The sequence below is a fragment of the Gymnoscopelus microlampas genome, assembly GCF_963454915.1.
Source record: "Gymnoscopelus microlampas genome assembly, chromosome: 19".
Taxonomy (NCBI): domain Eukaryota; kingdom Metazoa; phylum Chordata; class Actinopteri; order Myctophiformes; family Myctophidae; genus Gymnoscopelus; species Gymnoscopelus microlampas.
The window spans coordinates 38733003-38805091 of NC_139956.1; the positions used below are offsets into that span (position 1 = coordinate 38733003).

Genomic DNA, 72089 nt, shown 5'->3' on the forward strand with positions numbered 1-72089 from the left:
TTCGGGTTGGGGATAGGTGTAAGAAAGGGTTTACTTGACCAGGGCAACAAGAAATCTTAACTAGACACTATTAGGGTCCTAACAAAAAATGTTTACAGAAAGTGTAAGTGTTCTTTGGGTGCTATTGGAGCCTCTCCCCTAGCCTGGCATGGCCAGACTAATATCACTGTGTATATAATAGTCTGGAATCCCTTGTGTGGAACCTGCATTTCCGAGTGGCAAATTAAAAAAATGTCTCTGGTGATAAATCCGCCCCATATTTGCATACTGGGCCCTGATTGGTCCCTCACAACTTCGGAGGGAGAGAAACTTTGGAGGGTGACTACTTGGTAGTCATGGCTGCCAGTTCCCATCTGATGTTGTGTGGGAGTTCAGACTGCTCCAGACCGTACTGAATAACTGCTAGCTTACATAACGTCTTAAGACTAGGACTCAAGTCTAAGATACACAAGTCACTGGTTCCAAATTCTTCAAAGAGGATGATACGATCTCCCACCATGCAACAGGACGCCCTCATTGGACTTGGGCCTTTTCCCTTGGGCACCACCCTCTTCCAGGAGTAGGTCTCTGGATTGAATTCCCACAAGTCATTGAATCTCTGGTCCCAGCAACGGCCAAATATGTACAGCTTTCCATTGTAGGTATAGGCTGAATGATCAGAAGAATATTTTTCTTGAGGAAGCTGTACAGAAGTTGTGCTTAGCCAGCAGTTGGTCTCTGTGTCAAACTCTCTGATGGTGTTATAGTACAGGTGCCCGCTGCCCCCAAGTACAAACATCTTTGTTCCGATGATGGCGGCAGAGTGTTCTGCTGAAACAGGTGGTGGAGTGCCTCTGGTGTTAATTAAAGACCAGACCATTGCGGTGGTGTCCAACTTGTAGATGTCATTAGTGTGTCCATTCAGCTTGGTATATCCTCCATGGATATACATGACCTTCTTCAAGACACAGGCTGAGTGGTTGACCCTCCCTCCTGGAACAATCCCTGACACTTTGGGTTTAAACCATCTGTGGGTGTCCACATCAAATGCATAAAGCACGTTGCAGAAAGGATGCCACCCACCCCAGATGTAGATGACATATTCTATCAGTACAGCTGTGTGGCCATATCGCCTGAACAAAACTTCAAGGTGACGTTCTCTTCCTCCAGGAAACTTCCTCCAGCATAAAGACACTGTGTTGAAAATATGCAAGTCAATCTTAATAATGTTGCCGTCATAGACCCGTTTAAAGCAGTACACCTTGTGCTCCACTGCAACAGTAGCATAATAGGATCCTTTTGGTTCTCCATTCAGATGTACCGCCCAGCAGAACATTTCTCACACCGTAGACTAAGTTAGATTTGTAAAATCCTAAAGTCCTAAAGTTCAACCAATCCACAAAGCTGATGAGTTGCGTTGGCCAATCAAGGAATCCGATGAGTGTTTAGCTCCTAATATGGCAAATTGAATCCCCTTGCTATACAGCAGACTGTGTGTTCAGCAGTGTTAAAGTTGAATACGCTTCAGGTAGAGTTACTGAAGGCTGCTGGATCCGTCGGTAAAAGTTGCTGAATGACATTTTGTTTATAGTTAACATTTCATTTTAAAGGACATGGTTTTGATGATGACATTGTGATACCGTTGAGTGATGATGTCATTGCGTAGAATAGCCAATGAGGTTACTCCAACTGACTGTCGTCTATCAGCACCGAGATAAACACATTAACCCTGATGTATCTATTATGCACATGATATACATTATAGACATACTATGCCGCACCCGGCCCGGGTAGAGCAGAAGGACCCATGGAGAGGAGATGTAAACCGATGAGGGTTAATAAAAGATAACAAGGAAAAGAGGTAACACAGGGAGTAATACTGGAAACACAAAACACTCGACCTGTCGGTAACGTGACAGAGGTAACAGGGAGTAATACTGGAAACACAAAACACTCGACCTGTCGGTAACGTGACATCAAGTTATGATCGCACGCCGAGCCAAAAAACGGTAGCCCTAATAAAGTCATTGTCATTAGCGCAACAGCGTGCAGCTGTGCAAACAGGTGGGTTCAGTCTCTCCAATCAAGGGCAACAGGGGGGAAGGGAGAGAGCCTAGCCTGACACTCAGCCTGAATTTTCATTTCGTTTCACTTTATTATTCAGTCTGAAAGTCCTCTCAGTGCAGCCGATTTCTGAGATGGGGGCGTGGCCAAAGTGGGACTATTTGGCGATTGGTTCATTATGGCTTATCCCGATCCCGATTCGTCGTACAGATTTTCAACCGAGAAACACCCGCCTTCGACAGCGTCACCAGACCCTGAATGTGAGGCAAACGATTCAGGGGGTGGAGCCAGGCTAGAGCGAGCCAAGGGTGGAAAGAAGGGGGGCGGGGCTGAGGAAAGGGTCAGACTGTAACACATACGTTGGAATCATTTTCCAAGGAGTTCAAAACTAGCTGATGAGGTAACAATGATGTGTTGTGAGCTTATGTTTGTTTCTGCTTTTTTCCACAAAACTAGAGATGACACCAATGTCACACTGCCGATCTGACAGATATGCCCATATGAGGGCGCATAAAAGGCACCAAGTTTTTTTTATTATTATCTTTTTCTTTTTTCCATGTCCTCATATTCTCCGACAGCTGTTGTGAAGAAGCTTAGTTCAGCCTGGAGTCGTTGTGAGGCATATCACACATCTCATCACAAACACTGTTGCTTGGATAATGTTTGTCTTTCATAATCCTTGTTGTCCTGCTCAATCACCTGCTCTGGTAAATGTCCTGCAGAGATGTCAGAGAGCTCCCTCTGTTGGTGCTTTCAGTTCAGCCGCCTTCACAACCTTCCACAGTGGTCTTACAGTACGTCCTGTGAAGACCCCTGCCCATATATGGTCATACTTGCCCCCTGACAGGCTGCTCTGGGTTGTCTCGTGGTAGAAAGCTTTTTGGTTCTTTTGAGACGCCATACATTGTTGTCCAGCTGCCTCATGTGGAACAGGCGTTGCCTGGCCTTCTTAGACACAGCCTCGGTGCATGGCATGCTCCAAGTCAGGTCAAATCCAGGTCCTTGGCGATGTGCACACAAGGTTCTTGAAGCTATCCCCCATCTCCACATGCTCTCTGTTGATCACAAGAGGAGCATATGGCCTCTGTCTCTGCGTACAGAAGTCCACCATCATCTCCTTGGTCTTGCTGACGTTCAGGAAGAGACTATTTTCCTCACAGCATTTTCTGTCAGGTCTGCTGTGCCAACTCATCCAGGTAGCCCCCCTCGTCGTTGTTAGTGACGGCCTACTACCACTGTGGCAGGGCCTATACCACCACTCTGACATCAGTAAACTTAACAATGGTATTTGAGTTGGTCTTGGCCACACAGTCATGGGTGTACAGGGAGTACATCAGGGGGCTCAGTATGCAGCCCTGGGGGGCTCCAGTGTTTAGGGTGGTTGAGGTAGAGGTAGTCTGGGGGACTTTGCCTCAGAGCCTGGACAGCAGGGGCGCGGCCACTGCGTTCTAATTCAAATCAACAGCCAATGAAGAAAAGGGGGCGGGATCCACATGCAGTGGGTGTTGCATGTAAATAAGAGCGACGGGAAGCAATTTCTCCTTGAGAAATTGCGGCCGCCAATGTTGTGTACGCTGTTTGTCTCTCGTCGGACTGTTTAGACGAGTTGCACAGCTCTCAGACCGGTAAGAGGCGTGTCCGCTCAGATTCTGAGCGTAAGTTTACATCCCGCCCACAAATACCAGGGTTCTGGCCCAGAAGTTTCCTCGTTCATGCAAATGTGGGGAAAATAGCCAATCTACAAAACCAAACATGTGAGCTCGTATATCTGCTATTTCTGCTATTTTTAAAATGTGAAGTGGTTCTAGCAGTGGTTTTCAATGTCTTTTTTTCACACACGCACACGCACTCGCAGACACCGCACACACGCACGCACGAACGCACGCACACGATAAAATGTAAACAACATTTCTGCTGTGATATTGTTTTTACTAAGCAAGAAGCATTCTTATTAATGGTTCCACTGTAAAATACAGAAGAGCATTATAGACTGTGCTCAAGTCATCTGTGGTTTATTGCTGTTGGTAGTCATGGCTGCCAATTCCCACCTGATGTTGTGTGGGAGTTCAGACTGCTCCAGACCGCACTGAATAACTGCTAGCTTACATAACGTCTTAAGACTAGGACTCAAGTCTAAGATAAACAGGTCACTGGTGGTTTTAAATTTTTCAAAGAGGATGATACGATCTCCCACCATGCAACAAGACGTCCTATCTATTCGACATGGGCCTTTCCCCTTGGGCTTAACCTTCTTCCAGGAGTAGGTTTCTGGATTGAATTTCCACAGATCATTGAGGCTCTGGTCGAAGCAACCGCCAAATATGTACAGCTCTCCATTGTAGGTAAAGACTGAATGAGCAGAGAAGCCGTCTCGAAGAAGCTGTACAGAAGGTGTGCTCAGCCAGCAGTTGGTCTCTGTGTCAAACACTCTGATGGTGTTGTAGTGCTGGACCCCAAAGCCCCCAAATAGAAACATCTTCGTTCCGATGATGGCGGCAGAGTGACCTTTTGAAAAAGGTGCTGGAGTTCCTCTGGTGTTAATTAAAGACCAGACCATTGTGGTGGTGTCCAACTTGTAGATGTCATTACTGCGTCCAGTCAGTTGGGTGTATCCTCCATGGACATACATGACCCTCCTCAAGACACAGGCTGAGTGGTAGCTCCTCCCTTCTGGAACAGTCCCTGACACCTTGGGTTTGAACCATCTGTGGGTGTCCACATCAAATGCATAGAGTGTGTTGCAGTAAGAATACCGCCCACCCCAGATGTAGATGACATATTCTATCAGTACAGCTGTGTGGCCATAGCGCTTGAACAAATCTTCAAGGTGACGTTCTCCTCCTCCAGGATACTTCCTCCAGCATAAAGACACTGTGTTGAAAATATGCAAATCAATCTGATTTATGTCGCCGTCATAGACCCGTCCAAAGTAGTACACCTTGTGCTCCACTGGAACAGCAGCATAGTAGGATCTTTTTGATTCTCCATTCAGATGTACCGCCCAGCAGAACATTTCTCACACCGTAGACCAAGTTAGATTTGTATAATCTTGTTCCGTAAAATAATTGACTCCTAAAGTTCAACCAATCCACAAAGAGGATGAGTTGCGTTGGCCAATCAAAGAATCTAATGAGTGTGTATCTCCCAATATAGCAAATTGAATCCCTGTGGCGGTGTGTTCAGTTACACAGCAGACGGTTTGTTCAGCTACACAGCATACGGCTAAGTTTCAGGTAGAGTTATTAAAGGCTGCTGGATCCATCAGTAAAAGTTGCTGAATGACATTTTGTTTAGTTAACATTTCATTTTAAAGGACATGGTTGGGATGATGTCATTGTGATGTAGAATAGCCAATGACGTTACTCCAAGTGACTGTCGTCAAACACATTAACCCTGAAGTCCTGTTATGGACATGTCATTACAAAAATAAAATAATAATTTTCCCAAAAATACTAAACTATTATTAGATGCGGTCATGATGTGTTCTGAACTTGTAGATTTTGGATTTTTGAAAAATGGAGAAAGTCTAAAATAGATTAGGTTACGGTTAAGTGGTTCATAATGTAGGGAGCATAGCTGTAGGCATGTGTGTACAGCTCACACTTCAGGTAGGAAACGTACTAAATATTAGATTAGTTCAGTGATTCCATAACTATTAGTGCCCCCTAGAGAAACAGTAGCTTATAGTATGTATGTGTGATGAAATGGTGAATTTCACTTAATTAGCAAGTTGGATTATTTGGTACAACGTTTTCCAGTTACACCAATTGACATAAATAAAACCAGAAACAAAAAAAAACTCAGAAACAATAAACTAGTTAAATAAGTTGAATGTTTATTCTCGAAATGTAGTCCCTTTTAAATTTAACAAAACCTTAAGGACACAAAAAAAGGACACTGGTCGCAGACAGATATACAGATACATAAAGCAAAGACAAAGTGTGTAGCTGTGTGAGACTTACACTTTAATCACTTGAACCCCAGCATACCTATTCTGGGGGGAACATTTGCCAAAATTACAAACTCACAACAACGCATGCGACACATTGTGAGCATGTAGATCGACTACTTTTGGCGAAGAGTTCAGTAGAAACTGAGGTCTGTTTTACTAAGATTTGAGGGTATAAGTGCTTAATGGTTGAAGAGAGTAACTGAAAAGGGTTGCATGTTTATTCCCTGAGCTTGCATTGCCCCCTTCTGGCCAATTTGGTATATTCCAGCTAAATTCATTTTACAACGGCAGTGTGGGTTTGAGTACAAATGTATAAATAATTGAATAGATATTATCAATTTATACAACACGTGCCCATAGTGTGTGTGTGTGTGTGTGTGTGTGTGTGTGTGTGTGTGTGTGTGTGTGTGTGTGTGTGTGTGTGTGTGTGTGTGTGTGTGTGTGTGTGTGTGTGTGTGTGTGTGTGTGTGTGTCTCAGTAGTACTATACATCAGTGCTTTCCCTATCTGAGGTGTTGCCGGCTTCCCATTGGCTGCGGGAGCGCAGGTTGTGTTCTGGGGCCATGACTTGACCAATGGGGATACGGTATGCTGCCAACGTCTGTCCATTCATCAGCAGCATCAATGTGAAGACCATAGTGGCTGCCCAGCTGCATGCTGGTAGACCCAGCTGAGAGAGAGAGAGAGAGAGAGAGAGAGAGAGAGAGAGAGAGAGAGAGAGAGAGAGCATGGTATTCATATAGATGCTAGGTTCATTGTTTACCTGGTATCCTATAGTTTCAAGATAGTTCCTTGTTTAGACAGATGCTAAGTTCTTGGTTTACCCTAAATCCTAGTCACTACACTGTCTCTCTGTGATTAGGCTACCGTGTTGATTTTAAGTCGCTCTTGTACAGACAGACAGACAGACAGACAGACAGACAGACAGACAGACAGACGAGACGGAGGGAGGGAGAGTGATGGAGAGAGACATAGAGAGAGGCAGATGGAGAGACATTTAACAAATCACCATCACGTTTCTAAAAACAAACAGGCGCCTACTGCTTCACATTTTATTTATAAGGATGTGTGTGAGTTCTGAATGTGTGAGTGTGAATTTGTACAGAGTTTCTGTACACACACACACAGTTTCTGTGTGACCATTTACCTGGTCCAGAGAAATGCTTAATGTCATGGTTAAAAATGATAAGGGGATTTAGTCCTTATAATTGGAAACGATTGAGGTTGGGTAAGGGTTAGGTTGAGACATTTAGAGATTAGGTTTAGGTATCGGGGTTAGAGTTTTGTCTGAGTTATACAAAAGTCTGTGCATGTCTGTGCATGTGTGTGTGCGTGCGCGTGCGCGTGCGTGTGCGTGTGCGTGTGTGGTGTACTCACAGTTCCCAGCAGATTGCTCAGGGCGATGTCAACATATGCAGAGAAGAAGGCTGGAGGGCAGAGGATCAGAGCAAGAGATGAAGCTAAGCACTGTCACACGCACGCACGCACGCACGCAGGCACGCACGCACGCACGCACGCACGCACGCACGCACGCACGCACGCACGCACGTGTACACATTGTCACACACAAGCACACTCATGTATATGTACACGTACACGTACACGTACACGTACACGTACACGTACACGTACACGTACACGTGTTACTGTCATTCCTGTGAGCTGTAAGGACATGAGACTAATTTACATAATAACATAATTGTATTAGCCGGAAATCACAGCTCTCTCAACATTTGGCTGATTGAGGGGGGGGGGGGGTTAAGCCTGGTCCAAATGAACAAAATCAAGCTTCATTGTGAATTGAGTCTGACTGACTGATTATGGCATAATTATTTGCCTTCCACTGCCGCAATCCGCAGCATCCAGATGACCTGAGTGGGGGGCCTACCCCCCTTTTTGGTTTAGTTTGAGTTGCGCCCGTTTTATACAACACTCTCACATATCCAAACACTGCAGACATGACTAACTACTGACATAGTCACACCTCATACCCGTTTTATGTTTTTGTTCATTCATTTATTGTCATCACATATTACCCAGCCTTCATTGCTCTGGGTGATAAAATGGCCGAGAAGGTGATAAGCTTGCTGCTGACTGGTCAGCTACGGCAGCTGACCAATCAGTGCAAGCTAAAATGCCACCAATGCTCTATGCACAGCAGCCATATTGTAAAGAAATTGGGCCTCTTACATCCTTAACAGGTCTTACCAATGATACTAATGAAGGCTCTGTTCCATTCTGGTCAAACCGAGTCTAATCTCTCAAGAACAGATTCTGCCCTGCGGTGGAATCTGTCGGAGGGGTTCGTCATAACGTGTGCGCATTGGCTACAAGTGGGCGTGCCTTCAGATCAGGAAGCGGGCCGCGCTTTACCCAATCAAATGTAGTGGGCGGGATTCACGTGTCCATCCACCCTTCCCCCCTCGAAACTAGCCGAAACTAATTTAACAATAGCTTCCTCGGAGCGGACAAAACCACGGAAAGATATTCACATTTTAACTTACTCTTTCATCATAGAAACAAGTGGCCGTATAATCAAAACCATCCATTTTCTCTGGGAGAAGTGGTGTTAGTGTTCCGTGTAGAAATATTGTTAGTGGGAATGAAATGTAGTCGCACCAACCGGAAGTGATGCGCTGAAGGCAGACATGAAACCGGAGTTTCCCTGCGCACTGGTCTTCCATTTTCCTCCCGCCAGACCCCACAGACAATATCAGAAAACAGAGGTCGCTGTTTTTCATTTTCTGTGGGGTCTGGCTACGCGAGACTAAACCGAGTCAGGCTCTCAAAAGTGGGGTCCAGGGACCCTCATGGTTCCTTGAGGGGGTCCAAATGGCCCCTTACAGATGTGTAACTACAGGTCCATTTGGTTCCATTTGTACACTCTCAGAATTATGGGGATCCTTGAAATAAAAGTTTGAGAACCACTGTGCTACACTGAATGGAAAATGAGGCTTAATTAGCATGATCGGTAACACCTGTGAAGGAAGTAAGGAAGCAGCTCAATTTCTTTCTAATATGGCTGTTGTGCAGAGCTTATTGAACTGAGAGCAACCTTGCTGCCAAAGGAGCATTGTGTGAACTTTGAACAGCGGTTCACAGAATGACAGTGGGAATGGAATGTCGGGGCTGGCACTGGGCCAGTTCCTCTCTGACAGAAATGTTCATCCATTTTATTCAATTAAAGTCTTGATCAAATGTTATTAGGTTTCGAGAGCCTATCAGGCTTCGAACCCTATTACATCTCTACACTTTCATTATTATTATTATTATTATTCTTCCGCCGGTTTTGCCAGTTCTGGCCTAACCGCCTGGTCACTTTTTATGAAATTCGGCAATATGGTAGAGGGCTATGCCAAACGGCGAAAACCCGAAACTCACAAACATTGGCCAAAGGGTGGCGCTGTAGCACTCAATTGAACATGCCAACTTTGAACAAGTACAACTCATGCCCTGTTTGACCCACAGCCATGAAACTTCGATGCACACATGCGTCTCCTCATGCCTAACAACTTTCACTGTTTGACTTTTGACCTCTGACCTTTAAATCTCCCACCATTTCGAATTCTATGAAAAGCAGTAAAAAAGACTCTTCCTTCGTACAGATTGAGCAATCTGTACGAAACTGTATACACATGAACTTTGGACCAATGCCGACAGACGTGAGCAAGCGGATTTTCCATAAGTGAAAACGTTAAGCTTTTATAAGCCAATGAATATTGCAGTTTTATGACAATTATTCATCTGCCCCTAACACATACATGCAGACTCACATTTGTTTGACACTTTGCAATATTGTAGAGGGTCCTTCCAAGTATCACTGAAACCAATCTTACTCCAATAGGTCAAAGGGGGGCGCTATAGCAATTTTTTGAAAATGCAAACTTTAAACAGGCAAAAGTCATGCCTCGTTTGGCCGACAGCCGTTAAACCTGCTTACACATGTGCCTTGACTCATGAGGAACACATGTATCACTTTGACCAGTAAGCTCTGCCCTTAGATTGTCTGCAATTTTGAGCAGTTTGAAAAACATTTAAATCCAGGATTTCTGAGCAATTTGCGTGAAACTGTGTCAAATACATGTTTGAGGCCCTTTTTCACAGGTTCAGGTGTGTTGGTTCAATAGCTTGATCGCTTAATCATCTGCCTTGAAACCATAGGGTAGCCGGTTCAAATCCCACCTCAGGTAGACTTCATTATAATTGCATTGCACACAACATGACTATATCAATGAATACATGTGCAATTGTTAAAGATGACGAGAAATGCATACTTGAAAGTAGTTATTTTCAATGTATGACGTACTTCATTCGCCCTTTTGTTTTGTTTTGTTGGATTCTCCCTTTTCACTGTCTAAGGCTGTGTATTGGATAGCTCCACCAGTAGAGTGTGAGTCTCATGTGCCGAAGGTCCCTGGTTCAAATCCCACTTATTACAGTTCACATATAAATTGCATTGTACAAAACATGACCCTGTTAATTCAGACATGTGCAATGTTTAGACAATAACACGAAATGCTTTTGAGAGTAGTTGTTTTTTATGTATGACATACTTTCTTGTGAAAATAGCCGATCTACAATCTCACACCGGAAGAACCTATAGGACGGAAAAAGCTATAGATGTCAACAGACACCATCAGGGAGGCCATATCTTTAGCTCAATGAGAAGAGAGGCAGCCTGTGAATCCATAGGTCGCTGGTTCGATCCCTGTCCCCAACAATGCGTTCAGGTGATCATCATTTGGAATTCCCCCTATTCCCATGGATTGGATCCACCCCTCTCACCTGCTCTCACTCATCACCAATCACACCTGCCACATGCACAGTACAATTTTTAGGTACTTTTACTTTACTACTCTACTCTACTACAATTACAGCAGATGACAGCTTTAGTTACTTGTTACTTTGCAGATGTAATTATTAATACAACACCTACAGTAACCACATACAGCCGATCTACAATGTGACGCGTTATGAGCTTGTATGTATATAATAAGCAACCCATGCTGTATGATAACTTACCACATATGAAATCCAATTCTCTCTATCCAATGGCTCAGTTTGTACTGTGGCCATAGCTGAGTGGTTAGTGAGCCCACCTAGGGAGCCAGAGGCCCTGGTTGCCCCGGGTACGATTCCAGGCCAGGCCAGCAAATGTGTCGATGAAAAGAAATTTGTCCCTGAGCAAGACTCTTAACCCCTAATTGCTCACAGGCCCTCATTGGAAACAAGACTGCAAGGACTTTCATGAACAGACCTGAAATTATCCTTTACACTGTCTACCCACAAGTCTATAGGTCCCTGGTTCAAACCCCAATTTAAGCGGTCCAAATATAATTTACTGAATAAAAATCATGACTTTGTTAATTAATGCATGTTCACTTCTTCTCTCTCGCTCTCTCTCTCTCTTACTGCCTCTCTTTCTCACTGCCTCTCTCTCCCTTCTCTCTTTCTCTCTCTCTTTCTTCTCTCTCTCTTTCTTCTCTCTCTCTCTCTCTCTCTCTCTCTCTCTCTCTCTCTCTCTCTGTCTGCCACTCTGTCACAGTCTGTCTGTCTGTCTGCCAGTCTGCCACTCTGTCACAGTCTGCCAGTCTGCCAGTCTGCCAGTCTGCCACTCTGTCACAGTCTGTCAGTCTGCCAGTCTGCCACTCTGTCACAGTCTGCCAGTCTGCCACTCTGTCACAGTCTGCCAGTCTGCCAGTCTGTCACAGTCTGTCAGTCTGCCACTCTGTCACAGTCTGCCAGTCTGCCAGTCTGCCACTCTGTCACAGTCTGCCAGTCTGCCAGTCTGTCACAGTCTGCCAGTCTGCCACTCTGTCACTGTCTGTCTGTCTGTCTGCCAGTCTGCCACAGTCTGTCTGTCTGCCAGTCTGCCACAGTCTGCCAGTCTGCCAGTCTGCCACTCTGTCACAGTCTGCCAGTCTGCCAGTCTGTCACATTCTGCCAGTCTGCCAGTCTGCCAGTCTGCCACTCTGCCAGTCTGCCAGTCTGTCACAGTCTGTCCGCCAGTCTGTCAGTGTCTGTCTGCCACTCTGTCACTGTCTGTCTGTCACTCTGTCACTGTCCAGTCTGCCACTCTGCCAGTCTGCCACTCTGCCAGTCTGCCAGTCTGCCAGTCTGCCACTCTGCCAGTCTGCCACTCTGCCAGTTTTCTCGAAACCGCTCATTGCTGCTTGCAGCTATATTTTTCTAATTGTGTTTGTCAGTAAATAATACTGTGGGAGGTGTGGGAAATTACCACCTGGGAGAGAAAGGGGGGGGGAGGTGGAGGGAGGGGACTTATGTCACAATTAAAAAATAATGAACACGCTGATGTGTTTCGAAGCAACATGTCAATGCAATCACCAGGCACCAGGTGTGTGTGTGTGTGTGTGTGTGTGTGTGTGTGTGTGTGTGTGTGTGTGTGTGTGTGTGTGTGTGTGTGTGTGTGTGTCTGTGTGTGTGTGTGTGTGTGTGTGTGTGTGTGTGTGTGTGTGTGTGTGTGTGTGTGTGTGTGTGTGTGTGTGTTTTTTTGTTAAGTGTACACTTACATTATGTACGGTATGCTAATGCTTACATTATGTCTCACACCACATTATTGTGAATTTACGATGATGGAAAGCAAAAGTGTGTGTGCGTGTGTGCGTGTGTGTCTGTCTCACCACTGGTGATGGCGAACAGGTGAGTCTTCCAGCTGAAGGTAAAGAAGAGCCCTCCGATAGCCATGCAGCCCAACGCCCCGTTGAACCCTGACAGACCTGCATACAGACTGCCATGATTCACCGCCATGGACACACCTGCAACACACGCACACACACGCACACACACACACACACACACACACACACACACACACACACACACACACACACACACACACACACACACACACACACACACAAACACAAACGAAGAGATTTGTGTTAAGAAATTATTCAAAAGTTTTCAAAAAATGTTCACAAAATAGCAGACGTTCAAGCTTGCAGTAAGCTTGTAGATCTGCCATTTTTGAATAGCCAACATATAAATGGATAAAAGGGTTAAAATGATATTGATGCTTTATTAACACATTTAGCTGGGGACCCCCCTGGAACCCCCTCAAGGACCCCAGGGGGTCCCCGGACCCCACTTTGAGAACCAATAGATCAGGCCACAGACCTGTAAGGGTCCATTTGGTTCCTAACTCTCAATCACTTAGCTGGGGTCCACCTGGAACACCCTGAAGGACCCCTGGGGGTCCCCAGACCCCTCTTTGAGAACCAGGGCTTGTAAACTGAGTTGCACTGTAAGGCTTTGTTCAGACTGCAGGACAATCCCATTAGTCTCTCAAATAATACAGGTCTGACTGTCCACACTGTTATCTGCAAGTGATGTGACATAAATGTGTGAAATAGTGTATTTCCTGTCCAGGTATGATGAGTATTGAAAGAAAAGGATACACAAGAAACATAACACACTTGGTGATAACAAGGGAATATATCCGTTAAAATTGTTTTGAATATTTAACACCTCATGTAGTGTATACGGAAAAAATGTTTCTGTTTTGTGTAAGTTGATTATGGCCTTTATAATCAATTTTCTGTTGACATGGTTCACTCATAGGGGGGGGGGCTGTGGGGAAAAAGCAGCACATGTAGCAAGTTCCACAGGAAGTGAGGTACCAGGAACAGATATAAAAGTACAGGAAGTGAGGCGGCCCGGGGGTTCCATTTTGGTAAAAGAGTGTTTGGTGGTGGTTTGTCAAAGAGAGACTCTTGTAAGCCAATACTAAACCAGAATCAGAGCTCGTTAAACCACTGAGTAGTGTGGCCGAAGAACTTTGTGAGGTGGAAGAAAGGACGTTTGGACGAAAGAAAGGTTTGGGTTCTGAATCAATTCAGAAACAACAGGACAGAGGAACCTCCTGTGGCCTCCTGACTTAAAGGCAGGGTGAGGAATATACTTTTTTCCCTTTTTTATGCAATGCATTGTCTTTTTATTTGCTGACTTTGCCGATTACTGGATTTTCGAAAAATAGAAGATCTACAATAATTGTGGGATTACTTTTGAATTACTTTTGGATTGGGAAACTACAGAATACTCATTCCAGACGTTTAAAAGAACTTTGCATTGCGGGACTAAAGATTCATAGTTTGATCATCTTTCATTTGTATTTTGAGGTTTACTGATTGTTTAATTGAATTGAATTATTATTTTATTTGATTGAGATTGGGTCAGATACTGCATTTAATTTCAAAAGCAACAGTTTTGTGTCTGCATTACAGTTTATTTACAGTATAAAGAATTACTGACGCAGGTACCTGATTGTTATAGTGAATTGATTTGTGCATAACATCACCAAAAAATAGCTGATCTACAATCTCACAACGCATCACGATGCAACGCGTTGTGAGCTTGTAGGTCAGTTATGTTTGGTAAGTGAAACAGTCCATTGATGAAACGGCAGTACTAACGTTATCCACCAGGTGGCAGTAAAGGTTTACTATTGTATGACGAATTTCAGTCTTGTGTAGAAATACCATTGACTGCATTCAGGTGGTTGATTCATCATCATATTAATTATAGAACAGAATTATATATTATAGAATTATAATGTATTTTTTTAAATGGTCAAAGGGTAAAATATGGTTGTTTCCTAAGACATTTCCCCAAACACCTACACACAGTTAAATCTTCAGTTTTAAAGCAGCTGTTTTATGAATAAAATGTAATGTTGTCCAATCTGTGTGGTAGAGTATGTTAATACAATATAACCTATACAATTGGGGTGGTTGTATTAATGTCTCCCTGCTCTTCTAATGAGACATTTTTGGCTAGACACAGGAGGATTTTGACCTGATTGTCAAGATTTAATTTATCCTCTGAGAAAGCAGGCAGGCTCTATTAGCTCAATGGTAAGAATTTCAGCACTTGTGCAGGAAACCGGATTCAAACCCGGTGTAGAAGATAAAAGTTAACGTTGTGCAGCTTTAAATAAATGAACAATTCAGTTAAAATGTTTTTCTTTTATAATTGCCATTGAGGATCTGACCTTCTAATCATGAGTCATCATGGTATCAAAGGGACAAGCCAGGATTTTATCGATGGCACGTCTTTCTCCGTGTTGATATAGACGTCATATATGACCACAGGGGGCTTTGAGAGGATTTTAGTGGTTCTCAGAACCTTAATTCATTTCAAATACCTCTAGTTTGACAAACATCAGGCCATGGACCCTCATCTGATAATTGTTTTACATTTCTGGGAATATATACTGTGAAACCCTCTATGTACAGTAACTCTGAACTCAGTGGACAAATGGAACCAAATGGACCCTTACAAGTCCATTTGATTCCAGTTGACCTACACACACACACACACACACACACACACACACACACACACACACACACACACACACACACACACACACACACACACACACACACACACACACACACACACACACACACACACACACACACACACACACACGGGGGTCCTTTTTTGGACCCCCGGTGGTCCCCGGACTCTATGTTGAAGAAAAAGTGGAAAATATCACTTTCTCTCTAAAATCAGAGACAATAAGTAGTACACTTATGTTCATTCATTTTTAAAACGTCTAACCAGATCAATGTGCACGTTGTCAGTAATAACAATCAATAACATCACCAATGTTGTAACCGGAACACCATAATCTTTTTAACATGTATTCTGTAACCTCTGAAACTGTATTCTGTATTGAGCACAACTACTATAGAATGTCAGTGCAGTTGGCATTTCAGTCTGACCTTTGACATTTGACCCACTCATGTACAATGACACTGAATCTGTTTGTACAGGCTCAATGTATTCTGAATCTATACGTAGTATCCATGGCCTGAGGAAACAAACACAAGCTTTGGCGTTGGCAATCTTCTAGTCACCAGGAACCAGTGGTGGAAAAAGTACTCAAATGTTTTACTTAAGTAAAAGTATCAATACGGCAATGTAGAAGTACTCTGTTGCAAGTAAAAGTCCGGAGTTCAAAATGTATTTGAGTTGAAGTACAAAAGTATTGGTATCAAAATGTACGTAAATTACCAAAAGTAAAAGTACTAAAATGTTTGAAAATAGCCTAGGTATAAAATGGGGCTAAAGTGGTTATTGTATGTTTTATAATGTAATAATGTATGTCCGCAAAGTATAATAACTAAAGTTTTCAAATGATTGTAGTGGAGTAAAAGTACAATATTTGCCTCTGAGATAGTGGAGCAGAAGTAAAAGTATAGATAATTGGAAATACTCCAGTAAAGTAAAAGTACCTCAAAATCGTAGCCTAGCTCAAAATCGTAGCCTACTTAAGTACAGTACTTGGGTAAATGTACTTGGTTGCTTTAAGGAACTGCCAGGAACACAACAAAAATCAAGCTTTTGTATGTGCTGACGTGTAATTTCACTGTCAGACTATTGTGTGTTAGCCTGACGTGTGCGTTGATGTCTACAGATGTAACAACATCAAGAGAGCTGTGAAAGCTTTGATCGTCGGTATTGATGTAACCACTGTAGGACCTTTAGGAGGCCTCAAGATATAGTCAAGAAAAAGAGTGAACCTTTCAACTCACAGCTTGGCTGTCATGATACGGTATAACATAATCTATATTCTATAGCCACATCACAGTAATCTATGTACCTGTATGAATACGCATTACAGTAATATATGTATCTTTATGAATGTGAGCTTGTGAGCTTGTAGATCGTGGCATTTTCTGTGAAGAGGTGCACCCTGGGCAAGACCTGGGATGTTGGTTGTCTAGGAAGTTGACAACCGGAAATGGTTGGATTTGGCGGAAGTACCGCCCAAGGAAATGACGTTGATGCTTTACAAATCTGTTAACATTCTCCGTGAATGAAACGAGTGTTGTGATTGGTCAAAAAATATCATTTCCGGGGGAAACGGAAATCCGCTCCACTCAGGACTTCCTAGACACTCGCTGCTTTAGGTCGTGACCAGGCTCTTCTCTTCGCAGATGAGTGAGGCTGGGACCGAGGTTAGAAGAGGTGTGGAGGGGAACATAGGTGCCACGCTATGAGCTTGTAGATCTGCTATTTTTGGTGAAGGAGTGATGTAGGTGAAGGAGTGATGTATAATGGTAGAATCCACACGGTAATAACCTGGGTGTTGATTTACAAACCTTAGTGTCCCTATTCTGGGAATGTTAGGCAAACATTCAGTGCAACTCGCAGATGTACAAGCTCACACGGCACGTTGCGAGTTTGTAGCTCGGCTATTTTCTGTGAAGAGATGTTGTGTAGAGGGGAAAAAGGAGGAGACCAAGTATAGACTCCTGGGGTGCCTTGGTTAATAAGGTGTGTGGGGTTTAAGAGGTTAATTATGAAGAGGCCGTAACAAAAATACTGACTGTTACAGGTTCAGTGTTAACTCTTTGACTGCCAATGGCGAGATTTCTCGTCATATTTCGCAATGGCTCACACCGCCAATGACGAGATTTGTGTTTTCAGTGGTTTTACGATAGAGGGCGCTCTTCCGCAGCCTGTAAATGATCCCAGGATCACCAAGAAGAGTACACACATAAATCGCGTGATCACAACAAAATGAAGCTGGCTTTGTCCAGTATTATAGGATTTATAAAAGTCATTTTTTCTCTGCTTTCTGTTGTTTTTGGCAATTACATGCCACATTCAACTACCCGGAATGGATTGTCCCGACAGCACGCTTTTTCCCACCGATTCAGCGAGACCCCCGTACGTGTAATGAGGCGATCGCCGGGTGGATCGCTGTGAAAAAATAATACTCTATGATTTTTCAAAGGTTAGTAAAAATACTCGGAAATCGCTGGCAGTGGCTTGACACTTGTCTGAAAAACTCTGGCAGTTAATTCAGATTTCAGTATTACATTAAAAAATCTGGATTTCTCTTCACCTCCGCGTCATCAGCGCCCATACCCTAGGTGGGGTTGGCGAAAGGGCCTACTCTGTGTGGAGTTTACATTTTCTCCCTGTGTATCCCAGGGTAGTTAATACCCTCACAAAAACATGTAGTAATCCTGGTCACTATATCGCCTCCCCTATGACAGCCGGGGCGCCTGATGGAGGGGAAAGGAACTGGTTGGAATAACGTGTTCCTTCCACGCGCTACGTCCTACCAGGGACACTCCCCCCTGTCAGGTGACAAGAAGGTCAGTTGGCTCTCATGCACTGAAGGAAGCATGAGCTCGGCCCTGGCCTCCCTGGCTGTGGGGGACTGGTGTAGCGCCCAGGATCACTTAGGAAATTGGCACCGGGTGAAAAAAAATGGGTTATAAAAATTATAAATAAATAAAAATCTGGATTTCACAAGGCAGCCTTATTGCCATCATGAGTGTTGTGTGCTGTAGGTACAGCACTTAAAGCCTAAAAAACATTAAACCAAGAAATGTCCATGGTCCATTCTCTTTATTGTATGTTCTGCTTTCGTCTGGGGGTGATTTTCCTTTGTTGAAGAGGCTCTGCTTGTGGTGGAGTCTGTAGTCTGGTCAGGAAGCAGAGGGACCACACCCTACAACTCACTGTCTGGATCCTCCCCTCCCCTCTCCTCTCCTCTCCTCTCGACCAGGGGTTCTCAACCTGTGGGTCGGTACCCCCTTGGGGGTCCCCACATGATTTTGGGGGGTCCCCAGATGACATTAAAGTGACAATTTAAGGACTTTTAATACTTTTTTTCAATACCAACAAATAAAATGAATGAAATGAATAAAGACCATTACTGCATCAAACGTAATCAATCAACTATGCTATAAAAACTGGTCAAACATCGGCAAATTGTCATCATTTCTTTTTTGAAAATAGACAATCTACACTTTAATAGTGAAAATAGCAAATCTACAAGCTCACAACGCCTCGCAACGCACTTGTAGATCAGCTATTTTCACAATGTCTGTGGAACCGAGTCAAACTAAATGTAACACCTCAACTCCTACAATTCCAAGTGCTTCTCACTATCTCTTTCTTCTCCTCCTTTGGCCTTGTTTTTCTTCCCCCGATCAATCTCACCCCCCCCCCCCCTCTCTCCGTGCTCCTCCCTTCTTCTGCCCTCCTGTTTCCTTTGTTCCTTTTGTCTTTTTTCTCACCCCGTAGAAAGATGGCAATCTTTCTACACCAGACCTGCCAAGCTCCTTCTCTTCCTTCAGTCTTCCATCCCTCCATCGCATCTCTCCATCCCTCTAGTCATTAGAGACTAATGTCAGCGTGCCAGGCAGCCCCAAGAGGCTGCTGAGCATTTTTACTGCCGCTCTAAGTGTGTGTGTGTGTGTGTGTGTGTGTGTGTGCATGCGCACGCGCGTGTGCGTGTGTGTGTGTGTGTGTGTGTGTGTGTGTGCGTTCTCGACGCTGTGTGGGCGGGGGTGTGTGCATGTGTGCTCAGCATCATAATGGTGTACTGTAGGCCTGGGTGCTGTGAATCATTGGGGCTCTGCGTGTTTGTGTGTGTGTGGGGGGGGTCATTCTTAGCGTGCTGCTGTCTATGCTAATACAGAGTCCAGCTGCTCCTATGATAATAACAGTCCTCCTAATATTGCAAAATACTCTCTCCTCTCCTCTCCTCTCCTCTCCTAACCCTTCCCTGCTTACTTGTAAAAGGCTATCGTAAAATAAAACGGGTTGTAAACCCCCCCCCTGCAATTTTCCTTCAAGTCACCCAACAATGTCAGAAAAGGTTACTTGTTGCTATGGTTACAAGCGTAATAATGAACGTGGGTGCGTGTGTATCAGTGTGCGCGTGTAACAACAACGTGTTACACATTTGTGCTGCACTTGTGTAGGAAAAAAAGGCCTAATTTACCAGGGCCTTTGTGCGACCCTTGTCCATCCCTATTATGATTTGGAGCACATAATAGCCCGTCATTTTCTTTGTTTTGTCCTTGAAAGCGCTACAGTACAGGACACAGACCATCCATAGATAGCTGTTTGATGACAGTCATTCCACTGCCCGCCTCTAATGTTTTGTCATGAACACCGCTGAGATGGTGTCATGTTCGCACGCATGCAGAGCACCTCGTTTCACTAGCATTTCATAACATCGGTGTTGGGGGGGAAACCTCGTAAGGCCAAAACTTTTTGGGAAATGAAAAGAAAAACAAACCTGGGTTCCAATGTAGTTAGTAAGATCTTGCTACATTAATACTGTACATTTCATTGGTTCAATATTCATAAACCCACAAACTCATGTCACGATCACTCAGCCATGACCATGTAAGGAGTTCCCAATACAGCTACCTACGCCCAAATATGGGGTGTGATGTCTAATCTCAATGTGTTGTCATGGCATCAGGCGCAAACAAATCAATCAGCTCCATATATGGGCACAAAAACAAACAAAGCTGAAATATGGAGATACAAGGTTTCCACTCAACAGCAACATTATTCGAATACATACTGTACAATATGACTGGTTGTAATCTTAACATGGCTGCACAGTAGCCCTAAGAGAATGGAAATATAATATAATATAAATAGTTTTTGTGTTTTATTAGATATGTACAAATATGTTCATTTATATGCATTTAAAAAAAAGTCAAACAATACATGGATTGCTCTCCTACTGTACATGCGCACAAGTCAATGACAGAACCCTTCAGAAATGCTTCTGTTATCTTTGCAACATATTCAGCGACCGTGTTTCTATATCATTACAGTCCACGCCACTCTGACTTGCACACGGACAGGGCTGTTCTTCTCAGTGCCAGCAGGACCCCCTGTGTCCTCAGCAGCTGTTGTGTTAAAAGACCAGAGGTGTGAGGTAGAGGCAATGAATGGCCTACATACAGTCCCTGCTCTCCTCCCCGGGAAACCCCTGGTGGGACATGGGATACTGTACACAGCGTACAGTGAACGCCACCAGTACAGTTCTAAATATGGTCACGATGCTCTCACTGTACCCAACAGCATCTCCCCTCTACGCTCATCTCAATACCCTCTCTGTCAGTGGGGGAAAGTATCTTTGTACATTTAATCAAGTGCTCTACTTAAGGTCAATTATAAGGTAATTTTAACGTCATGATCTATGTCATGGTCTGCTCCTATGGCCCTTCCGGCCATGTTCTTGAGACCTGGACATTTATAGCTTCCTCTCAGTGGCGGGTTATGTTCTTCAGCTTCTGTGTAATTATTTCTTGGTTTGTCTTCCTTGTTTTCCTTGTGGGTTTTTTGTAGAGATGTACCGATACCAGTTTTTCCCACATGCCCGATCCGATACCAGTGTGTAATAATTTAAACAAAGGGTCTGCTCATAATTCCGACATCCCATTATTCCGACCATTAGGCTAGTGTGAGGTTAGGGTTAGGGATATGGTCCATTTGGTTCCAAATTGTGGTCACTCTCAGAGTTATGGGGTTACTTGAAATTAATAGGTTTGAGAACCCTAGAAAGTTATTGAAATAATGTAAATAGCACAGTAAGAGTTTAAAACAGTAGTGCAACATCAACTGTAGCGTTCAAAATATGACTGTAAATAAAATATCATGTGATAAATGACATGGTATCGGGTGGCATAGACTGGCATACTCGTCGATACAGATACCAGCATTTAGGCAGTATCGGCAGCTTTTCCGATACTGATATTGGTATCGGAACAATTCTATTAAAAAAATTACAAAAAACTCTTGCAGTTGACCTGCTCTGCCTCTGCCTCTTGACCTACACCTTCTTGACTCGCATCGTGAAAGTTGTTAGCTTGTAGATTGGATCTACAAAAAGCACGCAACACATTTTGAAAAATCTTAGTGCTTCTACTTTGGTACTATCATTATATTTTGATGCCAATACTTTTGAACTTTCATTCAAGTAATTCTTGGACTTTTACTTGCAACAGAGAATTTCTACATGGTAGCCTATATTAAGTAAAACAAATCTAAGTACTTCTTCCATCACTGCTCTCTCTTTCTTGGAAATAGTGTATTTGTCCATGGGCCACAGTAACTAATTAGGTTCCAACATTCTGCAAGCAGGTGTGCAATTTCAAAATGACAAATATGATTGTTGCGGCTATTTGGGGAGGCAGACCTAATGAGCAATGGTTTACACAGGACCAGCCATTTAGCTAGGGGCTAATGCGTTAATGTGCCGCCATGTTATTGAACCTGAGAGGTGAGAACGATGAGTCATAACGATTACTCACAGACCAATGGATTCACTGCCTGTTTATCGTCTGAAAGAAGCCGTTGATGGACAAAGACCATAATCATGGTGGTAAATAATGACAATACTGTTAAGGTTAAATTGCATTTAATGATTTAATGACTTAAATATGTTGCCATTTAACCACTTTCAACCTGGCATCCCTATTCTGGGCATGTCATTATTAGGCAAACATCTTAAAGATTTTCAATTCTTTCTTTTACATTTTCCAAAATAGCGAAAAATAGCAGATCTACAATTAAACCCATGTCTAAACTTAACCATACTAACCTTAACCAGTGGTGGAAAAAGTATTCACATTTTGTACTTAAGTAAAAGTATCAATACTGCAGTGTAGAAATACTCACAACTAAAAGTCTGGAATTCAAAATGTACTTGAGTAAAAGTACAAAAGTATTGGTATCAAAATGTACTTAAAGTACCAAAAGTAAAAGTACTCATTGTGCAGAATGTCCCATTTCACAAGTTCAAAATGTATAACGATCTTTTGAAAATAGCAGATCTACAAGCTCACAATGTGTCACGATGCGACGCACTGTGAGCTTGTAAATCGGCTATTTTCAAATGGCCTAAATATATATATATAGGGCAGAAGTGGTTAATGTATGTTTTGTGATAATAATCTAGATCTGCAAAGTAACCAGTAACTAAAGCTGTCAAATAATTGTAGTGGAGTAGAGGTACAATATTTGCCTCTGAGATGTAGTGGAGTAGAAGTACTTAAGTACCATAGTTGAGTACATGTACCTAGTTACTTTACACCACTGACCTTAACTAATAATTATTAATAAATGAAACCATACCTAACTCATGTCTGTAAGCCTAAGCATAGCAACAGTGCCAAGAGAAAACTCCCCACACCAAACTCATGTCTAAATTTAACCATGGTAACAGTGAGAATATTCCCCATGCAGGCATCAAACTGAGGATCTGGCGTATTGAGGCCGTTGGTGTCACCACTATGCCACACAACCTACTGAAATAGGTTCTATGCATAGCAGCCATATTGGAAAGAAATAGGCTCTATGCACAACAGCCACATTATCACTTCCTTCACAGGTGTTACCAATGATACTAATGAAGGCTCTGTTCCATTTAGTGTAGCACAGTGGTTTCCACGACCCCCATAACTCTGAGAGTGTGAATGGAACCAAATTTGGTTCCATTTGTACACTCTCAGAGTTACACACCTGTAAGGGGCCATTTGGAAGCCCATGAGGTTCCCTGGACCCCAACTGTAGACCCACTGGTGTAGCAGAGTGTTTCCAGTGAGCCAACATGCACAATATCAGCACCCTGACTCTGTTTGACCAGAATGGAACAGAGCCTTCATTAGTATCATTGGTAACACCTGTGAATGTCTTCATAATATGGCTGCTGTGAATAGAGCCTATACACGCTGGGCAAGACCTGGGATGTTGGTTGTCTAGGAAGTGAAGAACCGGAAACGGTGAATGAAACGAGTGTTGTGATTGGTCAAACAAATATCGTTTCCGGGGGAAACGCGCACGACGGAAATCCTACCCACTCAGCCCTTCCTAGACACTCGCTGCTTTAGGTCGTGACCAGGCTCTTCTTTTCGCAGATAAGTGAGGCTGGGACCGAGGCTAGAGCCTATAGGGCCCTGCCTTACTTCCTTCACAGGTCTTACCAATTATACTAATTAAGGCTCTGTTCCATTTAGTGTAGCAGAGAGAGAGAGAGAGAGAGAGAGAGAGAGAGAGAGAGAGAGAGAGAGAGAGAGAGAGAGAGAGAGAGAGAGAGAGAGAGAGAGAGAGAGAGAGAGAGAGAGAGAGAGAGAGAGAGAGAGAGAGAGAGAGAGAGAGAGAGAGAGAGAGAGAGAGAGAGAGAGAGAGAGAGCAAGCGCAATGCATAGATACACACACACACGCTTAACCTCATTCTATACAATTAGTGTGTGGGACTGGGGACCATGGTCTTTCAAACTCATTTGCATCTCTCTCTGTTCATCTTGTTACCCTGTTCCCTCCAGCCCTCTCTCCATCCTCGCTCTCTTCCAGCCATCTGCTCGCTGTCTCCATGTAGGAGTGTACACCTTTGTGTCCTGCCGCTTTGCCGTCTTTCCCTCAATAGAGTGTCAGCCCGCAATAGAGTTACAGTCTCGTTCTCTTCCCCCCCCGACACGGTCAAGGCAGATGGCCGCCCGCCCTGGAGCCTAGCTCTGCTTGAGGATTCTTCCTGTTAAAAGGAGTCTTTCCTTGCCACCGTTGCCAAGTAAGTGCTTGCTCATGGTGAGTTGATGGGTCTCTCTAGTAGTGGTTCCAAACCAGGAGTAGGCTACACGTATCCCTAGGGGCACTTGAGTATAGCTTAGGTGGAAAGATTGAAGATTTATTGCAATTTATTTCCAAAATGCTAAGAAAATGTCACCTCATATAAGCCCATTGCTAAAATGGTATGTGCGCCGCAGATATAGTTCCCCCCGGCCGGTGTCCCCTGTTACACTAATATGTGAAGAGAAATGATGTCATTCTCTGCCAATACAGTACATGGTCAAATCTGCAATCAAACGAACTATTGCAAGCAAAGGCATGGATAATTCATGGATTCAGAATGTGACCTCTAAGTTTCTAGACCCCTCTGCCTGTCTGTCTGTCTGTCTGCCTGCCTGCCTGCCTGCCTGCCTGTCGACGAAGAAAGAGGGAGCAAAGGCTACTATGCAGCAAAGGAAGGGTTGAAAGTAGGAAGAGACATTTTTATTTAACCACTTAAACCCCAGCGTATTCATATTCTGGGGGAACATTCGCCAAAAAAACAACAGATCCTACAAGCTCACAATGTGTCGCGACGCATTGTGAGCTTGTAGATCGGCTATTTTTTGGCGAAGAGATTCGGAGACGGGGAAAAAAAGCATTCAAAGTACAGTTGTAACTCAAGTCCGGTTCTCTAAGACAGTCTTAGGGGGTCTAAGTGGTTATAGGGAAGTGGGCAGGTGCAGGAGAAAGACGTGAAGGCACGAAGCAGGGAGGAAACGAGGGAGGTAGTGAATGAATTATGGAGAGGCTATATTTTCTCTTGGTCTCTGCTCTTGCATTTCGGTTGCCGCACCGCGGCGTCTGCGTTTACGCCTCTCGCCTCCACTGCCTCATTATAATCAGCTGTCTTTGATTAGTGACCTGTCACATCCTGTTTCCTATCATGCCTGTGTGTGTGTGTGTGTGTGTGTGTGTGTGTGTGTTTCCGTCTGCATCCGTGCCAGTGTGTCTTCAATCAGAATCAAATTTAATATCACATGAAATGGTGAAATTGTTTCCTCTCAACATTGCAGGTGTAATAGGCAAGATAACACTATCCAAAATAACTGAAAGGCACCGTCAAATCAAATAAGGTGCATGATTCAAAATGTGCAATAGACAGTCGTGAATATATATTAAATGTAGGCCAACTGAAAACCTTTTCCAAACGTGTAAAAAACACAACACACATAGCATTGGCTATTTAAGAATAGCTGAAGTATAAAATAGGGCTTAAGTGGTTAATGTTTTGTAATAATACTCTAAGTCTGACAAGTAAACTAAAGCTGTCAAATTAATGTAGTGGAGTAAAGTATGAAAACAAATTAATACTGAAGTAAAGACAAAGTACCTCACAATAGGCTCTATTCACAGCAGCCATATTATGAAGACATTCACAGGTGTTGCCAATGATACTAATGAAGGCTCTGTTCCATTCTGGTCAAGAGTCAGGGTGCTGATATTGTTGCATGTTGGCTCACTGGAAACACTCTGCTAAACCGGTGGGTCTAAAGTTGGGGTCCAGGGACCCTCATGGGCTTCCAAATGGCCCTTTACGGGTGTGTAACTCTGAGAATGTTCAAATGGAACCAAATGGACCCATAAGGGTCCATTTGGTTCCATTTGTACACTCTCAGAGTTATGGGGGTCATGGAAACCATTGTGCTACACTAAATGGAACAGAGCCTTCATTAGTATCATTGGTAACACCTAGGAAGGAAGTGTTAATATGGCTGCTGTGCATAGAGCCTATTGTACTTCAGTAGGCTACTTAAAATGTACGTGTAGCCTACTGTAGTTACTGCCCACCACTGTGACACTATATGAAAGACAAAAATGCTTGTTGTGCAGGTGGGAAACATCTCCCGCATATATACAGTACAAATTGCAGCAGGGATATAAAACCACAGGTTTGTGTGTGTGTGTGTGTGTGTGTGTGTGTGTGTGTGTGTGTGTGTGTGTGTGTGTGTGTGTGTGTGTGTGTGTGTGTGTGTGTGTGTGTGTGTGTGTGTGTGTGTGTGTGTGTGTGTGTGTGTGTGTGTGTGTGTGTGTGTGTGCAGGAGAACAGTGTACTGTACTGTATGCATGTTCTGTGCAGCGTCATCAATCTATGCAAGCCTTTGAGCCCACTTCCAACCTACCGTATGAGTCATAACCACACACACACACACACACACACACACACACACATTCTGCTTACAAGTATAGTAATACACACACACACACACACACACACACACACACACACACACACACACACACACACACCACACACACACACACACACACACACACACACACGTCACCATGGGCGCTATGTTGTGCTTATTACAGCAGACGGATCCTGGAGGCTGTGTACTTGCATCCTTTACTCCTATCTGTGTACTTGCATCTTTTACTCTCTGTGTACTTGCATCTTTTACGCCTCTCTGTGTACTTGCATCTTTTACTTTACTCCTCTCCATCTTTCTGTCTGTACAGTTACTTGGTCATCATATTGAGACGGGTAGATATGTAGGCACGGTTGAGGAGGATAGCTTATGTGGTTTGTGTGATCTTAATGAAATTAAAAATGAAATGCATTTTGTTTTGTATTGTCCATTATACAACTCTATCAGGCAGAGACTTTTTTAATAAGGTAGATCCTAAGTATGAATTTTTGTGGTTTGGAGAAACTGAAGCGTCTCTTTCAACATGACATTTTTTCATGTGCTTCATTTCTTGACAAGGCCTGGTCAATGAGGAGGAAGGCCATTTACATGTAACATGGCATTGTCTTATTTGTTCTTATTTTGTTCATATGAGTACTGTACGCATGTTTGTTTATGTGGTATGTTGTTTTCTTTTTTGGTAATGTGTCATATAATCCCATATGGGATGGGCCAAAATGGTGGCATGACACGAAAATAAAAATGTCTTTCATTCGGTATCTATCCATCAATTTATCTCTCTGACTCGCTCGCTTTCTCTCTCTCCCTCTCTATGTCTCTCTCTCATTCTGTCTGTGCCAGGCAGGCAGATATATAATAGGCACACATTGCCACCGGCCTGTGTGTGCGTTTAAAAGCCAGCCAGCCACGTTTTCACCACTCTGGCTAATTGCTGTGTGTCTTTTGGGCCGAGCAATAACCACCACCCACCGGCAGCCAATGTCCTCTCTATCTGCTGGCTGACATGCTTGTCTTTTTTTTGGGGGGGGGTGGGGGTTGCTAGAGGGCCTATATTCAGACATACAGCGAGCTCATTAAAAATAGCAGCTCTACATTTGCCACATGGGGGAGCCCTAGAGCAGTAAAATCTGGAGTGTCCGTCCATCCCACTCCTACTGTATAATCGAAAAGGCGTTGCGTGTGTGTGAGTGTGCGTGTGTAGTGTGTGTGTGGGTGTGTGTGTGTGTAAGGGAGGACCAACCGCCTCCAAAATTGGCACAAATATTCCGCAGGGGTCTGGCCTTTTGGACCGGCTACCTTTTCCCCCTTTCAATTTGCATATCATTTTGTACACTTTGCATAAACAGTTCATCATTGACCCAGATAATGGCCACCTGGGGGCATGTACTATACTGTCCTAGCCTGGGACCAGACAAATCTGGCAGTGCAAACAAAAAAACTTTGCCCTCTGCAATTTGGGTCTGGCAACCACTCCTTTGTGAATCCATTTCCTGCTCCCGAAGTCTGGGGTGACCAATCAGGGCCCAGTATTCAAATATGGGAGACTGTAATTGGTAGTTGGTTGTAGGTCTAACCAATTGCGTCGATAGCCATTATTTTGATCCCGCCCCTCACGTGAGGCTAATACTGTCCCACCATCTAGGGAGCTGCAAGCGAGCACATGTACGCCCCCCCCCCCCCGAATTCACATCAACCAGGCTGCAGTGGAGTGTGAGCCGCTTCAAGTTCATCCGGGTTCAAATCGGAGAGGACCTGAGCTGGTCACGTAGGCACCGTTGTTAATCCATTCAATCCGGTAACGCATTTGTGTCACCAAGTGCCGCGCTATGAGCTTGTAGATCTACTTTTTTTTTTTTTATCATGAACATTTGAGCAAATCTTTGAATATATATTTTTCATAGCGAACATTTGTAACTCAAATCTTTGCTTCTGGGGGGTCCTTGGAACTAAAGATGTTGAGATGGGGGTCCGCAGCCAAATACATATCTAAAAATGTTTTCTAAATCCGAACAGTATGTTGCTATATCAGTGGTGCTCCAACTTTTCCATGTCAAGGACCCCCAAAATGATATGTATTTGGTCGCGGACCCCCATCTCACGATATGTTGTTCCAGGGACCCGCCAGAAGCACAGATCGGAGTTAAAAATGTTATGTTTAAATATATATGCAAAGATTTGCACACATTTTCCACTATTTTTCAAAACATAGCCTATCTACAAGCTCATAGAGCTTGTATATCTGCTTTTTTTTTGAATGGCAAAAAGAAATCTTAAAATGACACGGATGCGTTCCCGGTCTTAATGGATTAAGGTGGCGAGACAATGGTTTACTGCTTAGTATGGAAGATGCTCCACTCATGACCGCAAGCCAAGGTCATAGAGAGAGGATGGTTAAAACAGCACAGACTGAGCTGCCAGCCTGGGACCTTTACAGCCTGACGGTATAGCAAGAGTGAAGATCGTGTTGTGCTGGAACTTCATGTTCTAGTTACTTTGCTGGATTATATTATTATAAAACATTGACCAATTAAGCCAGCTAGTTTTATAAGATTTCGACACATTTAGAAAATAATGAGTACTTTGACTTTTGGTACTTTTAGTGTTACTTAAGTAAAGAATCGGAGTACTTCTTCCACCACTGAATGCTGGTTTTGTCATGGCCCGCTCATGTTCGCCAACTTTGACATTTATGTCCCTGTTTGGTTTTTAGGTCTTTTGTTTAGTTTTTCCTGATTTACATTTACTTGTTTAGTTCTGTAGCTCTGTGTTGTAGTATGTTCTGTGAATAGGTCTGAGTTCTATTAGTCTGTTCATTTCACAGGTGTTTTTCCTGTATATCTTATTTTGTACTAATGTTTTTGTTTGCCCTGGTTTGCTATTAGCCTGTTTGCCCCAGCCTATCCCTGTGTTGATTGTCAGTTGATTCACCTGTGTCCTGTTAGTCCCTGCTGTGTCTATTTAAACTCCCCTGTGTTCATACAATCGTCCGCCAGTTTGTCATGTGTAGGTGTGAGTTGTGCTGCATGTTTATGCCTTAAGTCATTTGTAAAAGGGATTACAGTTCTTTTTTAGGTTTTGGTCTGCCCAGTTGATTTGGAAAACTTGAAGGACGACTTCACCCATGTTCAACCTATCTTCATGTAATTGGTCCTCACTAATGATCATGATAAAATGGTACCATTTTCTTCTACCCGTCTACCAGTGACATCATTGATGGGGAATCCAAGCTAATAGAAACTGCAGGCTTTCTATTCCTGGAAAGTTGCAATGCAATAATAGAAGCCATTGTTCTCGCGTTAATACAAATCTAAATAAGAAACTTGAAATCTTGTTGGAAAAAGAAAATCCTGCCTAACGATGATGTCACTGGTAGACGGTTTCTGGACTGTCCACAGCCATCCTACGAGACACAGACCAAGTAGGAAAAAATGGTACCATTTTATCATGAGTATTAGTGAGGACCACTTATATGAAGATAGGTTGAAAATGGGTGAAGTCGTCCTTTAAGTTTAATAAACCTTTTTATTTGAACCTCGTCTGCTTGACCTGCATGTGGGTCCCACTACAGTTCTACTCCGCACTCATACCCTGACAGGTTCCTCCATCAAAATCAACCAATGTCAGGGGCAAGAGAATAATATACGAGTTGGCAGCTACTTGCCTCAGCCTGTGTTCACTCATGGCCAGCTCTACACCGCCTTCTCCAGGGGAAAGATAGGCTCTATGCACAACAGCCATATTGGAAAGAAATTGGGCCTCTTCTTACTTCCTTCACATGTTTTACCAATGATACTAATGAAGGCTCTGTTCCATTCTGGTCAGGGTGCTGATATTGTGCATGTTGGCTCACTAGAAACACTACATTTTGGTTCCCAAATGGCCACTTATGGTGGGTGTGTAACTCTGAGAGTGTACAAATGGAACCAAATGGACCTGTGAGGGTCCATTTGGTTCCATTTGTACACTCTCAGAGTTACGGGGGTCCTTGAAAATAAGAGACCACTGTGCCACACTAAATGGAACAGAGCCTTAATTAGTATTATTGGTAACACCTGTGAAGGAAGTAAGGAAGAGGCCCAATTCATTCCCAATATGGTTGCTGTGCATAGAGCCTATTGACGTGGCTCCACTCTCAGCTCTAAATCTTTTGCAAATATTTGTCTGGAGTCTAGACATTTTCACTAATTCTGGCTATGCACTCAATGGACGAAGTGTACCCTATCTCTCTCCACTAATCAACTGCCATAATATGCCATCTGGTTGTGTTTGTGGTCCCTTAGAGAGGGATTATACATTTAAATGTTTTTACCGCCTAACCTCCTCAGAAAACTTTTTCTTCAAAACTGTCCATGGTACGTTGCCTGCATATCGAATTTCTGTCACATCACACACAATGTTTGCCTTGGCGTCTCTGCAGTGACGTTTGGCTATTTAGGAAATATTGGATGTGCAAGAACTGCCAAAATGAACTTTCGGCAAAGCACTGCACAATGCTTTTGTCAGTTTTCTGGCACAAGGAGTGTGCTGCAGCCAGTACAAAGTGTGAAGGACGAGATGAGTGTGCAGCTATTGTTCACTATCTGAATGACATGTTCCCCCGTAGCTTCCTCTATCTTCCAGTGTGGTTCGTTTAGTACATTTTTTTTCTTTTTCTGTCAACAAACTCCATGTTTTATGTCTTTATGTACTGAAATAAAGACATGCGAATAAAAACAGATAACGTGGAGGGTAGGCCTAGCCGTCACAATTATTACATAATTGTCTAATCACAAATTATTTTTGCATAATCGTCTTAAACGTCAAAATCGTTTCCATAACCAATTTTTTTTTTCAAATAAAAAAAAGCTGAAATAGCAGATCGACAAGCTTACAACACGTCACTTCGTGACGTGTTGTAAGCTTGTAGATCAGCTATTTCTGCTGTTAAAAAAAAGCATAAAATTGTTAAACGTCAGTCATTTCTTAGTAAATTCAAGTTATTTGTCACATCTGCCCTGTGCAATATTTTTGATTAAGAAGCCTAAAAGCCGAAAGGTAAATTGTATTCATATGCTCCAGTTTTCAACGACAGAAACTCAATTAAATCGTTAATCGCAATTATGTGTATGACAATTAATCGACAACTTAAATGTTGTAATCGTGACAGCCCTAGTGGAGGAAACACAGATAGAAAGGACATGATTTTGGTGATTATCCATTTGGCTTTTTTTATCCATTAAAACCGGGAAAAGCATCTGTGTCATTTTAGATTTTAGCTGTATACCTGTATATAAACTTTGCTGTATACCTGTCTATATATAGCAACGTTTTTCAGAAAACTCTTTAGATCAGTGGTTTAGAACAGTGGTTCTCAGAAATAGCAGATATACAAGCTCACAGCTCACACTCTGCATACGTGTAGGCTACATCTACAAATTGTTGAACATTTATGAAAGATCTTGAAAGTGTTTGAAAAATCCAGACATTATTAACACAAATCTTCTCTTCTCGGGGGGTCCTAACATACAAAAAAAATCAGATGGGGGTCCACGGCCAAATACATATCATTTTGCGGGTTCATGGCACAAAAAAAGTTTGAGAACTACTGATTTTAGATGGCATTTGCAGAATCAATCAACCTCAGGTCTTACTGGGTTTTTTACTGCTTTAGACCTGGAACGCATCTGTGTCACTTTAGGTTTCTTTGGCTATTCAAGAATAGCAGATCTACAAGCTCATAGCGCGGCACTGAGTGCCGCGCTACGAGCTTGTAGATCTGCTATTTTTGAAAAATCGTAAAAAATATATTATTTATATTTTTTTCAAAAATCTGTTAGGATTTAGGAAAACATTTTAAGAATTGGACTCAGGCCTTAATGGGTTAACCTGTCAATAAAATATTCAATCAATCGGACGGACACTCACCGGTCAGTGTTCCGATGGCAGAGCCCAGCAGAGCGTGTATTGCCAGCAGCGGCGAGTAGATCAGAACGGAAGCCAGGATGAGGAGAGACGGCCCCAGGGCCCCGCAGGCATAGATCTGACCCACGCCCAGAGGGATACCACGCAGCACCTACGGTAGAGGAGACAGCAGGAGGTTTAGAGATCTGACCCAGGCCCCGCGGGCGGTGTTGCCAGATTCTGTGAGAGAAACAAGCAACCAGGTCTAGGAGAACCAGCCCAAAATAAGCGAAGTATGGGCCACATGAGTACTTTAACATGTACATCAGCTATTTGAAAATGGCAGCGTTGTGAGCTTGTAGATCGGCTATTTTCAAATAAAATATTGCGGGGAAATTTATAATAAGCAGACCTGGCAACCCTGCCCGCGGGATACCATGCACCTACATCAAGGGTTCCCAAACCTTTCAGGTTGCGACCCCCCCCCCCCCCCCCAAAACAAAACAAAAAACATATTTGGACATTAGTATTGCTGTGTTAGCACAGTCTCTGCGGACACGTCCAAGTCAACATTTTGCTGCTTGTACCTGTAGGAGTGAATGACAAAACGAATCCCTTTTGTGACACTTTATTATTGGTTCTACAGGATGAAAGTAACATCACCTAGCGAGTTCGCTGTGTTTGATGCTCCCCGAAACGCACGCACCACACACACGCACACACACACACACACACACACACACACACACACACACACACACACACACACACACACACACACACACACACACACACACACACACACACACACTACATTCCCAACAGAGGGAGAGGAAGATAAGTGTTTCCATGGTGACGTGACGAGCACATCTGCCTGTTGCAGGTATTTACGTGTCATAAATGGCCCATTATTATATAACTGTGATACGTGCGTGTGTGTGTGTGTGTGTGTGTGTGTGTGTGTGTGTGTGTGAGAGATGGACACATTAGATTGACAACACTGATCTCTCCACAGAGGAATATTATGGGAAAAGACGAATGGAGAGGCCGATAAAAGAGAGAGATAGGAGGGGAGGGATATGAGGGGAATGGGAGAGAGAGACAGCGAGAGAGAGGGGCAGGGAGCAGATATTCCATTAGAGAGAGAGACGTACGCACAGGGTTAGAGAGCGAGAGAGAGACGTGTACGTACAGGGTTAGAAAACGATTTGCCCAGAATAGATTAGAGGGAGAATAACAGAATACATGAAGCTGGGAGAGTTTTGTGTGTGGGTACATGTACGTGTGGGTACGTGCGTGTGTGTTGCACTGTAGAGTTTTTTGAAGTGAACTGACGGGGGAGCTACACACATCCGTCAGGGGAGAATTAAAGATGGAGTTTGGTCCCACAGGAGGGAGGAGGCAAAACAAAAAGAAAGAAACAAAGAATGGAATATTTAAAAGACAGCTGAGATCAGAGGGAGAGAGAGAGCGAGAGCTCAGCCGAATGCTTGTGGGAAAATCAATCTCTATACAGTGGTAGTGTGTGAGGAGCATTATTAACCCATTGAATCCGGGAGCACATGTCTGTCATTTTAGATTTCTTTGGCTATTAAAAAACAAACAAACATATATACAAGCTCATAGCGTGGCACATGAGCTTGTAGATCTTCTATTTTTTTAAATGTGTGAAAAATTGATCGCTTTACAAAAAATACAAAGATTTTGCACAACTTTTCACGTTTTTTCTAAAATAGCAGATCTATGAGCTTGTAGATCTGCTATTTTTGAGTAGCCAAAGACGTCTAAAATGATAGAGATGTGTTCCCGGATTGAATGGGTTAACAGTATTGAGGCATGTGTTGTTTGCTAATAAGGTATCCATCATCAAGGGCACCCAGCAGTCCTGCAGGTATGTGCAATAAACCCAGACAGATCTGGTTTGGCTCCGTTCACTGAGAGTCGCTGCACAACGCGGTCCCGTTCCAACATGCAAGCTAGAATTAGCCGGCACCTGCCTGCTAAACACATATTATGCTCCATGCATGGCTCATGGATAATGGATGGAGTCCCACATCTCAGAATAAGGCTCTTTTTTATGACTATGAAGCTGTAACCCAGAAACTTCCATAAACCTGAAACTTCCCTGAACCTGTTTTGTTTACCTTTGCATCATAACCAGATCAGAACCCCTGAATGGGGATGGTTCTTTTTGTATTATTATTTAAAAAGCAAAAAATCTGCTATTTTTCGAAAGGGTTCATTCGCAGAGAGTTCTTTGGCACGGCCCAGTTCCAAAAATGCAAGCTAGAATTAGCCAGCACCTGCCTGCTACACATCTAAGTACACATCCATGCCCCATGCATGGAGCAGGGATAATGGATGGAGTCCCACATCTCACAGAATTCCCAGGAACCTTCGTCGGAAAGTGCACTGTCATCAGCCGGAGCAGAACGCACACTGCTAGAACTGTGTTCTAAATATATAGTTTAATACTAGGATCTTCAACAGGGGGTCCGGGACCCCCAGGAGGTCCTCAGAGTTAATACAGGGGGGTCCGCCTTTTGTGTGATAGATATATATATTTATTTATTTATTTATTTATTTATTTATTTATTTATTTATTTATTTATTTATTTATTTATATATATTTTTTTGAACCCTAGCATCCCTATTCTGAGGGGAACTTTAGCCAACAATAGCAGATCTACAAGCTTGTAGATCGGCTATTTCTTGTAGATCGGCTATTCTTGGCTATTCTTGGCAAAGAGGTATTGGTGTAAAGGGAAAAAGAGCAGACCAAGTAAAAAAAAAAGAAAGTTTAATCTGAAACACAATTTTATACAACATATATGGGGTCCCTGCTTCATCTCTCTCTCAGCTAGAGGGTCCTTGGCCAGGAAAACGTTGAAGACCCCTGGTTTGATAGTATAATCTACAGTACAAGCTCAATGCGTTGCAGCATTGTGACCTTGCATATAAGCTATGTTTTCCATTTGTCATACAATGAAGTCTATAGGGCTTAGGTGGTTAATTAACACAGGACTAGCATGATGCCTAATAAGGGGGCTGTGCTGGAATTATATAAAAAAACGGGTCATTTTTCCCTTTTTTGTATTTTTTTAGTTATTTTAGAGACAGGAAATGTAGAGAGAGGATAGGGAATGATGTTCAGTAATCCTCTGAACAGCAATCGGGAATTGAACCGGGTATACTCGCTGATCAGGGCATTACGCGCCATGTGGTATGCACTCTGAACACTTAAGGTCGCCTGTCAGAGTTCCCTACCGACCATAACTTTGATCCGTCTAACTTCATGTCCAGTAAGTTGACATAGTCATCACATCTTCATCAGTGGAACAGTAGGTTGTGATGTACTGTAGCTATTCCTGATGTTAACACATGAGCCACAGAACAGTACTGATTTTATCAGACCATAATAATATCAGTTATGGCCCCAAAAATCCAGTATTGGTGGGGCTCTAAAAAGAACACTTACACAGGATATTACTGCAAACCAGCCAACACAGTAGCAATTTCCAGGGAGCTTGATTGCCCAAACATTGGGAGAAATTCTGGTTAAATTTCAATTCAGGAGCCAAGAAGGAGACCGGGTAAACATTCAGGAGTCTCCTGCCCAAAATCAGGAGTATTGGAAGGTATTATTGTGTAACTTATGTATTAAAAGCGTTTCACTAGGCTACTGTTTAATGACATAATTAACACAATAACTAAAGGGAACTCATTATGTATATTTCCAGTATCCACTCACTCACAGTTGCCATGACATTGTATGTCATGCAACTACAATAATGATTCCACATTGTTAAAGTGATATGAGTGGTCTATTGTGTATTGCTTGTGTTGCACTGGCTCTTGTGCCATTTAATCTTCACTCCGTGTTTCATTAGGAGCTAGCTATTCATATATTACTATTATGTCTCTGCACTATTATCTTCCAGGCACACTGCTGCATATTTATTGTAGTTGGTGAATAAAGCATTTTAACATATAAAATACTGATTGATTACTTAAAAGTCTCTGAACAACAGCACGGTGATTAAAATACAGCCATTTTTCAGGCACAAAAGGCCATCTGCCAGGCAAAGATGTAAACAAGACCATCACAGCTGATGTTGAGCGATGGTTGCGGCGACAAACTCGCATCAGAGTTCAAGATAACAGCATTCAATGAATGCTCCAGAGAATCCATACTAGAACTAGTTGTTTATACCGGTTCTCAAACTTTTTTTGTGCCGACGACCCCAAATTGATAATGTGGCTGCGGACCCCCACCTTAAAATATGTTGTGGCCAGGGACCCCCAGAAGCAAAGATTTGTGTTGTTGTTCGCCTTTTTAAAAGAAAGATTTAAAGATTTGCACACATTTTCAAGATTTTTTCAAAAATAGCTGATCTATTGTAGATCTGCTACTTTTGAATAGCCAATAGCCAAAGTATAAAATATGGATAATGAGGTTAAAATGATTGCGACGCTTTAATAACCAATTTTGCTTGGGATCCCCAGGTATCCCCCAAAGACCCCTGGGGGTCCCCGGACCCCACTTTGAGAACCAATGGTTTATACAACCTGCTTTGACTAGAAAGGTGTGTGCACATCACAGATTATACATTGACATACATAGACATGTACATGTGCACGTGCTATTTTGGACTGATCTTCAAATGCTATAGCCTACACTTCTTTGCACAGGGGGGAAGTCTATGATGTAATACTTTGCAGTTGGCTGCAAACCAGTCAACTGGAGTTGTACAAACTGAGAGTTTCAGAATCGGTTCCGTGCATAACTGTAGTCCCAGGTTTTCAGAAAGTGGCATACCCGTTTCCTGCCCGGTTCATTGATTTTTCTATGGCTTGGTTTAGTTGCAGGTTTAAACCTGACACACTATTATGACCCATTCATGCATGTGTTTCCAGTTCTAATTGATACAGCACTCTATGGTGTTTAGACGAGAGCACTCTGAAATCTGAGCAGATTATTCACAGAGTTTATTTCTAACGGCACCATGAATCGCTGGAAATGTACTACTATAACTATGCTTAAGTCTAACAAGACTACTGGTGATCAGATCTTAACATTCCTGAATAACTATGCGAATGACTAATTCAAATATCAATGTCTACACATGGAATATAAAAGGGTGCAACCATCCCATAAAAATAAAAAAAAATGGTTAATTTCTTAAAGAAAGAAAAGGTCTCAATTGGGTTACTACAAGAAACTCATCTAAATGACTTAGAACAAGTTAAAGAAGGATTGGGTTGGACAGGAATTCCATGCACCCTATAATAGTAGAAGTAGAGGGGTTTCCATACTAATTCACAAGAACCTTCCACTAAATGTGGAATATTATGAGTCTGACCCAGAAGGTTGCTATGTATTTTTACATGGCTTCCTATATGGTGAAAGGATAACAATATTTAATGTATATGCAGCACCTAATGCTCCCCTGTCATTTTTCACAAATATTGCACATTTACTATATAAAATATAGCTGTCCAATAACAATTCTTGGTGGAGATTGGAACTGTATGCTTTCGTTTCCACCAGTTTTAAGCAGAACCACTGTAATCAAGGGTATGTCATCAACGGAAGGCAATGAAGCCTACACCCTACCGATAGGTAGCTCAACATTGTTTTTTACCTCGCGGCAAATTCAATCGTCAGTGGCAGTTAGGATGATGTAGACTAGAGAGCCCACCACAGCCACTAACTGGAGTTATGATGGGATGGGAGGTATTCTAATGAGTGTTGTCTCTCCTCCTGTAGGCAACCTCCGGAGATTCATTCTAAGCAGGGAAAAGGACTCATTGTTTGAAACGCCCCATTGGGGAAGATTTCCATTACAAGATTTCCATTACAACCGTGCCTGCGCTAATAGGCTCTATTCACAGCAGCCATATTATCACTTCCTTCACAGGTGTTACCAATGATACTAATGAAGGCTCTGTTCCATTTAGTCTAGCACAGTGGTTTCCACGAGCCCCATAACTCTGAGAGTGTACAAATGGAACCAAATGGACCTGTAAGGGTCCATTTGGTTCCATTTGTACACTCTCAGAGTTACACACCTGTAAGGGGCCATCTGGAAGCCCATAAGGGTCCCTGGACCCCAACTGTAGACCCACTGGTGTAACAGAGTGTTTCCAGAGGGCCAACATGCACAATACCAGCACCCTGCTGACTCTGTTTGACCAGAATGGAAGAGAGCCTTCATTAGTATCATTTGTAACACCTGTGAATGTCTTCATAATATGGCTTCTGTGAATAGAGCCTATCAGCATTGTTAGGAATGCTTGGCAACAGTTTGTGTTGGGTGTGACATCAGACCAGAGCTCTGGTCAGCCTATATAAGATGTGAAGTAGTCTTTAGACATTGAATTTGTCTGCACATGTACAAGGTGGGAATTGTATTCGTGTAGGATCTACTGTGACAGTCTGAGAGAGAGAGAGAGACAGCGAATAAATAGAAAGATAACTAGAGACGTAGAGTCTGAGGGTGAAAGAGAGTGAGAGAGAATAAGGACCTATCTTCCGGCCACAAGAGAAACTTCATCTCTGTCCACATCATTCCATGCATAGCAGCAGCCGTGACCACGAAGGAGCGGAGGTTCAAATTTCCAGCCCTGTAGTCAGCCAGAAGGGAGATGACACGGATGAACCAGAATGTTACCAGGACTTTAACCCAGCCAGGAGAAGAAAGCATGCATCTGATGACTTACACAGGAAAGACACACTCATATGTAAACAGTGTGATAAGAGTTTCCATGAGTTAAGTAATCTGAAGAAACATCTGCGTGTCCACAGTGGAGAAAAACCATACCACTGTAAACAGTGTAGCCAAAGTTTCAGCCATTTGAGTAATCTGAACAGACACATCCGTCTCCACAGTGGAGAAAAGCCTTTCCACTGTGAACAGTGTGATACGAGTTTCAATCAGTTAGGAAGACTGAAGACACACCTGCGTACCCACTCTGGAGAAAAACCCTTCCTCTGTAAACAGTGTGACAAGAGTTTCATTGAGTTAGGTTCTCTGAAGATACACCTGCGTACCCACTCTGGAGAAAAACCCTTCCTCTGTAAACAGTGTGACAAGAGTTTCATTCAGTTAGGGCATCTGAAGATACACCTGCGTAACCACTCTGGAGAAAAACCCTTCATCTGCAAACAGTGTGACAAGAGTTTCAGTGCGTTAGGTACTCTGAAGACACACCTGCGTACCCACTCTGGTGAAAAACCCTTCCACTGTAAACAGTGTAGCCAAAGTTTCAGCCATTTGAGTAATCTGAACACACACATCCGTCTCCACAGTGGAGAAAAGCCTTTCCACTGTAAACAGTGTGATATGAGTTTCAATCAGTTAGGAGGTCTGAAGGCACACCTGCGTACCCACTCTGGAGAAAAACCCTTCCTCTGTAAACAGTGTGACAAGAGTTTCATTCAGTTAGGAATTCTGAAGAGACACCTGCGTACCCACTCTGGAGAAAAAACCCTTCCTCTGTAAACAACGTTACAAGAGTTTCAGTCATTTAAATCATTGGTTTTCAAAGTGGGGTCCGGGGACCCCCAGGGGTACTTGAGGGGGTTCCAGGGGGTCCCCAGCTAAATGATGGACAGGGACCAAATGGACCCTTATGGGTCTCTAACTCTGAGAGTGTACAAATGGAACCAAATGGACCCTAATGGAACCAAATGGACCCTAACGGGTCCTTGAAATTAAAATGGTTGAAATCACTGCTAGAGAGCCGTAAAAATCTTCTATTATGGGATTCCCTGGCTTATCTTTTCAAATGGGGGTCCACGGTCTAATAAGTGTCTATTTGGGGGTCCTTGGCACGACAAAGTTTGAGAACCACTGATTTAAATAGTCTTAAGAGACACCAGACTGTCCACAATGGAGAAAACAACACTCTACTGTAAAAAGTGTGACAAGAGTTTTGGAGCTGTGGTCCTTTCTAGTGAACCGGCCCACGTTTCCACCAGTTTTAAGCAGAACCACTGTAATCAAGGGTACATCATTAAAAAAAACTCTGGCACTTGATGTGTTAATACAGTCAGACATTAAGGCTAAAAGGATAACCCCAAAAAGTCCTGGGGAGGTTTCTATTGTGTAATCAATTCATCGACATAGCATAAAAATATACACAATCATGTCAAGGACCCTCAAATGTATTTGGCGCGGACCACCATTTGAAAATATTTTGCAGCAGCCTCCATACAAGTTTTTTTTGGTTCAAAAGAATATTCAAAAATGTTCAATAACGTTTTTGAATAGCAGATCTACAAGCTCACAACGTGCCACGATGCAACGTGCTGTGAGCTTGTCGATCGGCTATTTTCAAATGGCCGATGTATATTTAAAGTGGTTAAACTGATTTTGTTTCGCTGGAGACCCCCTGGAACCCTCCGGACCCCACTTTGAAAAACGACCGGTCTATAGGCTACCTCACCTGTACTGCGTCAAGCTGGGTGGCGTTGAGTTCCACTGCCCCCGGTGGAGTGGCGAGGTGATGTGGGTAGTAGGGGTTATGTGGCCCGGTACAGAGGTGGTACAGAGTGATGACGATGTTGAAGGGATACACAGCCACCGGCAGGTCCCAGCGGTCCAACACCGGTGCCAGACCACTGAACAGAAACGTGCTGGATGGAAAGAAAGAGAGAAAGAGATGAAGAGAGAGTGTTTATTATGTAAACTATACAGTAGCTCTGGTCCATAGAGTAAGAATGAGTTTTCCTTAACGCTATGTCACTTTCGATCCGTTACTGAACAACCGCGGTAGCGCAGCAGCTGCAGCCTCTCGTCTGTAGTAAAAAATAAAAATACTCAAAATACTCAATACTCTATTCAAAAATAGCAGATATACAAGCTCATAGCGCGGCACCGAGTGCCGCACTATGAGCTTGTAGATCTGCTATTTTTTTTTGCCAGACCCAGAGGGTCGGCCTACATGAGGCTTTGTCCCTCTTTCGTCCATACATGGGCATGTCAGTTTTCTGTCCCCCTTTCGTCCATACATGGGCATAGAAGGGACCTCTGACAAGGGACACAGGCTGACACGTCATGTGAAGTCCGGCTTAGCCGTGACGTAGTGCTCTGATCTTATAAAGTACTTATTCTGGGTCTGGCAGAACCAGGTCTCCTGCTCTTGTTTAATCTTGAAAAACAAGTTTTACATTTACATTTTTTCCCAAAAACTGTTAGGATTTAGATTTTTTTTAAAGAATGGCCTCAGGTCTTAATGGGTTAGAGAACCAATGCTTTAGTGTTGTGGGCGGTCACTCACCATGCGGCGGAGCCCACGCAGGCGGGCAGCAGCAGCCACCAGTACCAGTCCCCAGCCGAGCTGAACACGCCCATCAGCAGGGACACTAGCATGCCGTTAAAACCATGGAGGCCTGCAGTCACCTCAGCACTACACACGCACACGCACACAATATTTGATTATAATTTCTATTGCAGAACATGTAACTTATAAGCAAGCAAACAAATAAAAATAAACACAAAAAAAGGATATGAATAGAACATTAAACTTGGTAAGTGGTTTGCTTGTTCATTGTATAATTACATTAAATATAAAATACACTAATATTTTATGTGTGTGTGAGCTTGAAGATCGACTATTTTAACCCAGGAAAGCATCTGTCATTTATTTAGATTTTAACCACTTTATCCATTACCATATACTTTGGCAATTATTATTTTTTAATTATGAAAATGTGTGCAAATTATTGAATATATATGTTTTAAAGCGAACATTTGCAACTCAAATCTTTGCTTCTGCGGCTTCTACTGTCTTCTAAATCCTTTTTTGAAAAACCTTGCTCAAACTTTTTCATGTCAAGGACCCCCAAAATGTATCTGGCCGTGGACCCCCATCTCAAAGTATGTTGTTCCAGGGACCCCTAGAAGCAAAGATTTGAGTTCAAAATGTTTGCTTTAAAAATACATATATATTCAAAGATTTGCAAAAAAAAATCACGATTTTTCAAAAATAGCAGATCTACAAGCTCATAGCGCGCGGCACTTGGTGCCGCGCTATGAGCTTGTATATCTACTATTTTTGAATAGCCAAAGTATAAAATAATGGTTTAAGTGGTTACAAGGATGCGTTCCCGGTTTTAATGGGTTCAAACATTGACAACAGGGACACATTGGCTGCCAAATGCCAATACGGATGTCGTCCAAAAAAGTCAAATAACGTCCGATATATCGGTCGGGCTCTTAAGTGTTATGTTATGTTTAGATGGTTCCACCTGTCTTGTCCAATGATAAGAGCTGTCAAGGTGGAGGCCAGCACGCCTACAGTTCCCAGCAGGCCCTGCCAGGGGGAAGCCCAGTAAATGGCAGCCAAGGCGAGGGCACCGCTCACTGGGTTGTTGGCTAGGATCACCCTGGCCACCCCTCGCAGGCACCACACCACCAGCTGCAGCACAAAGGGCTTGTCTGGAAAGGACAAAAGGGAGCAAAATATTGTCTCAGACCCCCATACGAGTTCATTCATACATTAGTTGCCAGTAGTGGAAAGTAATCTATATATACAATCTATATACAATTGGCAAAGTGGATGTTTGCGTGTTTGCGTGTTTGCGTGTTTGTCTGTTTGTCTGTTTGTCTGTTAGGTTTTGTGTTTGTCAGTTGCATGTTAGGTTTCGCTTTTGGTTTGCGTGTTGCAGTTAGGTTTCGCTTTCGGTTTGCATGCTGCAGTTAGGTTTCGCTTTCGTTTTGCGCGTTGCCAAATCATGTGCGAGAAACAAGCACTGGTGTTTAGCGGCCCGACCCTCTAGTTAAGTACTTTTTGTACTGTACTTAAAGGACGACTTCACCAATTTCCAACCTATATAAAATTGTTCCTCAGTATTGCTCATGATAAAATGGTGGGGGGAAAAAATCTACTCGGTCTGTGTCTCATAGGAGGGCTGTGGACACTTAAGAAACCTGCCTACCAGTGACGTCGTTAGTCAGGTTTTTTTTTTTTTTAAACAATATTTCACATTTTAGATTTGTATTAACGTAAGAACAATGGCTTCTATTATAGCATGCTAACTTTCCAGGAATAGAAAACCTGATGTCACTGGTAGATGGGTTTCTGAACTGTCCACAGCCCTCCTCTGAGACACAGAGTCAATAGACAAAAATGGTACAATATTATAATATGCATTAGTGAGGACCAATTATATGAAGATAGGTTGAAAATGGGTGAAGTCATCCTTTAAGTACAAGTTTGAGGTATTTGTAGTTGACTTGAGTATTTCCAATTTCCAATATTTTTCCTTTAAGTCCACTACATCTCAGATCCAAATATTGTACTTTTACTCCACTATGTTTATTTGAAAACTTTAGTTTTAGATTTTGATTATTATTACAAAACATACATTAACCACTTCAGCCCTATATACATTTCGGGCCATTTGAAAATAGCCGATTTACAAGCTCACAATGCGTCGCGATGTGACGCATTGTGAGCTTGTAGATCTGCTATTTTCAAAAGATTTTTATACATTTAAAAACTTGTGAAATGGGACTTTCTGCATAATGAGTGCTTTCTACTTGTGTTACTTTTAAGTACATTTTGATTTCAATACTTTTGTACTTTTACTTAAGGTAAATCTGTTGGTACTTTTTCCACCACTGATTCACATCAGTTGCACAAATAACCAAAAGGTCAATCTGAAGGTCGTTCCTCTCAAGCGGATGGCTGCCTAATGACCTTTATTGAATTTGCGCCGTTTGCCTGGCATAAAGAAAAAGGAGAAAATGTATCAGTTATAAATGGAGGGGGGGAGATTATGCGCTTTTCCATGTCTGCATGCTGAAATTAAACATTTTGATTGATCTATTTTTAACGGTCCTAACTGTTTGATCAGTGTCAAATGTGCTTCAACATCTACAGTCGTTAGATCAGAGATATATACAAATTTATGGTAATCTTTTTTTTTACAGACTTCAAACACTTGAGATGTACTTCCTCATCGCTTAAGCCCCACTTTCAAAAATGTTCGGCAATAGCAATTGTAGATCTGCTATTTTCACAGTTAAAAATAAATGAATAAATGTGTAGATATTGCTTGACACTTAGGCCTACTTTTATCTACTATAGCCTATTGCTGTGGACCTCAAAGTGGGGTCCAGAGACCCTCAGGGTTCCAAATGGACCCTTACAGGTCTGTATCTCTGAGAGCGTACAAATGGAGGGTCCATTTGGTTCTATTTGTACGCTCTCAGAGTTGTACGCTCTCAGAGTCATGGGGGAGGGGGTCCTTGAAATAAATAAATAAAAAGGTTTGAGAACCTCTGGCCTACTGAATAAATGATTTGGCTAACCAGCTGTCTCCTACCCAGTGGTGGATAGTAACTAAGTAAATTTACTTGATTCAGGTGCAGATTCACTTTATTTTCACTTAGATGCGCTGTTTAGGTAGCCTGGCATTGGCCAGACTGATAACGTGGATTCACTCTCACGTGGGAACGTGAGAGTGAATCCACGTTATCAGTTTGGCCAATGCCAGGCTACTGTTTAGGTAGGGGAGAGCCGCCACAACTGTAACGCTTCATGATTGTAACATGCAGGTTTTCTCTTGATTGGTCAATGCCATCATAACGTCATCACATCAGTATGTGACCAGTGCTGTAATGAACGTGCCCAGGAAGTAAATAGTATTTTCCTCCAGGCTAGAGAAAGTTATTGCAGAAAAACTGATTTATCTCAAAGTTAGTAAAAAAAATCAACTTAAGTATCTTTGGTCTAAAAATCTTTCCTTTAATGTTGCTGAGCTAAAATCCACATGTTTGTCTGCATGTATCTGTTCTTCAACAGTTTACATCGTTTTATTACTCTATGCACGTTAGTTCTGTTCTGTAAACAAAGCCAAAGCAGTGGAGCACAGAGCGGCCCCTTTGTAACACCCATCTGTTTAGGTGTAATGACTGTAATCAATGGTTTTTCCCATGGAATTCACTCAAACTGCCATCCGGTAAGATTTAATAAATTCCTTATGTTTGATACATTATCTTATCACATCCTTGGTATGAAAACAATGTAAAACAGTTGCTTGAAATAAATATAATTGATTTAAGCTGAAAACAATTTGTTTAATGCAGTTTTTTAGCAGTGTTACATTAGTAACTCATGCTGTTACAAATAGTCTCATATGCGCTTAAAATGTAACAACGGAACAGCGTCCACTTTAGGTTTAATAACTCACAACCTGTTTTATCAATTGAAAAACTTTAAGTGGTATATGATAGCAGACATGTGTAGGTCCTTTGCTTGAAAATATTACATAGGTAAAAAGATTGCTGATTAAAAGCAAAAACATGAAAAACGTTACAATTGTGCAGGCTTTCCCCTACATACATGTGAAAACCTTACCCTCGGAAGCTCCAATACAATAAAACGAAACACAAAACATGATAAAAAAAACAACCTAAAAACACTCAAACAATAAACACAGGGCAAGAATATCAGTCAAAGAAAGTGCATTGTGCAGAGTACAAAGAGTTATTGCACATTCACTTTTCACTGTCATTTAACAGTCCGATAGCCTGTGGGAAAAAAACGGTTCCACCCTTTTGGACTTTAGCAGGGGAAAAAGTATTTTATGGGAGTGGGTGGGGTCTTAAAGGGCAAGACCACTTTGGTAGAGGTTTGGGTTGTGTAGTTACCTTGCCATGATGTAACTCCAAAGGTGGGCAAGAAATAAAAAATAATTGTTCCATTGATTAGAAATTGATAATTCAAAATATGCTCCTCATTGACTTACATTGTACGGTAAAACTGCTCTCAAAGTCACTATTTTAGCACAAAAACGAACGCAAACAAAGTTGATTCAGACAATATAGAACATCACCAAACCCAGTACTGTTTTTGTTTTTTTATAAAAATGTCAACTTCCTGTTGATTTTGCCATTTTTAATAAGTAGAAAACCCAGACTGGATCGGCGGATCCGGATCCAGAAATCCAAATAGTAAAATCAACAGGAAGTTGACATTTTTATTAAAAGAACAAACAGTACTGGGTTTGGTGATGTTCTATATTGTCTGAATCAGCTATGTTTGGGTTCTTTTATGTGCTAAAAGAGTGACTTTGAGAGCAGTTTTACCGTACAATGTAAGTCAATGAGGAGCATATTTTGAATTATCAATTTCAAATCAATGGAGCAATTATGTTTTATTTCTTGCCCACCTTTGGAGTTACATCATGGCAAGGTAACTACACAACCCAAACCTCTACCAAAGTGTTCTTACCCCTTAAGTACTGTACTTAAGTAAAAATTGGAGGTATTTTTACTTTACTGGAGTATTTCCCATTTCCAATACTTTTCTACTCCACTGCACCTTAGAGGCAAATATTGTACTTTTATTCCACTACAATTATATGAAAACTTTCCTGTAATTACTAGTTACTTTGCAGATTTGCATTATTATTACAAAACATAAATTAACTACTCCAGCCCCTATGTATACTTTGGCTATTTGAAAATAGCAGATCTACAAGCTCACAGAAGTCGGAACTTGTAGATCTGCTATTTTCAAACATATTTGTATACATTTTGAAAATGTGTGAAATGAGGCATTCTGCATAATGAGTACTTTTCGTTTTTTTGGTACTTTAAGTACATGTTGTAACAGATAATTTCGACATTGCGGTATTGATACTTTTTACCTAAGTAAAACTATAGCTACTTTTTCCATCACTGCTCCTACCTTCCATGTACTGGTCCAGGTGTGTCATGTCTCCGCTCCAGTACAGCAGACCGCTAGCAACACGCTGATGGAGTCTGGCGCCGCTCCTGCCAGCCGGCTGCTTGCCCTCCTCTTTGGTGTCCATCCACATAACCGCGACTTATGGAATATCTACTGCACAGTAGCTTGTAGATCTGCTATTTCCGGCAAGTGACACAGTCGGGCGACAGAGTATAAGTGAGGTGATACTCACGCCAATATGTCCTTATATACCACAGCAACCAATGCAAAATGCTAATTAGATCTGATCACTTAAGTTGCGAATCACAATGTGGATATTTAATCCAATCCGATGACTTGCTAATCACTATGTAGGATATTTAATCCAATCCGATGACTTGCTGATCACTATGTGGATAGTTAATCCAATCCGATCACTTGCTAATCACTATGTGGGATATTTAATCCAATCCGATCACTTGCTAATCACTATGTATATAGTCAATCCAATCACTGTTACAAGTAAAAGTCCGGAATAAAAAAAAATGGACTTGCGTCAAAGTGCAAAAGTATTGGCATCAAAATAGACTTAAAGTTCCAAAAGTAAAATAACTCATTATGCAAAATGCATACAAATCTTGAAAACAGCAGATCTATGGAAGCTGGGTAGTTCAGTCCAAAAGATCAGATCTGAGACACAAAATGGATTTACTTGCAGTTCGCAGCAAAAGCCCTTTGGTGACCTTGTCTTCAAACCACAGCAGTGTGGATGGATCCGTGAAGTCTGGACGTATTCGTCTTCTCTCTCGCTCCTCTCTCACCCCGGGATAACTTATAAACTGACGGAACGTATTCATTCAGCCTCTGACTATACTCCCGGCAGACTTTGGATCAAAGTCCTGCTGCTCTTCTTGGGCCCCCCGGCTCCTTTCTGTTGTTGCACAATTATTGCTCCAACCGTCTCGTCTGTCTCTCCGCTCTTCTCCCAGTATGATCTCTTTAGCCATTGTTTATCCACTCAAGCTACTCATCTACCTTTTATTGCAGAGCGTGCATGCGTGCGTTGGTGTGTGTGTCTGTGTGTGCGCGTTTGTGTGCAGTGGTAGAAGTACTCAGATATTTGACTTAAGTAAAAGTAGCAATACCACAATATAAAAACACTCTGTTACAAGTAAAAGGCCTGTGCTCAAAATGTTACTTGAGTAAAAGCACAAACGTATTGGCATCAAAATATACTTATACCAAAAGTAAAAGTACTAATGTCTGAAAATCAGACCTAGAGCAGATCTACAAGCTCACAACACTTGTGAGCTTGAGCTTGTAGATCTATTTTCAAATAGCCTATGTATAAAATAGGGCTAAAGTGGTTAATGTATGTTTTATAATATAGTAATTTATATCTGCAAAGTGGTTTTCAAATGATTGTAGTGGAGTAAAAAGTACAATATTTGCCTCTGAGATGTAGTGGAGTAGAAGTAAAAGTATTGCTAATTGGAAATACTCTAGTAAAGTGAAAAGTAACTCGAAATTGTACTTAAGTACATGTACTTAGTTACTTTCCACCACTGTGTGTGTGTGTGTGTGTGTGTGTGTGTGTGTGTGTGTGTGTGTGTGTGTGTGTGTGTGTGTGTGTGTGTGTGTGTGTGTGTGTGTGTGTGTGTGTGTGTGTGTGTGTGTGTGTGTGTGTGTGTGTGTGTGTGTGTGTGTGTGTGTGTGTGTGGACCAAAGAATCCCCACGGATAACGAGACCAAAACGTTGACCTAATGGGGCCATTTCCAGGTCCCCTGCCTGTATGGCTGTCATTTTAATTTTCACAATGTGCACAGCATTCATGTTGGGGTCAGTGTGAGGATGAGGTATTTAGGGATTAGCATTAGAGGTTGGGGGTTCACTTTTAGAATGAGGTGTAGGGCAGTGGTTCTCAAAGTGGGGTACGGGGACCCCAAGGGATCCTTGAGGGGGTTCCAGGGCGACGTCCGTCCCTCACAAGGAATTTGAGAAATGGACATTGTGAGGATTTTCCCATACAGGCTTATTTTTAGGAAAAGATTGGGTTCAGGGTTAGGGTTAGGATTCGGCATTCAGAGGTTAGGTTTATATGGGTTATGGTTGGAGTTAAATGCCTGATTTATGCTGAGTTGTACGGCAGTGACATAAACAGGAAAATACCTTTTCGGCTACTTTCAGCAATTTGCAATAGGCTCTATGCACAGCACATTGGGAATGATTTGGGCCCCTTCCTTACTTCCTTCACAGGTGTTACCAATGATAAGGCTCTGTTCCATTTAGTGTGGCATAGTGGTTGTCTTATTTTCAAGGACCCCAAATTACACACCCACCATAAGGGGCCATTTGGGAACCAAAATGGAGTGTTTCTAGTGAGCCAACATGCACGCTATCAGCACCCTGACCAGAATGGAACAGAGCTTTCATTAGTAGCCTATCATTGGTAACACCTGTGAAGGAAGTAAGAAGAGGCCCAATTTCTTTCCAATATGGCTGCTGTGCATAGAGCCTATTCCATCCTAAAATCCCGATGTCCACACAAGTATAGTAATTCAAACGTGTGTGTGTGTGTGTGTGTGTGTGTGTGTGTGTGTGTGTGTGTGTGTGTGTGTGTGTGTGTGTGTGTGTGTGTGTGTGTGTGTGTGTGTGTGTGTGTGTGTGCGTGCGTGCGTGCGCGCTGTGTGTGTTTGCCTTGCGCCATTAAGTGGACACTGTGTTATCTGGAGTTTATTCAACAGGTGTGCTCACTAACCTCACTGTTATTGCTGGATGACCGCTTATCTGACTGGAAGGAGACGATGAGACAACATAGGGGAGTTATATGACTCTCATGACCTGGCCTGGCATGGCCAGACTAGTACATTCCTGGAAGTGTGGACGGAAATTCTTTTGTGTTTGCTCTTGTGAGATTTGATATTTATTTCACCTTAATTGTACTGAGATTTATACTTGTTTAATAGTGTTATAGTATCACTGAAGAATTAGGATACTTGACCTTACAAGTCATTATAAAAAGCTATATCATCTGTTAAATAAGATAATGATAGAATAATAAGTGTTTTTTTTTCTTTTGTTAATTCACCACTAAGCTTGATTTATACAATTTTACGATGGTGTCGCTCTGCAAAAATAGATTATAGATCTATAATCTCGCAACCTGTCACAATTTGACGCTTTGTGAGCTTGTATATCTGCTATTTGCGGCGAGCAACACCATAGTACGAGAGTATATAAGTATTACTCTCGCCTGTACGCGTATGTCATTAGCAACCAATGCAGATAGGTCAATGATGTCTGAACACACAAATCTGAACACTTTGTATATAACAATGTGCACGGTCAGACCTAAAGATCAGATGTGAGATACAAGTGCGATTTGGCTGCTGTCTGAGAAAAGCCCTAGTGACCTTGACTTCAAATCGTTCACAGGGGAAGAGCAGTGATGGAAGAAGTACTCAATTTGTTTTGGTTATTTGTGCAACTAACAGTGGTGTAAAAAAGTACTCAAAGTAAAAGTATCAATACCACAATGTAGAAATACTCTGTTACAGGTCAAAGTCCTGTATTCAAAATGTACTTGAGTAAAAGTACAAAAGTATTGGCATCAAAATGTACTTAAAGTACCAAAAGTAAAAGTACTCATTATGCAAAATGTCCCTTTTCAAGTTTTCAAAACTTTTGATAGCAGATCTAAAAGCTCACAACGCGTCGCAAAAAATATGATGTCATTATAAAGCTTGTAGATCGTCTATTTTCAAATAGCCAAAGTATACATACTGTAGGGCTGAAGTGGTTAATGTATGTTTCGTAATAATAATCCAAATCTACAGCAACTACAGTTTTCTAATACTTGTAGTGGAGTAAAAGTAGGCCTACAATATTTGCCTCTGAGGTGTACTGGAGCAGAAGTAAAAGTACTGAAAATTGGAAATACTCCAGTAAAGTAAAACTCAAAACGGTACTTGAGTACCGTAAATGTACTTGGTTACTTTACACCACAGGGGAAGAGCAGTAACAACACCTTGTCAGAAAGCATCACGGTGCTGTTTCTGAGAATATCTCCCAGTCCATTTCAGCTCATGCAGCTGGGAGTGCAGCCGAGTGTTTGTGCAGGTGGAGATGGCTGTGCAGTCCAACCACGCTGACGGTTCAGACTCTCATAGGCCAGGGGTCTTCAACAGGGGGTCCTCAGAGCTACTATAGGGGGTCCGCCAAATCTTTGTGTGATAGGATTTAGTTTTTTTGCATTAACCACTTGAACCCTAGAATTCCTTTTCTGAGGGGACCATTAGCCGAAAATAGCAGATCTACAAGCTCTCAACGCCTCGCGCTGCGAGGCGTTGAGAGCTTGTAGATCGGCTATTTTTGGCAAAGAGGCTATAGGTGTAGAGGGAAAAAATAGCAGACTAAGTAAAAAAAAAAACTTTTATCTGAAACACAATTTTATACAATATAGAGTAGGGGGTCCCTGCTTCATCTCTCTCTCAGCTAGGGGGTCCTTGGCCTGAAAACGTTGAAGACCCTTGCTCTATGCACCACCATGGAACCAAGCAGGTCGACACAAGGGGAAATATACCCTAGACCAGGGGTCGGCAACCTTTTTTGACAGGAAGTGCCACGTTTTCATTTTCTTGACGGTCACGGTGCCATATCAACATGAAGTTTAATTATCATTAAATAATTCATTCATTCATTATTCAGTGGAAAGACATTTCCAATGTACATGACAAAAGCGCAGAGCCAAAAGAAATTTCAAGAAATAGTTACGTACGTTCTACTTGATTAATTGAATGCATAGGACCACAATGGAAAGAACTGCAGTGCGGAGTGATTTACTAATGTGATTAGGCCCGTGCTATCATGCTGGTTTGAAGCACGGCTAGATAGCTATTTCAACCAATCAGATTGCTTGGTCTGAACTTCCTGTTGTATAATCTGTGAATTACAAATACCAAAAAACTTGCTATTTGTGAACCTGGAATTTGTATACCTTTCTAGAATATTTTTCTTCTCTCATGAACTATATAGCCTACTCTATATTGATAAATCTGAATTTTATGTCTATTTTTACTGCTGCAGTTAATCTGAAACAGGCCTCAGCCTTCCATCAAGACAGCGGCCTTAGAACAGCTCATGTTGGAGACACTGTAACTTTGAGATGCTACTATAGGAATTGGAGTTGTTTATTAGTAAAAGCAAACACTGGTACAGAAACCACAGCTTGTGTCTAGCTTCTACAAGTACGATCAAAATGACATTCTACATGATGAAATAAAAGATGGTATGCCTTGATAGATCAGTGGTTCTCAAACTGTTTCATTCAAGGACCCCCAAATTGATATGACCACGGACCCCCCATCTGAAAAGGTATTGTGCCAGACAAGAGTTATGTAAAAAAAAAATAATAATAATAGCAGATGTACAAGCTTGCAGCGCGGTGTTAAGTGACGCGCTGCAAGCTTGTACATCTGCTATTTTTGAATAGCGAACATATAAATGGATAAAGTGGTTAAAATGATTGTGATGCTATATGAGCTACTTTTGCTGGGGACCCTTGGGGGTCCCGGGACCCCACTTTGAGAACCACTGATGTATATCACCTGGATCATATAATTCTGCAGAAGGAACACCTGTTGCCACAGGTGTTTTTATGCCATGATGTTTGTTAGTTAGTTAGTTTGTTAGTATACAGTGTAAACTATTAACATTTAACATTTATCACTGTATTAGTTCGATGGATTTACATCAATGTTGTGTTTTTATCCCATGATGTTTGTTAGTTAGTTAGTGTCTATATATATAATGCCTATATTATGGTTATATTTTACATAACGCAGACAGGACAGGATCACAGACATTAAATATGTTTTTATTTGATATTTTATTGTATTGTTTTACTCATAGAACGCACTAAGACGTACAGTAACTAAACACCTTATGACATAGTGTGTGTAGTCAGCATGATATTTCAATATTTTAGTATGTCATCTTTGATGAAGAAGTTTAAACTGTTTCCAGATCAGTTTGCAGTTTGCACACAAACTGTGTGTGTGTGTGTGTGTGTGTGTGTGTGTGTGTGTGTGTGTGTGTGTGTGTGTGTGTGTGTGTGTGTGTGTGTGTGTGTGTGTGTGTGTGTGTGGGTGTGTGTGTGTGTGTGTGTGTGTGTGTGTGTGTGGACCAAAGAATGTGTGATCTCCACTGATGAAACCTCTGGAACACAGACACCAGATTAGACAATGAGAAAACCAGACAAGCCCAGGGTTGTCAGTCACAGTGGCTAAAGAGGCTCATATAATGATATTTACAGTACAGTGTAAACATCCTAACCACATGAGACATATCTCTTATTTGTTTCTCATCATCTTTCAACATCATTCAACCGCGCCTGTTTGTGGATGAACTCTGCAAACAACTTTGGTGTTGACTCTAGTTGTGTTGATTGGATCCTCTCCAATAGACACACGAGTAAGGTGTGCCATGTGAAGGAGGTGATGTGTTAAGAAGCACAACAGTTTGCATTTATATAACACTTTTCTCAAAAGCGCAATACTGTACACTCACACGCACATTCACACAGCTCATTGGGAGTAATTAGGGGTTCAGTCATTGTCTTGCTCAAGGACACTTTGGCACTATCCAGGGTTAAAAAAAAAAAAAAATCCAGTACTGGAAAAGGTTTGGAATTGATCAAAGGTTCTGGAAAAATATTTGGCTATGCATTGTTTTTGTCTATTGATTTTTTTTAATACAAAACATTTTCATAAACATGTATAACATTACACGAAATATGTAACATAAGTAGTTTTTCGCCAAACGGGCTGTGTACACACCAACTGCACTGCCAGCAATGCGACCTGACCTTAGTGTTATCCTAAAAGGATAACACAAAAAAAACTAAAGGAACGTGTTTCCATTGTGGACCTGGTTGAGATCTGCACACTGCTTTGTCATAGAGTGGAAAAAAAATAGTGCACGAAATGTTGGATGAAATTGTTCTATTCTATATTATATGCTTTATTTTTGCTACACTGCCTATCTTTGGGCATTGTACATAGGAGTAAGAGACACATTGCGCTGAATGATTGTTTTATATGCCTGGAAATTGGGCTAAATATTCTGGAAAAATGTTGGAAAAGTTTTGGAAATTCATTGCTAAAAATGTGTGGGGACCCTGACTATCCCAGAGGTAGCCGGGAATTGAATGGGAACCTTTTGATACCCATATATATGTATATATGTATACACACACACACACGCGCACACACACACACACACACACACACACACACACACACACACACACACACACACACACACACACACACACACACACACACACACACACACACACACACACACACACACACACACACACACACACACACACACACACACATATATATATATACATAATATATATGCAATTCCATGACCTTTCTAGTATATGGACTTCCTAAGTATATGGCATGGTTCATGCCAGATTTACACTACACTGTCTGTAACCAGCAGAACAGATGATCAAAATGAATGAATGAGATAAAAGATTAATTAAATACATAGGACCACAATGGAAAGAAGTCCTCAGGACTTGCTTGTCGAAGTGGGTGAAATTAGTTTTTGTTGTTTTGAGAAAGAAAGAAGACGACAAAGGATGGGGGGGGGGGGGGGACAGCGAGAGGTAGAGCAACAGTAAAGAGACATAAAGAGGAAAACAATGGATACTTATCTACATACTGTATCTTGCTGTGGGGTGGAAACCTCCTACTGTATCTTCATATTCTAATGGTTCTGTTTTTTTCATAAAATAACGCCCTACTTGAGCATATTACAGCGTCGCACAAAATTATCAAAAATAGCAGATCTACAAGCTAAAAGAAAACACATTTCGAGCTTGTAGATCCGCTACTTATGCTATTTTTTTTTTTTAAGTAACAGTTTTGGACATATGAGGTTTCCACGCGACAGAGAGACGATATATACATATAGCCCTAGCATAAAACCAGCATATACAGGTACATGAGGTTAAACATAATGTGCAAAAGTGGTAACACATCGTTAAGTCCACAAAGCAGCAGGAATGTACATGTAGCCAATTTACAAATACAAGTTTCCTGACAAATTAACCACTTAAGCCCTATTTTATACTTTCAAAACGTACTAATAGCTGATTTAAAAACATCTAAAAACATAAGCCCAGGGTTAAAGTGGCTTATGGCAAGGCAAATAAATGTGCACTAGGCCTATGATATAGTGATAATTAACAGAGATTAGTGATCTAGTACATTTTATAGGACAATAATCTGTGTTAAATGTCTATGTGAGTATTATTCATAATGAAGATGTTTTAATCTTTGGGGTGGTGGCGTGGAGGAAGAGTTGTTTATGATTAATTCTGTACTGTAACATAACTATGTCTCTCTCTCTCTCTCTCTCTCTCTCTCTCTCTCTCTCTCTCTCTCTCTCTCTCTCTCTCTCTCTCTCTCTCTCTCTCTCTCTCTCTCTCTCTCTCTCTCTTCCCCCACTACCCTCTATCTATCTCTCTCTCTCCCCCAACTCCCCCTCTCTCTCCCTATACCTCGTCCCACTCTCTCTCTCCCTCCCACCTCTCTCTACCCCCCCTCTCTACCCCCCCCTCTCTCTCTCGCTCCCTTTCTCTGTTGTACCCTGTTGCCTCATAAAGAAACCCTCTCCCTTCCATCTATCTTCCATTTGCTTTGCAATAAATACCTCAGCCTCCCTCCTTCTGTCTCCCCCTCCTAGCTCACAGACAGACAGTCCATCAGTCACTGACACGCGCACACGCACACACAGTTTACTTAGGTAGAGATGCAGGCAAACAATGGAACATTACGGTTTAACCTGGACATTTTGCTTTGGTTTAGACAGCAAACAGACACACATGAATGCTCACGGCTACACACACACACACACACGCCATTTAAAATTATTTTTGTGCCAGGGACACCCATAGCAGTTGTCAACATTTTGTCAAGCCCAAAAATAAAATAGGGGTTAAGTGTTAAAACGCGATAATCAAAATTAGTGGCATTTTAAAACTTAAAATGCCCACTTTTGTTAACCACTTGACTCCCCAGCATCCCTATTCTGGGGGGAACGGTCGCCAATAACGGTCGCCAAAAGCTAGCTTGTAGATCTGCTATTTTTGGCAAATTGATTTGTGTAGAGTGAAGTAAGAGCGTACCAAATGTGCTCTTTAACAGGTCCGTTTTATCAAGAATAGAGGGTTTAAGTGGTACTGAATTTGCAGCTCAACAAAAGCTAATTCATCCTAGTGTATGACAGAGGACAATTAGCGTAAATCTCTGCGATGCGATTATTGCGAGCGTTCTTTATCACGATTAACGATTATCGTCCCATCCCCGTTCCCTGCTGAGGACCCCCTGGAACCCACTTTGAGAACCAGGGCTATAGGTGCACCTGTATCTGGCATGTACAGCAAAAAAAAAAAAACACATTTTAACACCACAAATCTCTTTTGCAGGTCCCTGACTCCTTGGCACAGAATCCTTTTCAGATCGGGATCTGCAGCCAAATACAGAAACTATTCTGGTTGTCCTTTGACATGAACATGTCGACAGCCACTGTCCTAAAGCAATTAAACTTTAGAAGCTGGAGATATAGTAAAACCGGTAAACAAGAGTGACGAAGGCATTCATGGAATGGAGAGAGAGGAGCAGGAGGGTAACCAGAAAAAAAACAGGTTGTTTAACCAAAATGTGACATGATGCCACCTGCAGGGGTACATTCTGTTTACCGTGTGAAGAGCCAGAGCGACTGTCTGGCAAAACATTATGCAGTCACTTCCTTCGGTTTCCATGGCAATGGACATTTCCCTTTTCCCAAGTCATCCACCTATTCTCTCTCTCTCTCTCTCTCTCTCTCTCTCTCTCTAGCTCTCTCTCTGATCTCTTTCTATCATACCTTACCATCTCTATTCTCTCCCCCTCCCCTGTGAAATACAGCATGAACACACACACACACACACACACACACACACACACACACACACACACACACACACACACACACACACACACACACACACACACACACACACACACACACACACACACACACACTCTATCCTTTTTCACACTCTGTTAGAGAATGAGAGAGAGTACCGTGCAGCTTACATGGAGGACCCTCGGCTAGTCAAAGCTGATGGTCTCTTTGTGTCTGCTTTCCTCTCCTCCTCCTCCACTCACTCACTCTCTCCATTCCTCTTATCCCTTCCTCTCACCTTTCCACCTCCTTCTCTCGTTAAACCTCTCTGTGAATATCTAATCACTTAGACCAGCTATTCCCAACCTGTGCGCTGAGGCGTTATGGCTCTATGCACAGCAGCAGCCAGAAAGAAATTGGGCCTCTTCTTACTTCCTTCACAGGTGTTACCAATGATACTAATGAAGGCTCTGATCCATGGTCAGGGTGCTGATATCGTGCATGTTGGCTCACTAGAAACACTCCATTTTGGTTCCCTTATGGTGGGTGTGTAACTCTGAGAGTGTACAAATGGAACCAAATGGACCCGTATATCAGATTTGACCTTTCAGAGGTAAAATCTGACTTCCCTCTTCGTCTGAAAATTGATGTTACTAACTATGTATTTACTAACTATGCTAAATGTTTCAGCCTTCTTACAAAAAGTGCACTATGTTTAGTGCCAAACTGCTCTACTAATAGGGAGGCTGCTCCACAGGCGCGGCGTGGCCGAGCAGAAGGTCCGGTCCCCCATAGTACGTAGATTTGTACCAGGGACATCAAGGAGGAATCTGCTCGTAGATCTGAGGGTGCGTGTGGAAGTTTGGGGGGCTTAATTCATTTCTGTAGGTAGGGAGGGGCATATTAGTCTGGAATCTCTGTGTGGAACCTGCATTTCCAAGGGGCGAATTAAAAATTATTGCCTTTGGTGATAAACCCGCCCTGCATTTGCATACTGGGCCCGTGATTGGTCCCCTCTACTTCAGAGGAAGTGAAACCCAATCACAACCGAGGAGTGTCAGATCAAATCTGCTGAGTGCAATATTTTTTTTTTGCAATGGCAGATTTTTCTGGTTTCCAGGCTAACTTTACGATACATCAAAATTATTTTAAAAGAAACGTACACAGTGAGGCTTTAAGATTTCAATGATGACATTAATATTAATAGAAAACATGTAACAGTATTTCTGCCTTTAAAGGAGCAGTTCACCCAAAAAATTACTTATTTTCCATCAATTACACACCCCATGAAGTAGGGCATTCACGAATGTGATTTTTAGCATTCAACTTATTCGACCTAAAAGTAGTCGAATAGTCGATTATTCGCGGGACATATCATATTTTTTTTTATCCAATAACAAACGAGGGATCCTCGGCCTCTCGTTGAAACGCTGTGTTGCAAGTCTTAAACATAACTAGCGAGTAAACGGTTAACTAAGGAGGCGGGACAAACCTGAGGGTTAGTGAAATACGAGTGACTGTTACCGATGAGCCGCGACCTGATTGGACTAAGCCACCAGCTAAGCAACAGTTACTTGGGGGAGTGTTTCTCTTTCCTTTTCTAAAATCTAAATACCTTAAATTATGTTACTTTAGCATGAAATAATATAGAAAATGACTGTTCAAACTAATCTATAATCATCAACAAGCAGTTATGTCCAACGTTGGTCATTAGGCTATGATGCACTGTGATTACGTGATACAGTTTTAAATACAAGATAAACTTATTATTAAACGTAATCTCACCAATAAATACGAATTTCCACAGGTTGCATAACGTTTACTAGTTTATTGTACTCATATGCTGTTTTACATTTCTGTCTAATAAAATCAATCAATCAATTGTCAAAGACAAAGAAAAATACAGTCGAACACTTCCGTGAGTGCTGGCATTCTTTTGCAAAACAAACTTAAAATAAATTTTAAAAATATATAAACGATCACTTTCACTTTTACCCAAATGGCTAGTGCATATAAGACAAGAAATGTAATGCAATACGTAGGCCAGGCCTGCTACTCACCATTATGAAACGGGCCACCTAAAGTGCATAGAACGTAGGCTAATTATTCCACAGTAGGTCTAGCCTATGGTAATAAAATAAAGATACACACCCGCTGGCAAACAAAACATACAGTAGCATATTAACACATCTAGACTACTCGCTCTCGACAAAGTCCACTGGTAATTACTTCCGAGGTCACGAAAGGTGACACATGACGTCAGTATAGAGCATTAACCAATTCATCCACTAGAGGGCAGTGACAACGCATTCTTCTGACTGCCTATCTAGCCAAGCTGTATAACCATAATTTTCTTTTAGATCACGTCATATAAGAACTGTGTTTCAGAAATAAGCAAATCCCCCTGGTGGTTTTACTCATATGGATATGAAGCAACAACTGATGGTGGAAGATTACACATTTTTAGGAAAAGACATCTTTGTTTTTCTCCAAACACAGACATCAAACATCAATATCATAAACGACACAGTCACATACCTGACAAAATCGCTGGGTCGTATTTCTGGAACACAGTTATGACACGATCTAATTGCCTATGGGGTTCACAATACAAAAAATAACACCATGACCAGTGGTGGAAAAAGTACTCAAATGTTTTACTTAAGTAAAAGTATCAATACTGCAATGTAGAAGTACTCTGTTCCAAGTAAAAGTACATAATTCAAAATTCACTTGAGTAAAAGTACACAAGTATTGGTATCAAAATGTACTTAAAGTACCAAAAGTAAAAGTACTAAAATGTTTGAAAATAGCAGATCTACAAGCTCACAACACGTTGTGATGCCCTTGTAGATCGATCAGCTATTTTCAAATAGACTAGGTACAAAATAGGGCTTAAGTGCTTAATGTATGTTTTATAATCTAATCATTTACATTCCATTAAGTTTTCAAATAATTGTAGTGGAGTAAAAGTACAATATTTGCCCTGAGATAGTGGAGTAGAAGTGAAAGTACTGAAAACTGGAAATACTCTGACCGTGACCCAGGGGCAGTGGGAGTGACGTCAGGACTTCGGTACTCTATTATCGTTATTATTAGTATCATCATTTATCATATATTCTGATGAGTATGCATCAGGGGTGCAAATATAGCCTCGATCTCTAGGCTTTTATTGTTTAGTTAAAAAATAAAAGTCTGTTTCATTTCCCCAACCAACCAGAGTGCAGTGGGCGTCGCTCGTAATGTTGGGTTGACGGGGCGGGGGCTGACGGACAAATCGGTGAACCAATGGGATCAGGCGCATTCTCTCCGCGCTGATTTTAAACCCGCCCTCATACACGAAAGCAGGAAGGATAGTGAAGCCTACGGGTGCAATGCTCACTGGACGGCCTTGCACGCCGTGCATGAACCTATTTGACCAGGAGCACGCGCAGGCACACGCATAGATTTAAAACCACTTTAAATTCACACCTCAACAAAATCTACAAAGGCTCCAGACTCACACCCAGGTGGATTAACATAGGAATGAGCCTAGATGCATACAATATCAATTGTCCATTGTGTGACCTGTAGTGTAGGTGTTAAGCGACGTGCGCATCACGTCATTAAAATCAGCGCAACCACGTTCCAATTCAGCATTGCAACACTGGTGTGCATTCTAGAAACACCCTATATCAGGGGTCTTCAACGTTTTCATCCAAAGGACCCCCTAGCTGAGAGAGAGATGATGCAGGGACCCCCTCTATAATGTATAAAATTGTGTTTCAGATGATTATTTTTTCAGACTTTTTTTGTTTACTTGATCTGCTCTGCTCTTTTTTCCCTCTTAACCTCTTTGCCAAAAGTTCTCCTCAGAAAAGGGATGCTAGGGTTCAAGTGGTTAAGGTAAAAACAAAAATCATATCACACAAAGATTTGGCGGACCCCCTGAAGTAACTCTGAGGACCCCCTAGGGGTCCCGGACCCCCTGTTGAAGACCCCTGCCCTATATAGTCTAAAAAGAAAAGGAAAGAGAAACCAAAAATCTCCAATGCTGCATTAGCGATTCATGCTGGCAGGGTACTTTAAATCATTTTGTACCGTTATTAATCACAGCAGCTATACCTACGAGCTCTGCATGCAAAATGTGAGATTATAGCAGCTTTGTTTTGGCTCAAAACCCGCAACCCTGTAATAGCCTAGTGATTAGATATTCACAGAGAGCTTTAACGAGGAAGAGGAGGTGGAGAGATCAGAGGGAGGATGAGAGGAATGGAGAGAGTGTGTGGAGGAGGAGAGGAAAGCAGACAGAAGGAGATGATCAGCACCTTTTACTATAGCCCAGGGTCCTTCATCTAAGCCAGTTCTCAGCCTTTTCCTGGATCAGGGCCCACTTGGAGATCAAAATCATGGGTGGACCCCAAATATTTTCAGAGCATGTTTATTTTTAATGATCAAACAATCGATTCTGTTCCGTTTTGGATCAAAAAGTAAAGAATCTCCATGAATTCAAGCTTCATGCTTCATGGTAGGGCATTCACAGAATAGTTGAATATTCAAATATCAAAGCCATTATTCGGCATTGTACACGGACCAACGTCGAATATTCGCTATTATTTATTATTTTGAAAACAGAGCGTCTGGCGCAACACGGCGATAAAAAAAGGCAAGTTTCGATCGTCGTTTCAATGAAAGAGTTAAACTGGAAGCGGGCGGAAATGGAAATCTTGGATTGACGTTATTTCTTTATGCGGTTGAGTTACAGTGAAGTCACTGTGAGTGATATTCAGTGAGATCTTTTATAAAATCAAATAAATAAATAATGTCTTTTACGTCCGTGGCAGAATTGGTAATTGGAAAAATTACATTAATTACGTCCTTGGCAGTGAATGAGTTAATGTTTGTAAAAGGTGTTTGTATGTTATTACAGTAAATGGCACAACTCTGAAAACCATCTCTGCCTGGCTCACCATTTTATACCTCGCTGTGCACCTCAATCCTCCATCTTCCCATCCTGTTTGTAAGGTCCGCCACCACCACAAAACCTAGTGTGATCGATACTTGACCCGGTCAGCTCCCTGCGCTCCCCAGAAGCAGTGTGCTTGGACATGAACTCAATCAATAGCTTTTTTTCTTGTAGGTTTCAAGGGTCAAAAAAACACCTCCATGTCTTCCTACGTTTGAGGCCCTTGAAGAGCAGATGAAAGAGAACCCGACAGACCAAGACGTGGGCTTTGATATGAGACATGTTGTGACTGAAAAGCAGTGTGTGTGTGTGTGTGTGTGTGTGATGCATTCCCAAACAAATCCCACTAAGTGTTTACATGCCCACAAAGTGTTTATATGCTCAAAGCAATCAACAGATTGATTTGGTCCAGCTTACCTTGGTTAAGAACTTTCCCCCGACAAGAACAGGGTTCCTGCACCATTTGGAAAGTCAAATTTAAGACTTTTTAAGACCTTTTTAAGACCTCAACAAATGTAATTTAACACCCAAATAAATGTCACAACAATGTCTTCCTATTGAAATTGGCTAATGGGAGTGCGGGCCAGCGGGTGGTAAAACTTCTATTAACCCATTAAGACCGGGAACGCATCTGTGTGCAGCGCCGGTTCTAGGCTGATCAGCGCTCTAGGCGAGATTCCTCTGATGCGCGCATGCGGGGGCAAAGTGCGCGCGCAAAATTTTCCGGGTTTTGGGCGGATTATGATACGTTTTTGGCTACTTTATTTCGGTTTTAGGGTTAGGTTAGGGTTATGTTATTTAATTCTGATTTTACCGATTTATTATCATTATTTTTTCCCGCCTCCAAACTGCCGCTCTAAGCGGCCGCCTAGGTCGCCTGTATGGACACACCGGCCCTGTCTGTGTGTCATTGTAAGATTTCTTTGGCTATTATAAAATAGCAGATATACAAGCTCATAGCGCCGTGCTGTGAGCTAGTAGATCTGCCATTTTTGAATAATCGTGAAAATGTTTGCAAATCTTTGAATATATATATTTTTAAAGCAAACCTCTTTAACTCTGTTACAACTTCTGGGGGTCCCTGGAACTAAACATTTTGAGATGGGGTCCACGGCCAAATACATAATTTTTGAGAACCACTGATAGCAACATAAGGTTTTTCAAAACACTGTTAGGATTTAGAACACAGGGGTCCGTAGTCTAATGCATGTGTGTGTGAGTGTACAGTATTGTGCTTTTGAGAAAAGTGTTATATAAATGCAAACTGTTGTGCTTCTTAACGCATCACCTCCTTCACATGGCAAACCTTACTCTACATGTGTGTCTATTGGAGAGGATCCAATCAACACAACTAGAGTCAACACCAAAGTTGTTTGCAGAGTTCATCCACAAACAGGCGTGGTTGAATGGTGTTGAAAGATGATGAGAAATCTACACACAGCTTGGCATGATTTTGAATAAAAGTTCATGCAAGGTGACAGTAGCGTCCTGTACACCCTGCCACTCCTTTATGCAAACAGAACATGAACAAATAAGGATCCTTTGAAACTGTAAATTCAGGGGGCTTATTTATCAAGTGTCAGAGTAGGACTGCTGATCTACAACCTTATCATTACTCTTTACGAGAAAACAGGTCACAGGTCAAAGCAACACTATGCAGACAATGGTCCAGGTCTGGGCTTTTATCCCTAGACAGACATTTTATCTCATTCATTCATTTTGATAATCTGTTCTGCTGGTTACAGATACACATATATGTATACATGTACACATACATACACATATACATACACATACAATTATATATATATATACATAGATATATATATATTTATATATATATTTTTCTCCTTAAATGTGTCCTTATTTGATCTGTTTGTTTATTGGTGTTTGTGCATACAGCATCTTTGTCTGCCCTCTCCTGTATTTGAAATGTATTTAAATAATTGAATGATTTATACCACGCCTGGAGGGGTGGAACTGTCTAATGAATGGCACTATATATGTGTCACTGTATTGAACACTCACACTTTTGTATAGCACCTTACGAAGCTCACGGCGAAACGCGTCGTGCTAATAAAATACTTATGCAATAGTAAGTTGTCCATCTCTGTTCCCTGGAGTGTACATCCCCTTTTTTATATATTATATACCTGCTGTCTAGACTTGCACCTCCAACGGGGTTTTTTGGATGTGCAGGAGTCCCTTTTTTGTTATATCTATATATACAATTTGAATCCTGCGCCATGTCGGTTGTCAGTATGTATGTATGTAGCCAGTGTGACGTCATATGACATCACGGTCGTGACATCACGATGAGACACGCCAGTGTGACGTAATCTCACGACAGCATGACATCACATCCTACCTATAAATAGGTAGGATGCACCAGTTCGACGGCTTCCATCCTCAACACAACCCACGCCGACGACCCTTTACACAAATAAACTGCTAACTTCATCTCCTGCGATTTCAACTATCTTTTCACATTGTACACCACTGCACACTCCCCACAGGTCTGCCATACCAGGTCTGAGTAATCACAAAGTGGGTTTTGGTCATTGGAGAGGTGATGCACGTCACCTCTTTCTGAAGTGGGTACTTTCAAAGCCTGCCGTGGATTTAGGAGAGCACAAAACTCTCTCTCACACTGTGAGGTGCCTGTAAGGTGGCACTGCAAAGTGAACGACGCGTCACGCTATTCTAGTATATTTATTGCGACCGTAGGTCGCATTTACTATAGAAACCTGCTCCAGGTGTCCGTGCGTCCCTCCGTCACACACGTCCCGTCCCTCCGTCACACACGTCCCGTCACTCCGTCACACACGTCCCGTCACACTTTTGCCCTGCTCATATCTCCGCACCCGTTGCCCCGATCCATGCCAGATTTTGCACACACACTCCTTACCCGCCAAACTACACCCTCCAAGGACCCCCGGAGCTCCAGGGACCCCCAGCTGCCTTGGGGACCCCCAAGTGTAAAAAATGAGCACATGTGGACAAATTACCAAATGACCACCCCAACGGGGCTGCTCACGGGGCATTCCCGGGGACCACCCACTCCTGGTGCTCCAGAACGGATGCAAAAGTGGTGGCGCCCCCAGTGGAGGACCCCCTGCCACTGCAGCTCACATAAAATGCCGTAACTCGGGCTAGGAGCGTCCGGGAGAGCCGCGGCCGGTACCTATTCGTCCGCCAAGGCAACGCGGACACCCCACCCCTAATTTCTCACATGGCCCTCTTCTAGCGCCACCTTCAGGCCGCATTTCACAACACATTTTTGCCCACTACTCCTACAGTTTTGCCCCTAAAAACACGCAAATTGCTACACACTACACAGTATGTCTACACTCATGTCATCAACATGCCTGCCACCACATTTTTTAGACCACCAAACAAAACTATACATTGCCCACACAACTAGGAACCAATCGCCGTTACAGCCCTCTTCTGTATACATGTGACCTACGGTCGCTTATCTCCCGATTAGGGAGTCTTACTGGTATATATATATATATATATATATATATATATATATATATATATATATATATATATATATATAAGAGATTGCCACCCTCAGGACCATTTCAATAGGCAAAAGAGGTAGCCTATGAACAATGGGCAGTGGTGGAAAAAGTACCCAAATGTTTAACTTAAGTACAAGTACATATCTTAAAATATCTTTACATTTTTCATTTCCATTTCTGCATATATGTATATATAGTATATATGCTTATATGATTTTTATTACTCGGATAAATTTGCGCGACTGTAAAGACGAAACGGAAGTGGGAGAATGAGGCGTCACATCTGCTTTATCGCTTCATCATTTTCAGAGCTTCCGTTGCTCCAGACTGTATGACGGAAGCATTTGAAAATTCCGGGAGGCAACAGTCTGGCTCGCGAGACTAGCCTGACAGCGGCAATATATTTTCAAGATACCATTTTATTGGCATGGCTAAATGTATAGTCACATTAATCGTGCAAGCTAATCCTGCAATACTTAACTCTGAACTTCAATAGTTCGCTAGAATGCCACTATAGTTTGCTAAATTACTTAGTATTGGCATTGGTGTAAATTGCATTGGCTGAAGAAGGCAACGCCAACATAGTGTGATTACCAGGGATCGATCTGAAAAAAGAAAGAAAGAAAAGAGAAGGGCATTTCTTAACCCTATATACTCATACGACAAATAGAACATTTCTATTAAAAAAGATATATATATATTTTTTTTGTAAGTTTGAACAATTGCGCAACATGGGACATAACATGGTTAACATATTTTTATTTTAAATTAATATCACTAATGATTACATTTTGAAAACATACCGTAAATACCAAACACATCAGTCTACGTTTCCCAAAAGGAAATGCATGCATTTAACCCATTAAGACCTGAGGCGATTCTTTAAAATGTTTTCTAAAAAAATAAAAAAAACAAATGTTCACGATTTTTTAAAAATAGCAGATCTACAAGCTCATAGCGCGGCACTCGGTGCCGCACTATGAGCTTGTAAATCTGCTATTTTTGAATGGCCGAAGAAATCTAAAGTGACACATATGCGTTCCAGGTCTCAATGGGTTAATTCAGTCTGACCAGCGGGCAGAATTGGCATGATGGACCCCCTCCGCCCCCCAACTCCCCCCCCCCCCCCCCACAGCAAATCGAACCCTGGTGATAACAGCTTTGGAGAGCTTTAGAAAACAATTTGTCCATGAAGGATTTAGAGACATTTGAATCCTTCAGCGAGACCCCACCTCTGTGCCCTCGGGGCAGCCATTGACCATCAGCGCTGGGTGATGCATGCCATTAAGATGAGTGATGCCGTTTTAATGAGCCGGTCGATGCCGCTACATCCCTGCCTCTCATTAGAGGCTATGGTCTACCTACCACAGTGCATTAGGGCGGGCCATACTCAGGTGCTAAAATGAATATTAAGGAAATCCAAAAAAGAGGGGTGTCTATTTTATGTGTTTTTTGATGGAGAGTTCAAATATGACATTATTTTTTGGATAGGACAACTCTTACCTACATTTTTTTGCATTTTTATATTGCTAATTGTACCCGTTCTAATTAATTTATAAGATATTAAAATCCAAAGGAAATCCTAACATGTGGGGTGTCTAAATGATGTGTTTTTATATGGGGAATTCAAATGTGACATTATTTTTTAGGTGGAATAACTCTAACCTACATTATTTTGTACTTCAAAATGACTAATTTTGCCCTTTTTAGCCTCATTTTAGGATATTAAAAGACATAAGGAAAATACTTTATATTGACAAAGCCAAATCAAACTTACATATTTATTCACAATGGAAGTGCATGTATATCACTGGATACAATTATGAAGATCAATTATCACTTCCTGAACTTTGCTAGGTTGTACAAGTCCTGCTTTGACGCTTTGCCTTAGACATCAGTCTCCTGCTGGTCTCCTGAGTCCTGATCCCTCCATCCCTCTTTTCCTTAGAGAAGTATGTAGAAGAAGCCTCAGTCACCATTTTGACAACCCTCTCAATGCTCTGAGTGTGGCAGGGCCAGTTGGGCACCTCCATGGGATGACAATGAAGTTTTTCATCTCCGATGTGTTTAGTATGCAAGTGAGAGGTGGCTCTGACACACCTTCTGACCAGCTAATCAATCCACCAATGCTGGAAGCATCATAATTGATCTCAATTGTCCCTATGGTTCTTACAGAGGAGTCCCCCAGCTGAGTGTCTGGGTCTCCTTCTCCCCTGATGGCCAGGATTCCCTCCACCCCCTCAATCCTCTCCTTCTGATCCTTAGCGCTCAGCAGTGTTTGGAGGGTGGATTCATTATGGGCATACCAAGCAGATCTTCTAACAGTTGGCATCACAATGTCCAGTACCTACTTCCTCTGGGACTTCAGGCAGTCCAGCTGAAACAGGATGTGCCAGGACTCCTTGATCTTCACATTGAACCAACATGGATATACACTCCAATGATGTATTCCACAATGAACTGCAGATTTTTCTGATTCTTTCCTCTCAGTCCATGCTTTGACACCCAGAGCCTGAGAAGTCTGTTTGCTGTGGTGAGCCGGTGGCTGTGGTTTACTGGCCCATTGTGGCCCAATATCCAACAGATCCAGCCTTGTAGGAACCACTCTGTCTCCGAATGCACAAACAATTTGATAGCCATAGTGTTGATCAGTCGAGAAATCTTGAATGACCTTGTAAGGCAGCTTGATCAGTGAAGGGCCATCAGAGATCCTGATAAATGTTGGATTGATATCCAACTCTGTAGCTGAATCAAGGAGCTTTAGTATTGGTCCAGATAATTTGTTGACAGAGTAGGACCTTCAAGTTCAACAATGAGCCAGCGGAGGGGCAGTTCACCAGTGTGTAAGTTGCACACCAACCAGACCAGGTGTCTTCCCATGTGCAGCTCCAGCTTCCTCACAATACTCCAGCTTTTACACCACTGTTGACATTTGTTGAGTCTCCTCCAATGGCCCACAAGGTCTTATGAAAACCTTTCTCTCTCAGCCAAGCAAAAAGGACCTTAGCAATCTGCACTGCATGTGACTCCTCTTTAGTTGCTGTTTCTGGGGTAAAATGGAACATATAGTTGCTGCCAGGCTCACTGACAACACTATGTTCTTCCCTCATCTTTGCAGGAAAAGATTGGTCACTGCCCTCAGCTTCCATCATTACATTGGTCAGGTCAATCCGTCCATCAAAGAGGATGCAGGACTCACACGCCCCCCCCCCTCCTTCCTGCACTTCTCCTCAAATTCATCCCCCAGCTCTCGTATCAACTTCTCCTGTGCTATCTTGACCTTGTTTTTATCAATCACTTTTCATAGGGTGTCTTCTGTGATGATTCAATCAGAGCCGCAGTTGCTATTGCTGCAGTTGGCCTGAGCGAATTAATTACAAATTAATAAAACAATAATCAACTGCAAATGTATGTAGGTTAGGTTTATCAGAATTGAAACATTTCTTCAGATTTGTGTTTTACACACAAACATCTGTTATTTGAACAGGAATTCTTTATAAAAGCCTCCCATCTTAAGTTCTGTCTTCGAGAAGAAAATCGCTAATTAATCAAAGAAATGGACAATAATCAATTGCAAATTGATGTAGGTTAGGTTTATCAGAATTGGAAAATTTCTTCAGATTTGTGTTTTACATGCCAACATCTGTTATTTTGAACAGGAATTCTTTATAAAAGCCTCCCAAAATATTTTTTTCTTCTAGAAGAAAATCGCAAATTAATCAAAAAATTTACAATAATCAACTGCAAAAAAATGTAGGTTAGGTTTATCAGAATTGAAAAATTTCTTCAGATTTGTGTTCTACATGCCAAAATCTGTCATTTGAACACCCCTCTTTTTTGATTTTCAAAAAAAAAAAAGTATGGCCCGCCCTAACAGTGCATCAACATGCACCCACACGTCCCACATTCATCTGCAGCCTTTATCTAATGATTTCTGTCTGTCTGTCTTCCCCTGTGAACCTATTAAGACCGGGGAACGCATCATTTTTAGATTTCTTTGGCTATTCAAAAATAGCAGATCTACAAGCTCGTAGCGCGGCACCGAGTGCCGCGCTACGAGCTTGTAGAACTGCTATTTGTTTTTAAAATCGTGAAAATGTGTGCAATTCTTTGAGTATATATGTATATATATTTTAAAGTGAACATTTTTAACTCAAATCATATTTTTTGTTACATATGTTGCAGTGGTTCTCAAAAATGTTTCATCTCAAGGACCCCCCCCCCCCCATCTCAAAATATGTTGTTCCAGGGACCCCCCAGAAGCAAAGATTTGAGTTACAAATGTTTGCTTTAATAATATATATTCAAAGATTTGCACCCATTTTTACGATAAAAAAAAAATAGCAGATATAGAAGCTCATAGCGTGGCACTTATGAGCTTGTATATCTGCTATTTTTTAATAGCCAAAGAAATCAAAACATGACACAGATGCGTTCCTGGTCTAAATGGGTTAATCTCTCTATCTCTCTCAGTTTGCAGCCTATAAGCTCCAGACAGGCCGAGGTCTGACCCTACACTGAGCCCAGATCAGATGCCTGTCTCTGGGTGTCCTGACCCGGCCTTACTGCCTCTTCATCCAGATCGATTGACTACTTTATTAACAGTTTGCAAATAGTACAGTGGCACGATTATACAATGATGCTAAAAGGATAACACTAAAAGCCCCAAGGGCTCATTTAAAAACATACATTATAATACAATAATATACAAGACATCATAAACCCTAGTAGCAATGAACATATATTGTACGCAGTTAACAGTGGGGGTGGGTTTATTTCTGGTGTTAAACTTAGAGGACTTTTCTAGGACCAGTTACACATTGCAGACAGGTGCTCTTTTATGGCGGTTTTGAAGGAGGGTAAGGAGTTTTTGATGTCTGTTGGTAGGCCTGACATACTGTTAATGTTGGTGACATCAATTAGCACAGAAATAGGTTCTTCAGTCACCTTTGCAAATTTGCTCTGCTGGTGTTAGTGGAAAAGATTTGATTCTAATGCCTTTGTCGTATGACGACGTCATCATGATCTATACAGTCAACATTGCAGACAGGTGCTCTTTTATGGCGGTTTTGAAGGAGGGTAAGGAGTTTTTGATGTCTGTTGGTAGGCCTGACATACTGTTAATGTTGGTGACATCAATTAGCACAGAAATAGGTTCTTCAGTCACCTTTGCAAATTTGCTCTGCTGGTGTTAGTGGAAAAGATTTGATTCTAATGCCTTTGTCGTATGACGACGTCATCATGATCTATACAGTCAAGCCCACAACGTGTCCCATCCGGCATCTGTGGTGCGTTGTGTGGCCTTGTAGATTGGCTATGTTCAGTGTGTGACACCGGCGTATGATGCAATATAAATTGGATTATAAATGTTGGTCTCCTGTATATGCTGTGTCATGTTATTTGTTTTAATTGACTGTAAAAAAAAAGGAAGACGGAAACACGAGCCATCGAACCATAGGCAGCAGTCTGCAGTGTGAACAATTTACGCGACTGACAGACCCGTCTGTTTTTTTTCCGTTTTGTTTTGATTCGTTTCTTAAGCAAATCCTCGCCACTGTACGACACCGTTTCAACAAATGCAATTTGGAACTCATGCTGCAGAGAAGCAGCTTTATTGACATTTTTGCCGAGGTAGGTGATCCCTGCTGTTAAAAGAGATGCTGATGCCTGACACATTCCTCGCTCACAGCCACCGTTCTCCCCCTGTAAACAGACAGCTGCTGAGCAACTGCAATGGATACAAGTGCTTAACAAACATAATACCATGTCACTGCGATGCCGGTTTCGTGTTCTTAATTTAGCCGATCTACAGGCTCACAGCGTGTCGCGTTCCGACATGTTGTGAAGTTGTTGAACTCGGCAATATTTTGAAAATATTATGGAAAATATTAATATCCAGTCAGGGTGAAGTGTTGACTATTTATTGAAGAATATTCAAGCAGAGAAACAGCATTTACAGCAGCCCTAGACCTCCTGGCCTGGGGGACAAGCCTCCTGAAGTGTCTTTTTGGAACCCTTATACACAAAGATGCTCTCCCTAAATGGAGATAAATATAAACAGTGATGTATAAAATTAACGGAAAGGACCGCTTATTTAAAAAAAATGGGCTCTCTATCTTGCAAATAAACGTAATTTGATTATCTAACTTTAAGTTTTAGGTTAGGTTTTTATTTATTTAAACCAAAATAAAAATAAAATAAAATGGAAGACATATTACCAAAATGACACAACAAAGCCTAACCCCCCCCCCTTTTTTTTTTGTTGTGTGTTATTTTTTATTGTTTCATTTCCCTGTGTCAAGTATATATTTTGCTCATGTCCCCTCATAAAGGAGGAGTATGTGGAAGCATGGATGAAATGATTTCATATAGTGTTTCCCTTTTATTTTTACTTTCTGTATGGTGAAGGGGTTTTACATGCAAGAAAAGAAAAAAAGAATGGGTCAAAATGTCTGTAAAGAACAGGGACATAAAACATGTTGAAATTGTTATTATTATGAAAGTAAACTTAATGATTCATTTGTTAA

At 42.0% G+C, this 72089-nt stretch overlaps 2 protein-coding genes across 2 annotated transcripts; both read right to left on the minus strand.

Annotated features, from left to right (window-relative positions):
- Positions 1–4039: 4039 nt before the first annotated feature.
- On the minus strand, positions 4040–5056 carry LOC311034513 (kelch domain-containing protein 3-like; the record flags this gene model as incomplete). Its single annotated transcript, XM_084042392.1, has 1 exon — positions 4040–5056. One exon carries the CDS (start codon positions 5054–5056, stop codon positions 4040–4042), a length of 1017 nt encoding a protein of 338 aa, XP_083898518.1.
- A 1422-nt stretch (positions 5057–6478) lies between these two features.
- LOC311034514 (urea transporter 1) lies at positions 6479–47268 on the minus strand (the record flags this gene model as incomplete). The annotated part of the gene is made up of 8 exons (XM_084042393.1): positions 6479–6664; positions 7372–7421; positions 12636–12770; positions 32457–32604; positions 40884–41073; positions 41718–41846; positions 42688–42877; positions 47139–47268. 8 exons carry the CDS (start codon positions 47266–47268, stop codon positions 6479–6481), a joined length of 1158 nt encoding a protein of 385 aa, XP_083898519.1.
- Between the last annotated feature and the right edge of the window lie 24821 nt (positions 47269–72089).